The sequence below is a fragment of the Chiloscyllium plagiosum genome, chromosome 22 (genome assembly GCF_004010195.1).
Source record: "Chiloscyllium plagiosum isolate BGI_BamShark_2017 chromosome 22, ASM401019v2, whole genome shotgun sequence".
Taxonomy (NCBI): Eukaryota; Metazoa; Chordata; class Chondrichthyes; order Orectolobiformes; family Hemiscylliidae; genus Chiloscyllium; species Chiloscyllium plagiosum.
In genome coordinates this window covers 30676848-30735293 of record NC_057731.1, presented here as the reverse complement: position 1 = coordinate 30735293, position 58446 = coordinate 30676848, and the positions used below count along the sequence as shown (strand labels likewise).

Below are 58446 nucleotides of genomic sequence, written 5' to 3'. Positions count from 1 at the left end.
TAGTGAGCATGTCTGCTTTCTTTGCCACATGATTCCATGAAATGGACACCATTAATTAGATGAAGAGTGTGAGGTTGCATCAGTAACGTGAACATGAATCTTATTTTAAAAAATCACTTTGCCAAGAAATATGAAAATTTAGCCCAATAAATACAAGTTTTTGATGTCAGTTCAGATATTAGTCAAATAAATCTGTTTTGCAGCTTCTTAAGTTCATCTGACCATTTTTTTGTGATAAAAATGTATACCAAACTTACTCATGATATTTTAGTTATGACCTCACCAAATTCTATTCAAGTTCAATGTATTCTCTACTTTTCTATCTTTTATTCTCGAACTCTTGGTGCTTTGTTTGAGGCAAGCCTTCAAAGATTCTTTGAAAGGCTTCCTTCAGTTCCTTTCATTTATATACAGCTTGCAATTCACCTCCCCTCTCCCAAGAAACTAGACAGCATCAGTTCCTGAACTGAAAAACTGCATGGGTTATCTGGATGCTACCTGCTGCTTGTTTTTCTGGGCCTGTGTTTCCACAACCATTCACGAACGGGTCATTGAATGCTCCAATGACAGCTTCCTTGTCCAGCCTTCATTTGCCATAGTCTGCATCGGTAAACCACTAACCTTATCATACTGCCTTGAAGACATTGGACCAAATCATAATCCGCTTCAGCACTTCATTTTGGAGCCCAGAGACACCTTTGACTTGCTTGCTCCTGCCTGGTTGCTTTACACACAGCCATCTTATGCATCTACACGAGGTGCATTTTATGGTGCTTTGCTTTATGTCTCAGTGCTCACTCATCTTGCATTTACATGAGAGCTGCCAGCCTCTATGGATTACATAGTTTTATTTAGCCAGAGGACAGGAAGGGTTAATAGTTGTGGAGTATAAGGTTGTGTGAAAGCTGTTGAGCGGAAATGCTATATGCAGTAGTGAAGTTGGTAGTGAATGAGTGTTGTTGACTTTTGTGTGCAATGACAGTCAAGTGTGACACAGCAGAGAGAAGATAGTGGCGTTTGCTGTTTTAGAACAGATCATTGAATAAAAGCAAAGTACTGCAGATCTGAAAATCTGAAGTAAAATAAGAAAGTTTTGGAGATACTCTGCCTGGTTTGGCGCCATCTGTGTGGAGAGAAAGGAAGTCAACAGTTCAGGTCCAATATGACTCTTTGGAAGTCCCAATGGAAAGAAGAGTAGAACTCCTTCAGAGTGGACGTACCTGAACTTGAAAAATGAACTTTTTTTTCTTCTTTGGATCATTGATCCATTTTCCTGCACTGCTGTATATGCTCTCTGAGCCTGGAGACAGCATTGAGATAGTACTGCTAACTGTATCCAGGCTGACTGTTTTGGTGTGTGGCCTTCTCTGGTCTACTGGGTAGAGGATGACCCTACTATTGACTGTCCCATCCACTAGGAAGTCCAGATTCCTATCTGGAAAGCAGAGTGCTGGCTTTCCTTTCTGAGACATTTGGGTTTCCTGTGAGTTAATGAAGGAAAGTAATTGGATTGAAAATGTTAACTTTTTTTTTCTTCACAAATGCTGCCATACCTGATTCTCTCTAGAATTTTCTACTTTTATTTCGGTATTAGAGAGTTCCTGGTGAGCAGTATCTGAAATGGGTGTGTTGGTGGGCTTGAAATATGGCACTGTTGGTTTGGACTCTGGAAGATCCCAGAAGTGGCAGGAATTTCACAGCCTCTGCCACGTGATTGCACATCAGGGACACCAGAGAGGCTGCTTGTATAATTAACAAGGTGAGGAACAGTAGTTAGTGAGAGAAAAATTGCTGTGGGCCAAGATGGGACACCCGCCATGAAACCCAGGTCTAAAATTACTCAACCAAAAATGGGAAAATCGAACCCCCCCTCCCCCCCCCAACTTTAAAATGTATAGCTGCAATCCATCCAAACCAAGACCTTCTACCCTTTGTAAGTTTGATTTAATTTATCAAATATCTCCCCCATTTCAGCCTTAAATGTCCAGACTTTTATTTTCTTTTTTCCAACACCATCTCTGCCATGTTAGTGTCATTCTGAGAGATCTAACTTTGAGTGCAAGGAAGGCAATGGGGCAGTTTAAATGTTTTGATAGACTAAAGAGGCAAAATTATTTTGTCTGTTGGAGCACTCAGAGTTGAGGAATTATAATCTTTAAAATTGTCACTAGAAAGATTTTTGAATTGGAGGAAAGTGAGATAATGAGAATATCCTTTACAGATTCCGAGCATGGAATGCAATGAGTAGTTGAAACAAAGTATTGCAGGACAAAATAATTGAATTGGTTAAGAAGAGCAAAATAGATACTTAACTCTATGATAATTTAACACACAGCACTCATTATGTAATTAGGGAAAGTCCTGCCTTATCAACTTCTTTGACGTTTTTGAGAAAGTAATCCTTAAAGTGGACTGAGAGAAAGTTTGATACATTAGGCCTATTCTTCTTAAGAATGTTTAATCAAGACCAAGAGAAAGGCTGAGCTGAAAAAAAAAGCATTTGGTGAATAAATAATGGACTGAAAGCTAGAAAGGATTTTAGTTAGATGTTACAGCTACAAACCCCACCAAGGGAAAAAGTACTGCACAAACTATTGGGATTAAAAGCAGGCAAGTTCCCAGGGCCTAATGGCCTACATCCTGGGTTCTTCAAGAAAGAAGAGATGGTGGATCCATTGGTTGTAATATTCCAAATTTCTCTGGATGTGAGGAAGATTCAAGTGGATTAGAAAAATACTAATTAACACCTTTATTCAAAAAAGGAGGGAAGCAGAAAGTAGAAAACTGCAGACTGTTTAATTTAACTTGTATCTTTGGGAAATTGCTAGAATCCATTATTAACGGAGTAATAACAGAACATTGGGAAAGTCAAAAGTGCAGTTCATCAGTGAGCATGGTTTTATAAAGGATAAATCATAATTAATTTGTGAGCGTTCTTTGAAGAGGTAACAAGCAATATAGATATTAGGAATCCTCTAGAACTGGACTTTCAGTAGACATTTGATAAGGTGATGTACAAAAGGTTAAGGTACAAGGTAATATCACATGGGATTAAAGGTAATTTATTAGTTTGGACAGAAGATTGACTAACTAACAGAAAGCAGATAGTTGAGATAAATGGGTCTTTTGCTGGATGGCAAGTAGTAACTAGGGAGTGCCATAGGGATCAGTCCTTGGGCTCCAATTATTTATAATTTGTATCAATGACTTGGATGCAGGGATAGAAAGTATTGAAGCCAAGTTTGCAGATGATACAAAAATAGGTGGAAAAGTAAGTTGCAATGAAGAAATAAGAAATGTACAAGTTGTTAAGACTAAGGTAAGCAAATTGATCAAAATTTTGCACTTAAAGTTCAATGTGGATAAATGTGGGAGCATCCATTTTGACTGGAGGAATAAAACGGCGGCTTGTTATCGAAACAGAGAGAAGCATCAGTGTTCTTCAGTTCAGAGGGATGTGGATTTCCTTGTGTATGAATTGCAGAAAGCTAGTGTGCAAGTAAAGCAGATAATAAGGAAGGCAAATAAAACTTTGGCAATTATTGCTAAAGGAATAGTGTAAAAATAGACAAGTGTTCCTGCAAAGTATTAGTTAGACTGCACCTGAAATATTGCTTACTCTTTGGTCCACTTACATGAAGAAGGATGTAATTGCATTGCAGGCAGTCCAGAGTGGATGCACTAGACTGATTTCAGGGATGAGGGTTTTGTCTTGCATTTTAGGCCTATACTCTCTAGTTTAGAAGAATGAAATGTGATCAAATTAAAGTATACAGAATGCTAAAGGGGATTGACAAAGTCAATATAGAGAGGAGTTTCCTCATGGAGCAGTCTAGGATAGGAAATCATAGTTTTAGGATAAGAAGTAGCAGATTTAAAACAGATGAGCAGAAATTATTTCTCTCAAAGGGTCATGAATCTGTAGAATTCACTACCTCAGTGCAATGAATACTGGGGCATTACATATATTTGAGGAGATAGACAGATTTTTAATTACTAATGGATTGAAGAGTTATGGAGAGCGAACAAGAATTATTAGGATTAGGTTTTATTGTCACCCATACTCAAGTACAGGAATACAGGAGTACAGTGAAAAATGTACAAAGTCACCATTCCTAATGCCATCTTCAGTGCAAAGGTATCTAGGTTCAAAATCTTAGGTAGAAAGTAGAAAAATAAAAAAAAAGATCAAAATTACAGTTCTTTTTAGTTTAAAATAGAAAAATAAAGAAAATGAAGTTGTAAGTTCAACATTATAGTCTTTGTTTAGCCATGGGCCTGCAGACACTCCATCAGCCTAGATGAGATCATATCAAATGGTAGAGTAGGTTCAAGGGGCTGTATTATCTACTTTTGTTCCTGTTTCGTTTGTTCTAATCTGTGCTGGGATTTGTGCCATACTAATTTATGTCAATGATGATTATTTTTCAAACTTTTATTAAACCTGGAGAATGGAGCATTGAATCTATGTGAACAGACAGGGGGAGCTACAAAAGTTATGTAAAACTAAGTGGTCAGAAATTTTAATACATGCTGAATATGGAGCATAAGTATTATAAAGATGTTCTCGAGTATAACTCTATCACCAAATGTATTAGACTCTTATAATTTATTGCAGTTATGACTTTCCTGTTTTGCTTACAGCAAAATAACATTGGTTTAAAATATAAAAGTGAATTGGGAAAGTATTTTACTGAAGATGGTGAACTATGGTTAATTTACCTTTACACCTCTGTACTGCAACCAATCTATGATTCTTTAACTGTCTCTTGATTTACAAGTTAAATAACACAAGCCTGTTTTATTCTAATTAATATATTACATGAAAGCTGGGAAGAAATTTTGTCAGACCCAGGTGTCCAACACTTCTAAAGGTTCAACCACAGATTTCAAAATTTTCCACCGCAGAAGTAGCTTTGGACAACGGCACTGCAGTTGGCATCCGTCATGCACCATTACAGACTTTCACCGAAGAAGAGCTGATAATGAAAGAAACAGGTAACTTACTTCCAGTTTGTTTTTGCACTATCTCTTGTTAATTAGTATTAAGACTAGCAATTCGACAGGTTTATTCTCGCCAAGAATTCTAAGACAAATGGAAATAAATCTGGAAAACGTATCCTTTAAGACCAGGTGCATGCTGACTCAGTGATTAGCACAGGACCAAGGACCCAGGTTTGATTCCACCCTTGGGTAATTGTCTGTGTGAAGTTTGCACATTCTTCCCGTGTCTGCGTGGATTTCCTCTGGGTGTTCCGGTTTCCTCCCACAATCCCCAGATGTGCAGTTTCGGTGAATTGGCAACGTTAAATTGCCCATAGTGTCCAGGGATGTGCAGGCTCGGTGGATTAGCCATGGGAAATGCAGGGTTAAGGGAAAGGTAGGTCTGTGTGGGATGCTCTTCAGTGGTCGATGTGGACTTGATGGACCAAATGGCCTGCTTCCACACTGTAGGGATCCTATGATTACGTGCATTGTCTATTAGTTCCTATATCAGTCTTCTATAGGCTTTTGCAAAGCTGGCAGCTACAAAGTAATTTGGTTAGCTCATGCTGTTAACTCCAGCCAGCAAAAATAAATTCCTCAATGGAAGTTGTTGTCCTCCCTCTCCAACTTAATGTTGAGGCTCTCTCCAATTCAACTGACCTTAATACATTTATTTTTCTTTATACTTACATGGATGTGATGTGAGCATTGTTGTCCATTTGTTTCCTATTCCTACTTACTCTTCAGCTCTTGCTTTCTGGGCAATTTGAGAGGGCAATTAGGATCAACCACATTACTATGGGTCTAGAGTCACATGCAAATCAGACTAAGTAAGCATGGAAGATTTTCTTTAATAAACTGGATGGGTTTTAGCGACAATTGACATTAGTTATAATTGTCACCATTAGACTAAAATTCAAATTTCACCATATACTGTGGTGGGAATCAAACCCATATCCACCACTTCCCCACCAGGTTTTCAACACATCAATTTGGTACCGGGTTCTAGTGTACATTCCTGATGAAAGGCTTTTGCCCGAAATGTTGATTTTCCTGCTCCTCGGATGCAGCCTGAGTTGTTGTGCTTTTCCAGCAGCACTCTAATCTTGACTCTGATCTCCAGCATCTGCAGTCCTCACTTTTGTCTTCGAGTGTATATTGTCATGTGAGTTCCAGTGTTAGTATTGTTTCCTTTTCTTTCTCTCTAATTTCTAAAATTCCCTAAATTATACCATTTATGATACAATGTGAAACAGGGACAAATTACTCACTATCTTTAATCATTTTAGTTTTTGCTTCACTCTTCTTTTGTATTCAAGGGGCCTTTATTGGGCCGATATAATGAATACATAAATAATCGGTAGGAACCAGATTTCAGCTCAACTACAAATTGCAATATATGCGTAAATTAATAGGAAAACTAGATAGTGTAGATAGCTTATCTGCCTTTTTCCTGCCAAAGTTGGAACTTCTGTCCTTCATCTGTAATGTTGTGCTAATTAGGATTCCAGTAGATTCCAGCCCATATTTCTGCAGATTGACAAGTTTTTTTTCAGATATCCTGATGGTAACTGGTATGGAAAATGAAATATTGTTTTTGGTAGTACCTCATTTTATGGGGTTGGACATAAAGCACCAAGAGCTCTATCATCGTCTTCTGACTCCTTGCTAACTCTCTGATATGGGAGAACTTGATGCTGACAGTGATGTTGACTTGTTTCTGGCTTCTTGGATTGTGGTATTAGAATCTCAATGGTGACATCACAAAATCTGTCCAACTTTTAAAAACCACTTACCATTTTTCAGCTGCATCCTAGAAATGCATACTTGCTTGATTCTAAAGTTTTTGTCTTTTAATTTTTTTTTACCTACTTTTTCAGTTTCCTTTTCTATTTGACTCCATTATTCCAGTGTAAATAGATGGGAAGGCCACACAATTGAACCTTCTTCTAAACGACTGGGCTAAAGTCTAGAAAATGCAGCCCTGACCTGGTGTATATGCGTACCATTTTTATTTCAGTAGGGAACATGCATTGTGATTGTCCACTTTTGGAGAAGCATATTTAAAGTGGGCATGTGTAATGCAATTGAGAGTTGATTTTTATATTGAAATGCTCCTGGTAGGGTTTCCTAGTACTTGGGGGGGCAACAAACTAGCAAAAGGCTGTGGATCCAGAGGCTAATTATTCTTGTAAAAAACTCTGAAGGAGCAGGAGTATCCTTCATTCTTCATTCCCAAAAGAAACATTTTGTCTTCCTTCTGCCAATTGAAGTCTGCCCTGATTTTTGTTTTATTTAAGGAAGAGCACAGAGTTGTTGTGGTGTTTCTTCAAATTTTTTTTTAAAAATTCATTCATTCATGGAATGTGAGCATCATTAGCTGGCCAGCATTTATTGACCATTGTTAGTTGCCTCTGAGAAACTAGTGGTGAGCTACTTTCTTGCACTGCTGCAGTCCATTTGCCGTAGATAGATTCATAATGCCATTGGGGAGTGAGTTCCAGCATCTCGTCCTGCAACACTTAAGGAATGATGATTATATTTCCAAGTTAGAATGGCATATGGCTTGGAGGGCAACTTGCAGTTGATGGTGGTCCCAAGTATCTGCTGTTCTCGTCCTTCTAGATGCAACATATTGTCTAAGAAACCTCGGGGACTTTCTGTAATGTATCTTATAGATGATACACACTGTTACTACTGAGCATTGGTGTACAGAGAGGAGTGATTAGCAATCCACCGTGCCTTCCCCTGCCTTCTCCTCAAACCTCCACTTCCTCTATCCTTGAAGCCAGGATATGTCACCTATTCTGTTCTTCAATTTCCATATGATACAATAACAACACAATATGCTGCCATCAAATTCCAAACTTAATGCCTGCATTTACCTTTCCACTTCCTAGCTGCACTAATGGCCCATTCTCATATCTTTTGCATTATTTAACATTAGGAATCGTGTTCCTTTTATATTATGATATAAATTGCATTTTAAGTATATTAGTGAAGAAATGGACCTGTGTACTTGCTGATATTCGCAATTCTTTATTACAAATATTATTATTTTTGTTTTCTTAGTTCTGTGGATGTGGGCAATTAGGGGTCAGAAATCTTAGTTCCAATCTTTTCAGTCATAATATAATCTGTCCGTGTCTTTCTGAAAGGTTTAAAGTAAATTGTCTAACCTTGGTAATTATTGGGATTACATGGGAATCCTCTTCCACAATTGCCAATAACTCCACATATGATTTTAAATCAGTTCCTCTGTTATTATGCACTTCACTGATTCTCCTCACATTATGTCTGTAATCAAGTACAAAACTAGACAAACAGAAAAGCCGCCTGATATTTAAGATGGAAGAGACAAATAATAAACACAAAATAAATGAGAGAAACAAAATGGGACAATGCTGTAGAACGAAGCCTGATGTGTAACTACTTCACTTCAGTAGTGTTAAAGAGCTATGACTGGTGTTGCAATTCGCATCTTATAGCTACCAGAAGCTTTCTTTATTTGATATCTATGGGAGTTTGTAATGATTGACTCTGTTTTGTGTTAAATGAAATATTGCAATTTAGAGGGAGAAGGAGCTTGATACTATTTAATTGCAGACAGCAAATAGACAAAACTAACTTGTTTTACAAGTTGTGAGATAGAACTTAGTTTGAGCTACAAGGTGTTGGTAAATATAACCAAGATAAACTATTCCTCCTGTTAAATTTATTAATACCTTTACCTTGCAGGACCAAAATACATGACAGATTAAAAACAGACAGGAAATTGAAATTCAACCTGTATCATCAATGGGAGAAATTGCCAATCTATATGACAATTGAGCATGGGATCACGTTATTATTAATTCTTCCAGCTCCCAATGAAGGTTTACACTTGCATAAAATGTGTGAAAAAATACGCAATGTATTCCTTTTTTATTCTTAAACACAAAATTTCACTGCATAATTATACATTATACTGTTTCTCAGATAGACGATCAATTCTCTCAGAACCAGTCAAAAGTGATTCTTAACTCAGAGAATTTATGTCTATTCTTTTCCTTTCCCAGCTTTGTAACTCTTACACCCATAATCCTCTTGTGATACAAGATTTTCCTGGAGGTTCTGCCTCTAATACAACTTAAACAAATCTTCTAGTTCCGTTATAAATCCTCACAAATTTATTCGTTTGAATTCAAGTGCAGACTGTCTTGCTTGCATTGCTCCATGATGATCCAGAGACTCTTGCATCAAGCAGCTCTGTTAGTCTTAGATCCTAGCAGACAAATCTGTCTGAAAATCAGTGATACTTTAGGAAAACCTGCAACATGGTCATTCAGTGGTTTCCAAAAGATTCTTGCCCTCTCAGAGCCTATCTCCAAGATAGTATAAATCATACCCGTCTTGTATCCAGGTAGCAATGTTGATCAATCTTTGTTTAGACCATAATCTTGGAAATAAATAAGACAGTTTATTGAATTACTACTTACCACTCAACATTCTTAACAAGTTCCTGGGACTTTCGGCGGCTAGTCTCTATCCACGATAAACGCTGTCCTTGTCTCCCCAATGTGAACACCTTACTTCCCTTTTCAGCAAAACAACTTGAACCTCCCTTTAATCTCTATCATCCAGATCACCCAGGCCTGATGTTGGGCAGAGTTCAGAAATGGCCACATTACCCATTTTAATTTTACCATGAATTATAAACAGTCCTAAAACAGAACAATGTCCATTGCATTTTAAGATAAGAAATACTGAACAGAGCCTTGGGGAAGCGTGGACAATTAAATCTTTTTAGAACTTGAGTCTGTGAAGTCATTAAATAGAATTTCCCTTCTTTAAATGGATATACTAAAACGGTCCTTTAGATTGTATAACCTAACTTATTTTATTATTATAGAATAGCAATAGCTATTATGTGGAGGAATTATATCATAGAATCAAAGAAGTATCATAGAATCCCTATAGTGTGGAAACAGGACCTTCGGCCCAACATGTCCACACCAATCCTCTGAAGAGTAACCCACCCAGACCCATTCCCCTACATTTAACCTCTGACTAATGCACCCAACCTACACATCCCTGAACAGTGTGGACAATTAGCATAGCCAGTTCACCTAACCTGCACATCTTTGGATTGTGGGAGAAAACCAGAGCACCTGAAGGAAACCCACGCAGATACGGGGAGAATGTGCAAACTGCCCACCAACAGCAGTCCAAGGCTGGAACTGAACCTGGGTCCCTAGCGTGAGGCAACAGTGCTAAGCCACCGTGCCGTCCATATGAATGTGTAATATGGTCATTGTTATTTGTTTAAACTCAAAACTTTGCTTTTATGTTTTCTAAATGTATTTTCTTAATATAATAAGAAATATAGAAAAGTTAAGCTTTAAATCTCTTTAAGAACCTTTTAGGAAGAACTTTGACCCTTGCTGAAGGGAAGTGGAAATCTAGCAATACTGCAGAAATGATTGATCATCTGAGTTAATTATTGAAGTGTAGTTCTTTTGTACTTTATCTGAGGCATCAACCCCAGAATACTTGACACTGATGCTGGGTGCACAGTAGAAAAATTTCATTTCTACCAGTGACATTTATCATTTTGATAAGGAAATAAGCACATCAGAAGAAAATGGATGGTATAAATTCCTAAATGTGAACTATGAGAAATAATGTATACTTTGTTTCATAATCTTTACCTTTTCAATAACTTGAAGCAAAATTTTTGTTTCTTACTGACAGTTTGACTTTTGTTTTTAAGTTGCTAAGTTCGCTCAGGAACGAATAGCTCCACTGGTTCGCAAAATGGACGAAGAGTCGCGCATGGATGAATCAGTTCTTGCGGGATTGTTTGAACAAGGGGTTAGTAATATTTTGTTCTTGAATCTTGTATTGCTTTCCATTGTGATAATAGCTACAAAATCATGGAGATTAGCTTTCGTATCTACTGATTATATTTAGGAATGATTTTAGTGTTATTGCTTTCACATATAATTTGATAAATAGTTGCTTATTGTTTTCAGTTGAAGATTTGATTGAGTAGTAAGTTAGAAGTCACAACCTCTGAAAAATTGCTTTTAATCCGTCATAGACAGAAGGGATGTACATATCCACTCTGAAAGGTAACAACACAAACATGGAGCAGAAAAAGTCTATATGACTTACAGTCAATTTATTATTTTCCTTATTGTGAACACTTGGCGAATTATTTAGTTTTCTGGTACAGTGACCTAACCAATGGAAACAAAGATGAAATTCTCAGATTAGGAAACAAATCTCCTTTATCTATCAATAAGTAATATGCACTAATTTATTAAACATGGCTGCTTAGCCTATAAGTATATTAAAAGAAATGAGAAAACATCCACTCATATATTTACTAATGAAATCCATATATAGCACAATGCAGATGGTCTCATTTCTACATTAATTGCAAAGTTTTGTTTTCAGAAGGTTTAATAGGTAGGAATTGGACATGACATTAGGGTTATCTGTAGTGCTATTGGGAAGTTTAGACATCCAATACATTTGTGTCTGACAAGAAGCTTTTGTTTCTTTCTGGTTGAACCACACTAAAGTATTCCATATTTGCAAGAAATTTTAACAGATGAAAATGTACTGAAACTGCCCAAATAGCCAGATGACTCAAGTGACTTGAAATATAAGCCCTCTGGCATTATTTACAGTTTTCACAATCTATATAATTGCTGGCCTGTATGACTTTGTACAGTTTTCTTGAACTGAGTATTACCAAGTAGAAATCGGGGAAGTTAGATGTTGTATTATCAGAAACTATTTTCTGAAGCAGATTGTCTTACTGCAATTTCCTAAACCTGATTACAGATTATTTTCAAACCTCTGCAATTCTGAGCATCCTGTGTATTTTCTTCAGAGGATTCTTTTGAGAATCTAAGCTGAGAAGATAGTTAATAACCAAATAAAAAAAAGGAGACCAAGAAGGAGCATTATCATCTTTTGACACACAGAATTTTAGAGTATTTCCAATTGGTAGAATTTGGTCATGTAAGCAATCTACAATCGACATTAATCCAGAAGACTGATAGATTTCCATGAGATTGAGGTCAAGTCTAGACTAAGTTGCCAGGCTTAATAATGTCAATAGTTTGAAATATTGCTGTATTAAACAAATATCTGACTCCGATTTTACTGTCAATGATGAAGAAATGGTACTTTGCCAACAGCGGTGCAAAAAGGTTGCCCTAACTTAGTGTCTGATTCAACGCAGAATCTCATGGCAACCTTGAGCAGGAAAATGAAGAGTGAGTTACTTCAGCAAATCAGATTGGAGAACCTTGCAGAATTGTGATATTAAATGTATAAATTATGATTAAATGTTGTACAGATCAAGAAAGCACAACAGATCGGGAAAGAAAGATGGAATTAAGAGGGCAATGAAAAGACAGAGAAAAGATTTTTCAAGCTTTTAAGAAAGAATCCAAGACTAGGACGGCACGGTGGCTCAGTGGTTAACTAATTGTCACTCTACCAAACCTGTATTCCTGAATGCACCAACTCTAAATTATTTTCTTTACATCTTTGGTGGGGAACTGTTGACCAAGTAACCCCTGTTCATACTATGGCATGTCTTTCAAGGCTGAGCTTCTTGAGTTGTACTGCAGAAGTCCTCACTTTGGAAGGGCAGAGGTTAACTCTAATGGCAATTTCCAGATTTCTGTACTTAATTATGCATGCATGGAAAACAAAAGGTGCTGTCCAATCTACACCATAATAACTGAGCACAGTAAATTATCCATAATTATTATGCAAAGTTCCAGCCATTACACCATACATCTTTTATATAAAATAAATTAACCCCAATAGCTTGAGTAAATACAGAATTTCAGTTAAGAAGAACAGCAAAAGTCTGCATAGTCCTCTATTGGAATCACCATTACCAACATTGATATTTATTTGCATGTAATAGGTGAAAGCATTTGATTTCAGTGTTGCCAGTGGGTTTGGGGTGTATGTCAGTGATACTCTAGGCATGTCTCCTAAGACTCCAGAGCAGCAAGTAAGTGCCATCCTTGGACAGAAATGTTAAACCAATGAGCAAGAACTGAGTTATATCCTTGTGGACTGTGAACTCTGTCATGTTTTTTGGATGACTGCCGTCTGACAATTGCAACGGCTTGTCTCCTACTTATTGTTCTTTCAAACTGATGTCCTAATTTAAACCACAAGTAGAAAAGAACAAAGAGTTTTAATACCTGTCATACAAACCCAAATTATTTTAATTGGCTTTTCGCAGAACATGATATTGAAATTAGTCAACTGTTGCGAAACACATTCGAAAGGTTAAAGAGAAAGGAAGAACATTGTAAAGAAATCTGTTTAATTGTTGAGAAAATAGCTTTTAAAGATTTTATGGCATAGACTATGAAGTGTAAGGAGTCAAATAGCGTGCAATCTGCCAATCCCTAAACTTGCGCAGTAGTGATAAAATGTGTAGAAAACAATGACATTCCTGACATTGAGAGAACAAAATTCTGATTTTTTTCCATCTAAAATTTCAAATACAAGGCGAGAATCTCGCTAGTGAGCAACAAAAAGTCTATTTACACGCAGTAACATCTCATTCATCCAACTTCATTATATACAGTTTGTTATTTTGCCTGGTAGTGGAGACAATCTAGCGGGCTACAGTTCCTGTCAGGGAGGTCAGAGTGGGTAACTGGCAGTTGCAACTTGCCACCATCTTCTCTAGGTATCCAAAAGAGCATAAGATGTAGGAAGAAAATGGGAGGAAGTGTTGGAGGTTGATAAATCTCTGGAACCTCATCAAGTGTATCCCAGGACGTTGTGGAAAGTTAGGGAAGAAATTATTGAGCCATTAGCAGAAATATTTGCTTCATCTATACTTATGGGTGAGGTGCTCGAGGACTGAAGCTTGGTTAATGTGCCTTTATTTAAGAAAAGCTGTAAGAAAAGCCTGGAAACCATAGACCTGTGAGCCTGTTATCAATAGCGGGTAAGTTGGAGGTGATTTTCATAGGGTTTACATATATTTGGAGAGGCAAGGATTGATCAGGGATAGTCACCATGGTTCTATGTGAGGGACATTGTCTCACAAACTTGAGTTTTTTGAGGAAGTAACCAAAAGGATTGAGGCAATGTTAGACATTGTATACATAGACTTTAGGAAAGCCTTTGATAAGGTTCTGCATGGAACTAATTAGTAAATTTAATAAACATGGGATTCTGGGTGAGCTTGTAAATTGAATACAAAATTGTCTTGATGGTAGGAGACAGAGGGTGGTGGTGAGGGGTTGTTTTTGGACTAGAGGCCTGTGACCAGCAGTGTCCCATAAGGGCCAGTACTGAGTCCACTTTTTTGTTTGTCATTTATGTAAATGATTTGGATGAGAATATAGAAGGCATGTGTACTATGTTTGCAGATTACACCAAAATTAGTGGCATAGGGGACAGTGAAGAAGGTTATTTGAGATTACAAAAAAATCTTGATCAGTTAGATCAATCTGTGACCAGCAGTGTCCCATAAGGGCCAGTACTGAGTCCACTTTTTTGTTTGTCATTTATGTAAATGATTTGGATGAGAATATAGAAGGCATGTGTACTATGTCTGCAGATTACACCAAAATTAGTGGCATAGGGGACAGTGAAGAAGGTTATTTGAGATTACAAAAAATCTTGATCAGTTAGATCAATGGACTGAGGAGTGGCAGATGGAGTTTAATTTGGACAAATATAAGGTATTGCATTTTGGTAAAACAAACAAGAGCAGGACTTGCACAATTGATGGTAGGGCCCTGGGTATTATTGTAGAATAGACACCTAAGAGTTCGGGTACATAATTCTTTGAAATTTATGTTACAGGTAAACAGGGTGATTAAGAAGGTTCTTAGTATGCTTGCCTTCATTGCACAGACCTTTGAGTACAGGAGTTAGAATGTTATGTTGTACGGAACATTAGTGAGGCCTCTTTCTGGAGTTCTGTGTGTAGTTCATATCACCCTGCTATGGGAAGGATATTGTTAAATCGGAGAGGATTCAGAAAAGATTTACCAGGATGTTGCTGGGAATACAGGTTGACTTATAAAAGATAGGCTGGGATTTCCTCCTTTGGAGTTTAGAAGGTTAAGCGGTGACCTTATAGAGGTTGATTAAAATCATGAGGTACCAAGATAAGGTGAGTAGCAAGAATCTTTTTCCTAGGGTAGGAAGAGTTCAAAACTGGGGGGCATATTTAAGGGGAGAGGAGAAAGATTAAACAAGGAAATGAGGAGTAACCTTATTTTAAAAACTCAGGGTGGTTCGTGTGTGGAATGAACTGCCGAGGAAATAGTGGATGCTAGTACAGTGACAGTATTTAAAAGATACTTGGATAAGTACATGAAAAAGAAAGGTTTGGAGGGATATGGGCCAAGCACAGGCAACTGGGACTAGTTTAGTTCGAAAACATGGTCAGTGTGGACTAGTTGGACCAAAGGGTCTGTTTCCATGCTGTATGACTTTATAGTTTCACAAGAAAAACTCGTTTAGTATATAAATCAGGGAAATCAGTTGGTGACACTCTCATTAGTGTAAATGAAATTGCGGTTTGAAACAGATTGCAACACCTGGACCCTGCAATTTACATTATCCATGCAGTATCAGGCTAATACAAGCGCTTGATGACCTCCAGCATTTTTATGGTGTAGATTAGGAAAGTAGATAAATGAAGCTGCAAATGCTGTACAGATGCTTTGGGACTTTGCCACAGGCTGGAGTGCGTTTATGTCTTACAAACCCATCAATGCTCACAGAGGTCTAGTGGCCATGTGGATTTATGGCCCACTCCGTTTCCAAAAATGGAAGACACTTTCCCTCAGTCAGTTAGACTGTGCTTTCCAGTTTCTGACTCTGCCCTTCAGCCCTCCATTCATCAAACTGGTTTAATTGCTTCATATCCACTTCTATGCCCTTGTTTCCAAAATGAAACTTTCTGTCTTCCTTCTGGGTAAATCTCCCTGTAATCAAAGGGAGGGGTGGATCAGAGTCAATATTGAGAACTCTGAGGGTCACACCCTGAGTATTCTGCTGTGCTGTCACCACTGTAGACAGACAGGAGACTAGAAGAACACAGCAAGCCAGGCAGCATCAGGAGATGGAGAAGTTGACGTTGGGTGTAACCCTTCTTCAGGAATGGGGTTGGGTGTAGGGGGAGCTACAGATAAAGGAGATAGCGGGGGCAGGGTGGTGAAGGTAGAGGATATGACCTGGTTGGTCAATGAAAGGAACGAATCTGGTTGGTGGAAGGAAGGGGGAGGGGCTGGGAAGGGATTTGAGGGATGGGAAGGGAGGTTATGCACAAGGATAGTGATAATTGTGTCTGGGATATTGTAATTGTGATTATGTAAATGTGACTGTGTCAAAGCAGTTAGTTGTTTCCGTTAAAATGTGAAATTACTAACACAACACTGATAATGAAATGTGAAATCAGTCATGCAGACGATATCAATTGACAGACTGAAATAGCAGACACTTGTTTTATTTGACTTAACACTTCAGGCATTTACTTTTCAAATATTTAAGTGTCTTCAGTATTGCTCAAAAAGAATGTTTTTGTGTTGCATTCAGCACGTAAAGAGGGACATGATTGGTGATGAGTTTAAGCTGAGGGTTGTCATTCCTCTGGTGAATGTTGATGTTGAGAAGGTGGAACCTTCATGGTGGCCTGAGCCGGTGTGGAGATTGAACTGTGCTGGTGGCTTCACTTTGCATCACAAACCAGCCACCCAACCTCTTGAACTAAATATCCTCTCTCACCACGGCATACACTTAGTTATCCTAGTGCATATTTCCAGATTACATATTAGAATATTCTTATTAGCTGCAAGTCAACTTTACAGCATGCCCATTCTCTTTATTTATTTTTGTGTGTTCCACACTTTTAATTCTCTTTCATTTCCAGTTGATGGGAATTGAGATTGAAGAACAGTATGGTGGACCAGAATCAAGCTTCTTTTCCTCTATCCTTGTCATAGAAGAGTTGGCCAAAGTGGACCCATCAGTTGCAGTTGTATGCGACATACAGAACACCCTCATCAACACATTATTGAGGAAATGTGGGACTGAGGATCAAAAAAGAATGTATCTACCTCGACTAGCTACAGACATGGTGAGCTGTGAATGGAGATTTCAAATGCGCTAAATATAACATGTTTCTGCACTTCTAGAAGGAACACTGAAATCTTGCCCACAGCATTGCTTTCAATTCTCTTTTTTTTAAACTGTAAGAAATAAAATGCAGTATAGATTGTTGCAAAGGAACGTGTGAGTTGACACCGATAATTATGCTTATTGTGCTCCTCTTTTTTTAATGTCTTGATAGCTTTTACTACACATTCGTCATGAGAATGTCAGAAAGGCCAAAACTATTTAGTATTCAGTAAGAATCTAATAACTACATATCATCGTTTGAATTGTGTGTAGCTATACTATGCCGGGATAAGATGTTTCTGTTGTTTGATGGATTTTTGACATCGGCATCTCTGAAATTCACCCTTCTAAATGTGTTTTTGAGAGACAGTACAAGGATTTTAAAAATTCACAGCTATGCTGCTAGTGAGATTCAGAAGTGTTGCCAAGTTGAACTGGGGAGCAGCGAGCATAGGAGAGAGAGAGCTGCTTTTCCAGTCATAGATTTTGTGTCTCCCCTCCTTGCTGTTCCAGCTTCTCCAATCACATGTTCCCTCCCTTTTATTCTTGTTGCTTCAAGAGTGAAATGATCTATTTTTAGAGTAGCAACAAGGGCTGGGGAGTGGAACTTGTGTTTGAAATAGTTGGAGCAGTTGTTCGGGTTGGTTTGGTTGCCATCATGCAGGAGTCTTTAAGCTGTGCCTTTTGCCAAATGTTCAACGTCTGCAGAAGAAGAAGAATCAGAAAATGAAAAAAAGTCCTCACTCAGCCTCGCACCAGGTCGAAGCCAGCTGCCGTCCATGCTGCTCAAGCTGGGTCCTGGGGAAGAGGAACACACTAATTTGATGGCCCTCATTTCTAGTGATATTGTGTTAAGCCACAACTGAATTATTTGTTAACAGGGTGGGCCGTATCGTTCTGGGGGCAATCATAGTTCAGGTACAGGATTATGCAAACAGACATTGTAGGAGTGTGGACTGGGGTTTATTCTGTCAGGGAGGGCTGTTTGTTCTCACTTCTGCTCTATACCTAATCCCAATCTCTTAAATTTGGCTGTTCTCTCTATCAGGCTTAGCATGTATCCAAATCCTGTGCTATGTGTTGTCACTGTGCTCAGCACACCGTGATCATGGGAGACTCCTTCCCGTTGTTCCCACAACTCCTATGCTCCTCATACTTTCTTCTCCCTGCTCTTTCCCACCCATTCCTCAATGGATCAAGGATCATTGATATTTGAGTTACAATTTTGAACTCTGATCACAATATTCGATTGTTAATTTAAGACTTAACCAATAAGGAAACAGGAGATAGTCTGGTTCAGTAACTCGGCAAACATTACTTAAGTAATATTTATTAAAACAGGACAGTGACTTTGTAGGCACACTATAGCTATTGCTTTTCAATTAATCTTAGGCCATGTGGCAACATTCAGTCTGTGGTCTCTCTCCAATATTATCAGGATCTTCTATTTTCACTTGGACAACAGGAAACCATGACTTCATTTTTAAACTTGATATATGCCTTGCACTTATTTAGTTTCACATTTGTGAGGCATGTAGAACTAGGGGATGCAGTTTTAAAATAACGTGTCTCCAAGTTAAAACAAAAGTGAGATTTTTTTTTCTCTCCAGAGTTGCTCGTCTTTGGTTTTTTTTCTTCCCTGGAGAGCAAGAGGAAGTGGGTGATTGAATATATTCAAGGCTAAATTAGTAGCCAGATTTTTGATCTACAATGAACTCGAGGCTAATGGGTACCACATAAGAAAGTAGAGTTCAAGCAGCAATCAGATCAGGCATTAGTTTATTGAATGGGGTTGCATACTCAATGGCCAAATGGCGCATTCCTACTCCTATTTATTATAAGCTCCACTTCTTCCGTTTTACCAAGTCACATTAATGAGTTACAGAATCCTAGCCCATGTACTGATGTTCCTGGATTGTTGTATTTGAAGTAGTACTTTCCCATTGCACTTTGAACTTCCTTAAATAATGAAGAATCTGTGGATGCAACAAATGTGCAAAAGCAAACTTGCAAACGAGCTAATCAAAATATGTTATATCTTTTTAACTTTGTTTTTATTGTCTGACCTTCAGAATTGTATGTTTAGTTTGACAGATCAATTGTCCATAGAATATTAAGATGGTTTCATTTACCCATGATTCTTAATACATTTCTGTTCTTTCTTAGCATTACAACAGACTTTGCATCTTGCATTACATATTTTCTCAGCAATGCTGCTATTAGTCCAAGTTTATTTTTGTTATATACATGCATGCCTAATGCTTTCAACCATATCATAGTGTAATCAGAGTTCTATGGTGAGATAGTGGAGTCGTTTCCACTGGTATTTCCTGTGCAATTCAGCAACACCAGCTGAGGACCTTGGAATTTCACTTCCAAGGGATGTTCAGCACCAGTCAGGTATCCATAATTATTGTCTATTGGTTTAAAAAACATCGTACAGAAGACCTGCCCTGTCTACAAAATTGGTCACAGCTCCAGTCTTCTCACTGCACTTCTCCACTTAACATAAATGGAAAACAAACATTAGATATGATGAGGCCAGAGTGCAAGGTTTGAGCTATTTAATTTCTCAATCAGCAAGTCAATGTTCAAAGTAAGAGTTGTCACTATTTTGGGAGTTAGCACAATTTGAATATACGTATTCAAAAATAATAAAGAATATGTATATTCTCCATATCAGTGATCTCTTGTTTGACCCAAATGTTAATTGTGAATCACTCATGTTGCTTCTGCTTCTGAGTTAGAAAGTTGTGAGTTCAAGATACACTCCAGAGACTTGAGCGCAAAAGTCTAAACTGATACTTGACAGAATACTGTTCTGGCATTAGTGAGTTCCTTCAAATGTAACATTAAATCACAGTTTCATCAGTTAATTCTAGTGGATGTAAGAAAATTCTACAGGACTGTTTTGAACAATTATGGAGTTTACTCCTTTGTCCTGGTCAACATTTAGCCATAATCTAAAGTTAATAAAACTAAACTATCTGGTTGTTTATGCACTGTGGATTATGCATATCAGTTACTATGTTTCTTAACTTATAGCAATGATATCATTCTCAAAAATTGCTTCATTGGCTATAACACTGGTCTTCCATAGTATTCGTTGATTTAAATCTGAACATTATGGAACTCCATAAGAAATAGGAACAGGAGTAAGCCATTCAGTCCCTTGAGCCTGCTCTGCCATTCACTAGGATCATGGCCGATCAGCATTGCTCATGTCCGCTTTTGTGCTCTTTCCCCATAGCCCTCGTTTCCCCTGTGATCACAAATCTATCTATCTCAGTATTAAGTATGTGCAAGGATTCTGCCCTTCCAGCTCTCTATGGCAAGGAGTTCCAAATACTCTCACTCTAAGAGAAGAAATTCCTCCTTATCTCAGTCTTTTTTTTGTAAATATGTTTATTTGCAAATTGTTTTAACTTTTAAAGACATATAAAATTATTGAAAAAATACAATCAATAACAAATCTCAGTATAATAAAAACAAAAAAACACAAATTACAATACAACTACTGTCTACCAACTACTAACCTACCCATAATACAAAGCAAAGCAACACCAAAAAAAAGCAAAAAAAAATAAAAACCACAAAATACAGAACATGCTCTGCGCAAAGTTCCCAAACAAAGGAACGGGAGCATTGTGTATATATACCTGTATTAACTCAGGAGACCCCTTCCAGGGCCCAGGGCTTGACAAATCTAACCATCCTGGTTAAACAAACACCCTAGGTAAGATAACTGACAAATGTATATCCAAATAACTCAAGTAGGCCTGCCATGTCTTATAAAAAATGGTCTGTTCTGTGGTGCACCATGTTTGTAAAAAAAGGACAAGGGAATGTGCTCCATAATTAATTTCTGCCATCCCAGCAAGCCCGGCGGGTTCTCAGACACCCAATTCATCAGAATATTCTTCTGTGCACAGTATGTAAGAATATTAAATAGTTTCTTCACATGCCCGTCTAAAGATGGTAAATTCGGTAGACCTAAGAGGAGAGATATCGGGTCTACTTTGACTTCAGTCCTCAATACCCTCCCTATCTCTCCCACCACAGTGTTCCAATAAACACGAAGCCTGTGGCATGTCCAGAAGCAATGGGTAGGAGTACCTACACTTATTTTACATTTGGAGCACACTGAAGAAGCCCCTTTTTTAAACTTTGCCAGACGGTCTGGTGTCAGATGAGCCCTCTGCAGAACTTTTAACTGCATAGCGCATGTCCTATTACAGATTGAGATCTTTTGAGTATTCTCCCATATGTTCTCCAATGTTTCAGAAGAGATCTCCACTCCTAGCTCTTGCTCCCAGACCTCTCATAACAGGTTAATATCCTGCCAGGCTCTGCCACCCAGCAGGCGATAGAGGGCACTAACTGAAAGGGTGCTTGTGGAACGTAGCAAGAACCTCTGTATCGGGCTGATAGGGCTTAGTGAGAAGCGTAGTCTTCTTCTGGATGAAATCCCTAACCTGAAAAAAACGGAAAAGATCTCTGCTGGGTAACCCGTATTTGTGGCTCAGTTGCTCAAAAGACATCATAATCTCCCCCTCGAACAAGTCTTCCAAACTAGAAACTCCTCTCGCTGCTCATAGTTTGAACCATGAGTCCATCATCCCTGGTCGGAACCCTGGCATGCCAACTATAGGTGTAAGTGGTGAAGTCATGGATAAACAACCCTCACTCCGACGCATCGCCCTCCATGCCTTGACTGTACTAATGAATGGGGTTCCGACAGTGGTCCATAACTGTCCTCATCTTATCCATGAACAACATGTTTCAGAAGAGATCTCCACTCCTAGCTCTTGCTCCCAGACCTCTCATAACAGGTTAATATCCTGCCAGGCCCTGCCACCCAGCAGGCGATAGAGGGCACTAACCGAAAGGGTGCTTATGGGCGGCACGGTGGCACAGTGGTTAGCACTGCTGCCTCACAGCGCCAGAGATCCGGGTTCAATTCCCGACTCAGGCGACTGACTGTGTGGAGTTTGCACATTCTCCCCATGTCTGCGTGGGTTTCCTCCGGGTGCTCCGGTTTCCTCCCACAGTCCAAAGATGTGCAGGTCAGGTGAATTGGCCCTGCCAAATTGCCCGTAGTGTTAGGTAAGGGGTAAATGTAGGGGTATGGGTGGGTTGCGCTTCGGCGGGGCGGTGTGGACTTGTTGGGCCAAAGGGCTTGTTTCCACACTGTAACTAATCTAATCTAATCTAATCTAATGTTAATAAGAGGGCACTTTGCTTGGGAGGCCTCAATATCCAGCCATATTGAGTTCGGATCATTACCTACCCGATCACAAAGGACAGCAGGGAACTCAATTGATACCTCCTGATGTCTGGAAAATCAACTCCTCTCCCCTCCTTGAGGCAACTGCAATTTAGTAAGTTTGATGAGGGGCCACCCACAAAGCCAGACAAAGGAACTAAACCACCCCATAAGCTTCCGCGCGTTGACCTGGGAAACATTATAGGGAGCATACGCGTGGGATAAAGCAAACGAGGAAGAACATTCATCTTATTGAGAGATATTTGGCCCTGCCATGAAATTGGAAGAGCTTCCCATCTCTGGAGATGTCGCCTAATATTGTTGAGCAAGTGAGCAAAGTTAGTCCGAAATAACAGATCAAATTGGAAGTAATAAAAAAACCTAGGTATCAGAACCCTGCCCATGACCACTTAAAAGGGAACGTAGGGCCACCTTCAACTTCTGGCACATCCTTAAGGTTCCCCAAAGGCATAGCCTCTGATTTTGCAATATTAATCTTATATCCTGAAATAGCCTCAAATGACTTGATACATTGTATTAAATGGGGTACAGAGGTCATCGGGATCGATAAAAACAGAAGGACAGCATCCGCATACAGTGTAAGCTTGTGTGCCCTCGATCCCACTTCTGGAGCGGTTATGTGGACGTTCTGACGAATGGCCTCTGCCAGCGGCTCTATCACCAACATAAACAACAACAGTGAGAGGGGGCAACCTTGCCGACTACCCCTACCAATCCTAAAATTCCCAGACTTCACTCCATTGGTGATGACCGTGGCCAGAGGGTGGTGATATAAAACCTCCACCCACCTAGCAAAGACTCCACCCAACCCAAATTGTTCTAAGACATAAAAAAGATACGGCCATTCTACCCGGTCAAATGCTTTCTCTGCATCGAAGGAGGTCACCAACCCCTGAATCGATCGTTGCTGACAAACGTGGACCATATTCAGCAACCTTCTAATATTATTAGAGGACCTGCGACCCCTTATAAGTCTGGACCTCTTTAATAATGTGGGGCAACACCCTTTCCAATTTCAGCGCCAGGATCTTAGACAGAATCTTGAAATCTGAATTTAATAGAGAAATGGGCCTTTATGAGGCACAAACCTCAGGAACCTTCCCCTTCTTAAGAATTAAGGAAATATTAGCTTCTCTCAAAGATGGTGGTAGGCATTCATGCATATAGGAGCGATTGTACATCTCCAACATCGGCCCTGACAGAATCCCTATAAACTCCTTATAAAACTCACCTGGGAGACCATCAGGGCCAGGCGCTTTCCCACTCTGAAGTTGCCTAGCTACCTCCTGTATTTCCTGAACTGTTCTTATCTCAGTCTTAAATTGGCACCCCTTTATTCTGAGACTATGCCCTCTCGTCTTAGACTTTCCCATGAGGGGAAGCATCTCTCAACATTTACCCTTAAGAAACCTATATATTTCAATGAGATCCCTTATTCTTCTAAATTTCAGTGAGTAGAGTCCCAACCTGCTTAATCTTTGCTCATAAGACACTCCCTCATACCAGTGATCATCCAGTGAATCTTCTCTGAACTGCTTCCAATTAAATGATATATTTACTGAAATGAAGGGACCCCAGAACGGTTCACAGTTCTCCAGGTGTGGTCTCACCAGCACTTTGTACATTTGCAGTAAGACCTCCTTGCTCTTAGTCAACCCACTTGGCTCAGTGGTTAGCACTGCTGCCTCACAGCACCAGGGTCCCAGGTTTGATTCTAGCCTCTGGCAACTGTCTGTGTGGAGTTTGCACATTCTCCCTGTGTCTGCATGGGTTTCCTCCGGGTGCTCCAGTTTCCTCCTGCAGTCCAAAGATGTGCAGGTCAGGTGAATTGGCCATGCTAAATTGCCCATAGTGTTAGGTGCATTAATCAGAGGGAAATAGAACTAGGTGGGTTACTCTTTGGGGGTGGTGTGGATTGGTTGTGCCAAAGGGCCTGTTTCTACACTGTAGGGAATCTAATCCATTCGGAGAAAGTGAGGACTGCAGATGCTGGCGATCAGAGCTGAAAATGTGTTGCTGGAAAAGCGCAGCAGGTCAGGCAGCATCCAGGGAACAGGAGAATCGACGTTTCGGACATAAGCCCTTCTTCAGGAAACTGGAATCTAATCCATTAGCCTTTCTGATTATCTCTGCACCTGTGCGAACTTTGTTTTTTGTTCACAAGTACCCCAGGTCCCTTTGTGTTGCAACTATCTACAGTTTTTCTCCATTTAAATAATACTGTTCATTTCTTCTCCCTTCCAAAATGTACAGCTTCATATTTTTCACATTATATTGCATTTGCCATCTCTTTGCCAAATTAAGTAACCTGTCAATATTTCTCTGTAAACCATTGTATCCCCCTCACCACCTGCCTTGCCACCTATTTTAGTGTCGTCTGCACAATTTGGCTACAATGCATTTACTTCCTTCCTCCAAGTCATTAATATAGTCTGTAAATAGTTGTGGTCCAGCACTATTTCCTATAGAATCCAACTGGTCACAGATTACCAACCTGAAAAAGAATTGCTCATCACCACTCATTGTTTCCTGCCCATGAGCCAATTCTCTATCCGTGCCAATATATTACCTTTCATGGGCTTTCATCTTTTGACTTAACCTTTTGTCAGATACCTTGTCGAATGTCTTTTGGAAGGTCAAATATCACACATCTACTGATCTTCCTCTATCCACTCTGGTTGAGACTTCCTTGAAAAACACTAATAAATTAGGTCAAACGTGATTTCCCTTTCATGAAGCCATGCTGACTCTGCTTGATTAGATTATGATTTTCCGAATGTTCTTTTACTTCCTTAACGATTGATTCCACTACTTTTCCAACAATAAATGTTTGGCTAATCAGCCTACAGTGGCCATCTTTTTGCCCCTTTTCCTTTTTGAATAGGAGTGTCACATTTGCACGTTTTCAGTCTTCTGGTGCTTCTCCAGTATCCAAGGATTTTTGAAAAATTACAACCAATGCATCCACTATCTCTCTAGCTACATCTTTTAGAATCCTAGGATGGAAGTCATCAGGGCCAGGGAACATATCTACCTTTAGACCCATTAGCTTGTCTAATGTTCCTCTTTAACAGTGACGGTACTTAATTCCTCCCATGTACTCTTCAATATTAATGGAATATTCAAAGTATCCACTGTAAAGACTGATGCAAAGTATCTGTTTAACTCCTGTGCCATTTCCTTGTTTGCTATAACTATCTCCCCAGATTATATTTTTTAAGGGGCTTGTCTTCACTTTGATTTCTCTCTCATCCTTTTAGATATGTAAAGAAGCTTTTATTTCCAATTTTTATATTCCTTGCTGGTTTGCCCTCAAAAGCTTTTATTTTCTCTGCCTTTATTATCTTTTTAGTTTTACTTTACTCTTCGGAGGGTCAGTGTGGACTGCTTGGGCTGAAGGTCCTGTTTCCACACTGTATGTAAGAAAGGGGCGGCATGGTGGCACAGTGGTTAGCACTGCTCCCTCACAGCGCCAGAGACCCAGGTTCAATTCCCGTCTCAATCAACTGTCTCTGTGGAGTTTGCACATTCTCCCATGTCTGCTTGGTCTGCGTGTGTCTCCGGGTGCTCTGGTTTCCTCCCACAGTCCAAAAATGTGCAGGTTAGGTGAACTGGCCATGCTTAATTGCCTGTAGTGTTAGGTGAAGGGGTAAATGTTGAGGAATGGGTCTGGGTGGGTTGCTCTTCGGAGTGTTGGTGTGGACTTGTTGAGACGAAGGGTCTGTTTCCACACTGTAAGTAATCAAATCTAAGAAAAGATTCTGAATTTATCCCAGTCTTCGGGGCTATCACTGATTTTAGTTGGAAGTCATTTATTAAACTTGGTTCATTATTCATTACCAGATCCAAGAAAGTCTGCTCTCTTATTGGCTCCATAACATATTATTCTTGGCAACTATGTCTGTTTCACTGTATGAAGTTGTTACCTTCACCACCACCTTCAATTTGTTAACCCAATCAACATGAAAATTAAAGTCATCCATAATTATTGTTCTGTTGTTCTTATACGTTCCTATTCTTTGTTAATTTATAGTCTTTCCTTCTGAGTGGCAACTGTTTGGGGCTCTGTGCACTATTCCCCTATCAATGTCACGTTTTTCCTTGCTGTCTTTTATGTCCACCCAAATCTACATCATCCGAGCCTAGATCACCTCTCTTAACTGTCTGCTTTTAGTTGTGTTAAAGGTGCTATCCTACCACCTTTTTCATCTTTAAGGTCAAACATTCCTGAATGTTAAGTTCCTGGTTTTGATTTCATTGTGGTTGTATTGTTTACCTCAATTTTTGCCATTATTCATTACCTTATTCCCCATGCTTCGTGCGTTAAGATACAAAGTCTTTAAGTTTGTTTTATTGTTGCACTTCCTACACTTCTATTGTTCCTTGGTACATTCGCACATTCTGTCCCTTCCTTTTGTTTTCTGGTAATAATCAACTCATCAATAACCTGGAATCCTACCCCTTCTCCTTTACTTTTTACTTTCAAATTCTCCATGCAGCTGAAGTCACTCACCCCCCTCCCCCCTCATTATTTAGTTTATAGTCCTTTCTGCAGCTTTAGTCATACGAACCACAGTACTCTGGTCCCAGCATAATTCAGGTAGAACTCGTCCTATTGCAGCAGCTTCCTCCTTCCCAGAACTGGTGACAATGTCCCAAGGATTTGAATCCATTTCTCCTACACCAATCTTTAAACCATGCATTTACATCTTTAATCTTGTTGACCTTGTGCCAATTAGCTTGCGGCTTAGGTAGATCTCAGGTTAAAAAGGTATTACCTTTTTGGTTCTGCATTTTAATTTAGCTCCTAGCTGCACATAGTCCCTCAACAGAAACTCTTTCCTCTTTTTACCTGTATTGTTGGTACATACGTGGACCACAACAACTGGAACGTTTTCCTCACACTCTTAAGTTCCTTTGCAATCCAAATGAGATATCCTCAACCAAACCACAGGTAGGCAACACAGCCTTCGGGACTCTCCATCCAGGCCACAGAGAATAGTGTTGATTCTCCTGACTATAGTATCCTCAATTACAATTACGTTTCTCTGTTCTCCCTTCCTGTTAAATGGCTCCCCATGCCATGACGCTGTGGTCAGTTTGCTCATCCCCTCTACACCCCCTTGAGCTACTCTGCCTGTCTCTCTGGTCATCTCACCCACCAGTCCCTGACCATTGATCAAATTTGAGGTTGTTAATTTAAGGGATGTTAACTGACTCCTGAAATACAGCATCTAGGTAACTTACCTCCTCCCTAATGCGTCACCATGTTTGAAACTCAAACTTGAGCTCATCAGCTCTCAGGTAGAGTTCCTCAAGCAACCAACGCTTAATACAGATGTGGAGGCTGTAATGATACAGTGATTTTAAAAGGTATATTTTGGCATTTTCTTTAATGAAGAAAGGTTGAGACAGGTGACGAGCAGTCTGATTCAAAGCCAATAAAGTAAACAGCTGGTGAGGCTTTGCATTGTTTTTAAAAATTGGAACAAAAGAATCAGTCTGCATGGGTGGCGTCAAGCTCCGACAGAAACAGGATTTTTTTTAGTTTGAGCCTTCAGTAGCAGCTCCTGGGGTCTTTAAGCGGATCTGGATCCTCTTATTTCTCTCTCTATTACAGCTAAAAGCTGGGGTTCTCTTCCTGCTGCTAGAATTGCACATGAAACAATCTATTTCACTGAATTTGCCTTTGCCAAAGGTCTGTTTATGTGATGTTACTATATTGAAACAGTTACTTAGTACTCGTTAATATGTATTATTTTGTTAAGCATTTTTGATCGATTGCAGTTAAGTCAATCCTTTTGTTTTTAATTTGTCTCTATTTTAATTATATTGTTATAATAAAGTGTGTTTTGTTTCAAGCCTGGTAGTTTGACCAATTGAATTGCATCCAGAACACAATGCCTTACACTTCCCCTTTCTTTTCTTATTTTAAAATTATCTTAATATGTGTTGGGGGGTTTGGTCTGGTCCATAACAATTGCTATGCACTACAATTGGGTCCACCAGCTCCCACATCATGCAGGTACAACACATCGTCTAGCCTTGCATCTCTGTTTTATTGACTTTGTTTTTAATTTTTAAACAATTCTCTTCTGGTCTTATTTTATAATCTGTAAATATTTCTCCTATTCATCTTCACCTTTAAAGTGAAAATAATGTATAATTGTCATTTTTTTTCCTATTTTCTCTGTTAATTTAATGTATTGTCAAGTTTATTGAATTCAAATTTCAAACTAATTAAAATATATACTTCGGGGGGAAAAAAAACCGTGCTGATTAGACATGAAGGTTGTTGTGTATGAGCTTACCACTACTACCACCTTCTGAACAGCAACTAGAGATGGAAAATTAATGCCTGTTTAAGAAGCTTTTGGAAGTCCATCCTGCTAATATTTGGACAGCTAATATATATATATATATACACCATCAGCCAATAAAGACATTATTGCCTGGAGTAGCTCTTGGAACAAACTTTACAGCAAACAGACTGACACGTGACTACTGAGATCACACTTCCAATTACTTCTTTGCTTACCTCAGAGGCTTATTTACATATTAATCAAGCCCTATCATTACAATATGCATGAACATTATTTCAAAGTATGTATTTCTTCACATACTGAGTTTTGAATTTTAGCAATAAACCTGGCTCAGACTGTTGTGGCGAGGCTAGATCCTTAATCAACTTATCTTTTATGTATTTTCTTACTTGTGCTTTTTAAACTTTTCTGTTTAAATATTGATGATCCATTTTCTTATTTCTAATTTTCTCATTTCAGCTATCTGAAGCAACACAATTGAAAAATAATTGCATGCATATTGTACTTTGCATCTCCTCAAAACTTTTAAAAATGTATCAAGACAACACTTTTTTGCTCAACAACCAATTGCATACTTTCGAAGTGCAATCATTGTTGTGATATAGGCCAACATACAATCAATTTGCACACAAGGTACCATCAGCAGAATGGTGTTGGTTGAGGTGTAAATATTGACCAGAGAAACTCCTCTGCTTTTCCTGGGACTTCTGTATTCATCTAAGAAGCTAGATGGCACTTCGTTTTTAGCATCTCATCCAAAACATGACATCTCTCACCTTAACAGCACTAAGTGCTGATGAAGAGCTTATGCTCAAAACGTTGACTCTCCTGCTCCTCAGATGCTTCCTAACCGGCTGTGCGCTTATTCAGCACCACGTCTTTTGACTCTGAACACTAAGTGTTATCTGAGATATGTTTATATAATGGACCATTGTCTGCCTCTAGCACAGTAGAGGTACTACTGGGCCAAGAAAAACATCTAATACTAACAAAAGTACATTGTCTCAAAATCAGCAGCCTCAGGACATTGTGATTTCAGAACTTGACAGTTTAAACAAATAATCCAAATGTGTTCATTCAAATTGGAACATGTTAACCTAACATTAGGAAGCGCAGAAAAACTGATACGATTGCAAAGCATTTCAGGTTAATGACTGTGTCATTGTTGATATTAGTTAACTGATGCATTAGATTTAATAGATCTTTCATGCTTTTTTTCACTTCCATATATCAGTGCAACCTGTTTATAATGAGAAATTATCAATATAACTGTGTCTGGCTTTTGGACAACACCAGTTTGTGGTTGAGGTACTGTACTGCAATAAACATATTTAATGAGCTTTAAATGCCATTAGTTCAACAAAAGCAGGAATCTAATAATAAAAAAACAAAGTTCTGTATGTTAAAGTGTCTGGGAACTCAGAATATAAGATGAAAATATAGATAATTATTTATTCCCAAATGTGGGCTCCTTGGCAGAGACCCAAGTCCAGATCAAAACCTTGGTGTGAAATCATGAATTGTTGTCATATAAGAAATTAAGAAAAAGACAAAGAGAAAAATGTGCAGATAATTTTGAACATTTAGCTAATTTGTAATTTGGCATTTCCTTTTCTAAGATAATAAGTCTTCAGCATGGACCTTCTGACCATTTAGCATGTTATAGGCATCTTAATGACTATTTTTGATATCTCTTTTTTTTTTAGGTTGGCAGTTTCTGTCTGTCTGAAGTTGAGTCTGGAAGTGATGCATTCTCTTTGAAAACTGGTGCTGAAAAGCATAAAGATTATTATGTCCTGAATGGCTCTAAAATGTGGATTAGTAACGCTGATTATGCTGGAATATTTCTTGTTATGGCAAATGCTAACTTCTCTGCTGTAAGTATCAAAGCAAACAATTCCTATTTGCAAAAATGATAATTTAATAATAAATGCAAAACCATGCAGATCGATTTTCTGGAAAAATCTATCTTAATTTGACATAGATTAGTGTGCATGTCTTTGTGTATCATTTGGATAATTTGAATTTTATTCAGTTAATAAAGAACTACCAGCCATGTAGCTGAAGCAGCATAATACTGTTAATGAAGGGGAAATGGTCAAACCTGTCTGATAACTAACCTGAAACACCAGTCCCAATCTGGTATGGCGGGAATAGAGGTTCCCTTCTAATAATTAAAGCCAAAACATCCAGAGAAGTTCACCTTGCCCTTCCTAATCTGGGAGAAAGTGAGGCTGCAGATGCTCGAGATCAGAGTCAAAAAATGTGGTGCTGGAAAAGCACTGCTGGTCAGGCAAGATCTGAGGAGCAGGAGAGTCAACGTTTTGGTCATAAGCCCCTCCTACACCCAACCCTCCAACTCAGCACCGTCCTCTTGAACTGTCCCACCTGTCCATCTTTCTTCCCACGTATCTGCTCTAACCTCCCCTCTGACCTATGACCATCACCCCCACCTCCATCTACCTATCTCCCTCCCAGCTACCCCGCGGCACCCCCACCATCAGCCCACCTCCACCCTCTTATTTAACACTCGGCCACCCCCCCCGCCACCCGAAAGATCAATTCTCCTTCTGTTCAGATGCTGCCTGACCTGCTGTACGTTTCCAGTTCCACACTTTCCAACCCCGCCTAATCTGCTAAGAGAATGGTTAAAGGAAAGAAAATCCCTGATCTCCATTTTTGAAGTAACAAGTAACAATTTACTTATTTAATCCTAACAGTGAACAAATTAACAGAATTACTAACAAACTGAATAATTCTCCCCTAATTACTAACTGTTCCCTAACTGAACTAAATTCTACTGGTGTACTGTTCCAATTAACACAGGTCCCATTTATAAATCCAAGTGATAAGAAAACAATAAATTAAATGTTAGTCTCTCAAAATTCTGGAATGCTCTGCCTTCTACACTGTCTCTCTAGCCTTTTCTCTGCTCATCCTGCTGTCAGGGATATTTTCTCTGTAATTTCCTCAAGCTAGAAATGCCATGGTATCTTTTATGGTGCTTTTTTTTTAAAGAGCTTAGTGATTTTGTGTGAGAACTAGGTATTTATTCCTCAGATGGCAGGTTTGCTTTCACACCAATCTTCAAAAACCTTCTGCTTCTATACCTTGGATGACATATCAATTTTGTTATGAAGGTGTAGGTGTGTACTCGACCTTTTAAGAGAGAGAGAGGAAGCTAGCAAGGACTGAAAGCACAGAGTGTGCTGAACAATTTAAAAATGTAACATCTGGTTGACACCAATACCTGGTGCTGTGTTGCCAAATTCAAATTTGGCAGGTCAGTTTAAATTATGCCTCAGAGATCAAAATCCAATCGAATTTGAATTTTACTGTTTGGGATGACATCAAACCAATGACATGATCTGATGTTTTGGAGTATAAAATAAGACATTTTGAATAGTTAGAGAGAGAATTGCCAAGCACCAACAAGTATAGACTGCTAGCCAAGTAGGTCTCTGAAAGATAGCTGTCCATATAAAAACGTATGCAGCAGAAGACTGAAGAAGAGACGACCCAGGAAAATACAGAGGTAAATCTGCAAAGGTGAGTCAACAAAGCTGACTGGTCTTGAAACTGCAAAGGTGGAACTTGTCAAAATGTTGCAATACAACATTTTGTGAGTGTGCACGTGCACGCACATATGCGGAGACTCCCCCACCCCCCAAAGGCAGCAGCAGTCTTACTGTTGGTGTCCAGTCTAGCTGCCCGGGGTGGAGGTGGACGGGGGGGTGGCGGGGTTGGGGCATCGGTCGGGGCATTCAGACGGGGGTGGGGATTGGACGACGGTGGGGTTGGGGGCGTCGGTCAGGGTTGGAGGGGTCTTGGGCGGGGACTCACGAGCAGTTTGCTGCTGCCTAGTCTCCTGAATGGGGAGAGGACTGAGCAAGTGCTCGCCTGCGTCAATCCCATTGAACTGATTGGTGGGGGGGGGGGGCTTCAGCAATGCTGCAGGTCCCTTACTGAGCAGTGTGTGTCTGCTCAGAAAGAAACCCTGAGACAGACAGAGGGAGCAAGGCAGGCAGAGTGCAGAAAAGGAAACTTCAGAAAATTCCAAGCCCCAGAGGAAAGACATTGAATCAATTAACCGAATAATCAATTATCCAAACAGAATAGTGCCTCCCCATCTCGTTTGAATAATCGAGGATCCTCTCTATCCTCTGTATAGCACGAGGTGAGCTTTTCTATGTGTCAGGTTTAAATTAGCAGAGGGGTTTATCCCATGTCATAACAATTTCCTTATAATAACATTGGTCCGAGGTTGTCAAAACCATCAGAGTTAAATTCAGTTGGCTTCTAATTTTGAATTAAAATTCACCAAACTATACATTGTACATTCTATTCCAAAAGCTGTCTTATTAACAAGCACATATTTATTTTTATTTCAAAATATGCGGGTGTTGCTGGCCAGGCCAGCATAAATTGCCTAACTCTAACTTTTTTAAAAATTCATGGGCATTGCTGGCTGGTCAGTATTTATTGCCTATCCCCAGTTGCCCTTGAGAAAGTGGTGGTGAGCTGCCTTCTCGAACCACTGCAGTTCATATGCTGTCAGTTGACCCACAATGTATTTAGGGAGGGAATTCCAGGATTTTGACCTGGCAACAATGAAGTAATGGCAATATATTTCCAAGTCACAATGGTAAATGGCTTGGAGGGGACTTTCAGGTGGTAGTGGTCCCATGTATTTGTTGCCCTTGTCCTTCGAGATGGAAGCGGTGTTGGTTTTGGAAGGTCTGAGGATCTTTGAATTTCTGCGGTGTATCTTGTAGGTGGTACATTCTGATTCTACTGAGCTTCAGTAGATGAGGGAGTATATGCTTGTGGATCAGGTCTCAGTGTAGTGGGCTGCTCTGTTCCAGACTGATGTCAAGTTTCTTGAGTATTGCTGGAGCTGCACTCATCCAGGCAAGTGAGGAGTATTCCGTTACATTCTGTCTTTTGCCTTGTAAATAGTGAACAGTCTTTGCAGAGCCAGGAGGTGAGTTAGTATTTCTAGCCTCTGACCTGCTCTTATAGCGACTGTGTTTATGTGCTGAGTCAGAGTTTCTGGTCACTAGTAACCCCAAGGATGTGGATAGTCTAGGATTCAGTGATGGTAACACCATTGAATATCAAGGGCAAGTGTTTAGATTGTTTCTTATTAGAAATGGTAATTTGCCTGGCATTTGTGTGGTATGAATGTTACCTTCCACTTGTCAGCCCAAGCTTGGATATTGTCCAAATCTTGTTGTAATTGAACATGGACTGCTTTAATAACTGAGGAGTCAAAAATGGTGCTGAACATTGTGAAGTCATTGTCAAACCTCTCCAATTCTTATCTTATGATGGAGGTAAGGGTACTGATGAAAATGGTTGGGCCTAGAACACTATCTTGAGGAACTCTTGCAGAAATGTCCTGGAGCTAAGATGACTGACCTCCAACAACCGTAATCGTCTTCCTATATGCAACACTCAGTCAAATGTGGCCTTGTTGTTAAGGGCTGTCACTCTTGCTTCACCTCTGCAATTTACTAAGAGAGCACAGAAATTGGCAATTCTGGAGGTGGTGTATATTAATTATTTCAATAAATGGACAGAGTTTGAAGTAGTTTTTGTTCGGTTATGTATATGTAATGTATATGTTGCTTGTAATGTATAATTGTGGAAATGAATTGTATAAGTAAATTGAAGTAAACATTGCCTCCAGTTCATTTCTTCAATATCTAGTTTTTCTGAAATTTAATATGGTAGCATTTCAAAGGATGTAGGTTGGAAACTCAGATAAAAAAGCAACAATTCTAGAGACCATTGCGGAAAATGTCAACAAGCAAATCTAAATGGTTAGGATATATTTATACCCAATGCTCTTGAAATGTGAACTGAATTATCAGTGGAAGAATTAAGTGGATGACCCAATGAGGGTGGGAAAATGAGGTATGCTATGTTTATAAACTTAGAGCCCCATCAGACCATCATGTTCACACCAATCACCAAGCACCTATTATTCTAATCGAATTTTGCAGCTCTTAGCTTGTAACCACGTATGCTACAGTGTTTCAAGTTTTCCATCTGAAAACTTCTTAACTGTTTCTGTTTCTACTACTCTTTTGGCAGGATCCTGAGCAGCATTAATGTACCGAGGGATCTGGGGATTCAAATGCAATGTTCCCTCAAAGTGGCCATGCAAATAGATAGGCCTTTACCACCGTATGACATGCTTGCCTTTATTGGTTGGGCAATTGAGTACAAGAGTCTGAATGTCATGTTGAAGCTTTAGTTAGGCCACACTTTTTGTATGGTCTTCAGTTCTGGTCACCACATTACAGGAAGGATGTGGAGACATTACAGGAGGTGTGGAAGAGGTTTACCAGGATGCTGCCTGGATTAGAGGGTATGAGCCATAAAGAGAGGCTAGAAAAGCTCAGGTTGCTTTCTCTGGAAGGGGGAGGCTAAGGGAAGATTTGATAGAAGTCTATAACATTATGAGATGCATAGATAGATTTGAAGGTCAGAATCTTTTTCCCAGACTTGAAATGTCTAATACTTGGAGCACGCATTTAAGGTGAGAGGGGGTAAGTTCAAAGGAGATGAGGGGTGCATTTTTGACAGAGGGTGTCAGGAGTCTGGAACTTGCTACCAGAGCTGTTGGTGGAAGCAGATTCAATAGGGGGATTCAAGGGACTTTTGGATAAGCACATGAAAATGCCAGGAATACATGAATATGCAAGGAAGGGAGGGCCAAGGACAGGCAGAAGGGATTAGTTTAAGCTGGCGTCATGTTCGGCACAACATTGTGGCCGAAGGGCCCATTCCTGTGCTGTCCACTTCTATGTTCTATGTTTTTAGGCAGTGATGTCTAGGAAAAAGATGTTTGTCCTCAACTCCCTTCGAAAACTCAAATTAAGGGTAGGAGGTTATGTCTCCTGATTATTGACTCCTTTATTAAGGGGCAATGTTTTTTTCCTGTCGACACTGTCTACGCTCCTCATAATTTTGCATCTCTCAGTCAGGTCCCCACTCGGCCTTCTCTGCTGTAAGAAAAACAATCTCAGTCTATTTTGTGTTTCTTTGTTGCTGGAATGCTTGAGCCCAGCCAACATTCTGGAAAATCTCATTTACTGCAATCCATCCTTCCGAAAGAGCAATCAGAACTGGTCACAGTACTCCAGAGTGGGTTAACTAACATTTTATACAGCTCCATCATAACCTCCTTGGACTGTATACAGTGCCTCGACTAATAAAGCCCAGTATCCAAATGCTGCCTTAACCACTTTATCTACTTTTCTGCTGCTTTCAAGAATCTATGCACAAGTACTTCAAGATCCCAGTGATCCTGTATTCTTCCTAGTGTGATACCATTCATCATTTATTCCCTTGACTTGTTAGGTTGCCAAAATGCATTGCCTCGCACTTTTCTGGGTTGAATTCCATTTGCCACTGTTCTGCCAAATGACCAGCCTATCTTTATGTCCTGTAGTCTAAGGGTTTCCTCCTTGCTATTTACCATGCCATTAATTTTATGTCATCTGTAAATGTATCGATCATATCATCTTCAATCAAGTCTAGATCATTAAAATGTGCACTACAAACAACAATGGACCCAGCACTAAACCCTTCCAGACACAAGCTTTCAGGCACAAAAATAACTTTCGAGTAACAGCCTCTGCTTCCTGCCGCTAAGCCAATTTTAGATCCAATTGGCCAAATTGTTGTGGATCGCGTGGACTCTTCTTCACCAGTCTTTCATGCAAGACCTTTGCAGAAAACCTTACTGATATCTATGTTAATGACTTCAATGGCACTGCTCTCATCTATACACCTAGTCACTATCTCCAAAAATTCACATTTGTTGGATCTGAGCTTCCTCCTGACAAACCCATGTTAATGATTCTTCATTAATCTTTGTCTCTCCAAGTGAAGGTTAATTCTGTCCCTCAGAGCTTTTTACAAAAGTTTCCCTACCACTGAAATTAAGTTCATTGGCGTTTACGTCCTTTGGTTTATCATTATCATCCTTCCAGAATAACAGAACCACATTATCTGTGCCTGTAGTCCTCTGGAACGTCTGGTGACCAGAACTACACACACAACTCCATGTATGATGTAACTGTTTTATACAGCTCTATCATAACCTCCCTGCTCTTGTATTGACGCCTTAACTATTAAAGGCAAGTATATAAAGGCCTTTATAACCATCTGATCTACCTGCTGCTTTCAAAGATCTATGAACATGCACACGAAGATCCATATGATTCTCTGTATTTCCTAGGGTTATATTATTTATTGTGTAATTCCTTGTCTTGCTAATCCTGTCAAAATGCATGACCTCACATCTTTGGCTGTTGTTTTCTACAAAAAAAAAGAAATTTGAAGCAAAGTATTTTGCAAGAAGATACCTGTCGGATGTATAGCAATGAAGATTTGTACCTTGTACTAGAGTTCTTGGATGTGCTTTGTGGGGTTATCAGCCACAGTTACCCATATTTACATCATGTTATAGTATAAATTTTATGTATGTTGCAGATTGCTTTGCTGTTCTTAACTTTATAGTAAAGTTTAATCTGTTCAATGATAATGAGACTTTAATTTTGAAAAACACTGTATTTTAATAGATTGACAAATTTCAATCAATTGATCCATGGATCAGTACTAGCATTTAAATTGCTGGATTGAGCCAATGCATCTCTTCAAGACAGTATTAGTTTTAACTGGTGCACTCAGAAATATGATACCTCGTGTTTTGAGAACATTCTGAGAAACAGTTACTTATTTTCAGCTTCATGGTAGTTTCTGCAGTGATGCATAAATAGAAAACTCAATGATTACCTGAGTTTGAAATGGTCTGGATATAGGATGCAAATATAAGTCCAGTAAACAAATTAAAACTGATATGGCTATTGCAATGGAGCCTGGAACTCTACCAGTAATAATGAGCAAGTAGAGGTCAAGAATTCCCAACAGTTAATTGGTTTTTTTCACATGTGAGTCAAAATATTATAATGTGATGAACTGTCAAAAACTGGACAACATTGCCCTCAAAATTACATTTGATGAAGAGGATAAAGACTATGATAAATCTCAAAAAAATATATACAAGGATTTTGCATTCTATGATGGATGTGTTATTCACGGACTCCAAACTGTAGTGCTAGATCACGTTTGTAGCAAGTTATAGGTATCCTTGTGTTAAGTGGTTCATGTGAAAAATTCACTACTAGATGATAGAGTCCCTATAAGTCTCGGGGAAAAATCCTCATCTTCAATTCTATAAGATAACCCTTCTGCTCTGGAAGGTACTATATTTGCTTTCCTTTTTGTCTGTAGATTTGAATGCGGGTCTTAGAGAAAATTAAGGGTATTGAGATGTTATACCAGCAGGGATTAATTTTTATTCAAGAGTTTTGGTATGTTATAAAGAGGAGAGTCATACAAAATGAAAAAGTAATTGTCATGACAACGTAGTAATTCTAAACATGCAATCAAAATGTTAAGATTCATTCTTCATTATCATAAAATCTCAATCTCTGAGCAACTGATAGAAATAAATAATCTTGTACTTTATATACTGATGTGCTTTGTGATGAAGGTTCTTGGGAACAGAATACAGCCAATCAGTGATGAATTGGATACCTTGTAAAGAGATAATGTTTTGCTGAGATGTGGTCAGTGTTACTAACACCTCAGTGGATGTGTTTTGACTGCATTCACTACATAATTTGCTATGTGGGGTATTCAGCCACAGTTACCCATATTTACGTCATATTAAATCGGAATGTTATAGTATAAATTATATAAATATTGCGGAAAGATATAGAATGTAGGGAAATAGATGGTGACATCTTGAAAAATGTCCATATTACATAGGAGGAAATGCTGGATGTCTTGAAATGCATAAAAGTGGATAAGTCCCCAGGACCTGATCAGGTGTACCCTGCAACTCTGTGGGGAGCTAGGGAAGTGATTGCTGGGCCTCTTACTGAGATATTTGTATCATCGATAGTCACAGATGAGGTGCTAGAAGATTGGAGATTGGCTAACATGGTGCCACTGTTTAAGAAAGGAGGTAAAGACAAGCTAGAGAACTATAGGCCAGCGAGCCTGACATTGGTGGTGGGCAAGTTGTTGGAGGGAATCCTGAGGGACAGGATGTACATGTATTTAGAAAGGCAAGGATTGATTAGGGATAGTCAACATGGTTTTACGTGTGGCAAATCATGTCTCACAAACTTGATTGAGTTTTTTCGAAGAAGTAACAAAGCGGTTTGATGACAGCAGAGTGGTAGATGTGATCTTTATGGACTTCAGTAAGGCGTTCAACAAGGTTCCCCATGTGAATCTGACGAGCAAGGTTAGATCTCATGGAATACAGGGAGAACTCGCCATTTGGATACAGAACTGGCTCAAAGGTAGAAGACAGAAGGTGGTGGTGGAAGGTGGTTTTTCAGGCTGGAGGCCTGTAACCAGTGGAGTGCCACAAGGGTCGGTGCTGGGTCCACTACTTTTCATCATTTTATATAAATTATTTGGATGTGAGCATAAGAGGTATAGAGTAAGCAATGGGCTGAAAAGTGGCAGATGGAGTTTAATTTAGATAAATTTGAGGTGCTGCATTTTGGGAAAACAAATCTTAGTAGGACGTACACACTTAATGGTAAGGTTCTAGGGAGTGTTGCTGAACAAAGAGACCTTGGAGTGCAGGTTCATAGCTCCTTGAAAGTGGAGTCACAGGTAGATAGGATAGTGAAGAAGGCAATTGGTATGCTTTCCTTTATTGGTCAGAGTATTTGAGTACAGGAGTTGGGAGGTCATATTGTGTCTGTACAGGATATTGGTTAGGCCACTGTTGGAATATTGCGTGCAATTCTAGTCTCTTTCCTATCGGAAAGCTGTTATGAAACTTGAAAGGGTTCAGAAAAGATTTACAAGGATGTTGCCAGGGTTGGAGGATTTGAGCTATAGGGAGAGGTTGAATAGGCTAGGGCTGATTTCCCTGGAGTGTCGGAGGCTGAGGGGTGATCTTATAGAGGTTTATAAAATCATGAGGGCCATGGATTTGATAAATAGACAAAGTCTTTTCCCTGGAGTGGGAGAGTCCAGAACTAGAGGGCATAGGTTTAGGGTGAGAAGGGAAAGATATGAAAGAGACGTAAGGGGCAACTTTTTCACTCAGAGGGTGGTACTTGTGTGGAATGAGCTGCCAGAGGAAGTGGTGGAGGCTGGTACAATTGCAATATTTAAAAGGTATATGAATAGGAAGGGTTTGGAGGGCTGGGCGCTGGCAGGTGGGACTAGATTGGGTTGGGATATCTGGACGTGTGGACCAAAGGGTCTGTTTCCTTGCTGTACATCTCTGACTTTATGACTCTATTCTTTAACTGTTCTTAACTTTATAATAAAGTTTAATTCATTTCTTTAAAATAGTGGGATCTTTTGGCTTTGCTCTCTTAGTGAGTACTTGGTATGTTAAACTTTATTGTCTTAAAACAAAAGAAAAACGTACTGGTTCCTGTTCAATATAAAATTTAATATAATTTTTGCAGTCTTGTCAGGGACCAAAAAATAAAATAGCAGTCTTTCTTTATTGTTCTGTTCTTCAGTTTTTTTTTCTAATGTATTATTCAAATTGAGACATCATCGAACTTTGCTCACCCCCACACCCATCCCTTCTCACACTTAAATTGCATGGCCATTGAGTTGCTGAGTAACCAGGTATGAAACTGTCCCTTTTTGAAACAACAAAATTATTGACTTTTTACTATTCTTCTTTATTACAAATATTATTAAAATTAGTTTAATGTTCCTAATTTAATGTCTTGTACATCCAGGGTTACAGAGGGATCACATGCTTCATTGTAGACAAAGACACTGAAGGCCTGCAAGTGGGAAAAAAAGAAGATAAACTTGGAATTCGTGCATCATCTACTTGTGCAGTCAACTTTGATAATGTAAAGGTACAGTTTTCAAATTTGTATTTAGCATATGCTGTAACGTTATGCATACAAAAGGTAGGCTGCAAACATTTCTTTGCTATTTTTCAAACTCCCCATAGTAATGGACTGCTGCTTAAATGTGGTTCCACGAATACATTTCACCTGCAGGTATTTTGTCCAAGTGGCAATTCTCCATAATTCTACACTATTGATAGACTGCTTTGACCATGAGGAACCAGAGCCAAACCAAATCTATTTTTATCTGGCAGTAGTGCATTTACTTTTCCAACAGACGTCACTAGATGACAATTGTGAGTGTGAATCTTGGATTGTTCACTACTCCGCCACTATTATTGAGCATAAAACAGAAATCAATCTTGGAACGTGTATGTGTGTGCATGTGTGCGTGCGCGCACGTCTGTCTGTGTAGCGTTGCTGCTCAGCTTAACTAAACCACTGGAAGAACTTATTTATTTACTTGAATATGTCATAACTTGTAAAAAAAACTATATGCCTTTCTGTGTAGTCTAATGTGTGTTTCTTATATTACATTTATTTATTATATAAAATATTTATAATTATAACTTTGATCTATTGTGGCTTTGTTACAAGGATCGTTATGACTAAAGCACAACTGCTAATCTGACCTGTGCGTTCAACACCAAATAGGAAAATCCAGGTACTTGTAGCCACTTATAAACAGTTATGTTCATGTAGCGAAGACAGAGGGATAAATAAGAGTCCTAAATCAGCGACAAGTATTCAGGATATGTTGCAGGAACAAAGATCATAGTTTCAGTGGATGAAATTGAGGCTTATCTGATGACTGGATGTATCAGTGGATGAAAGTGAAGAATTGAGAAAAGTGGCAGTGTAGTACAATTCTGTGTATTTGCACTAATGTGTTAAGTATGGCTCCATCTCTGTATTTATGCCACTGACGGACAGCTTGTCGATCAGCAAGAGAGGAGGGCCAAGAATGAATATTCGTGATAGATGGTAGAGGTAACCATGTAGATGTGGGAAGAAAAATATTACAGACAGTCTGGCCACAGTCATAGAGGTAAGTGCAAAAACCAAATTCCCCTTTTCGCTGCATAGGTTGGGACTGGAGGAGGGTTTTGGGATTTAGGTAGGTGAAGTTCTTACAAAATCAGAGATTTCTGGAATCTGGATGTGACTAACTGTGCATTCATTACTACTTAATAAACCAGACAGGAAATCAGTTATTAACAGGAAAATCAGAGAAGACAACAAGGTTCCATCGAATCCCAACAGTGTGCAAACAGGCCATTCAGCCCAATACATCCATATTGACCCTCTGAAGAGCATTACACCCCGACGCATCCCCCTACCGTTTCCATGGATTAATGCACCTAACCTATACATCCCTGAACACTATGGGCAATTTAGCATGACCAATCCATCTACGTTGCACATCTTTGGACTGTGGAGGGAAACCAGAGCACCCGATGGAAACCCATACAGACACCAGGGGAATGCGCAAACTCCTCCCAGACAGTTACCCAAGGGTGGAGTTGAACCAGGGTCCCTGGCACTTTGAGGCAACAGTGCTAACCGGTGAGCCACCATGCCACCTGAGGCAACATATAGCAGCATATGGAGGCTTCAGAAAATTATAATGAACAGGTTCCAACTCTCAACTATTCTCCCATTTGTCATTTTCGTGCCCAATCTTTTGCCTATTAGGTATGTCTTGGGCGGTACGGTGGCTCAGTGGTTAGCACGCAATATTCCAAACATGGCCTAACCAATGTCCTGTACAGCTGAAACATGACCTCCCAACTCCTGTACTCAGTACTCTGACCAATAAAGGAAAGCATACCAAACACCTTCTTCACTATCCTATCTATCTGCTACTCCACTTTCAAGGAGTTATGAACCTGCACTCCAAGGTCTCTTTGTTCAGCAACCCTCCCGAGGACCGTACCATTAGGTGTATAAATCCTGCTACGATTTGCTTTCCCAAAATACAGCACCTCAAATTTATCTAAATTACACTCCATCTGCCACTCCTCAACCCATTAGCCCATCTGATCAAGTGATAACCACATTTCTATGTATTTACAACTCACTTTATTTAGATGCCACTTCCAATTCTCTCCTTTCTCTAGAAACTGAATGGTCTTAATTCCTGACAGGTAAAACAGAAGCAGTACCTAATGGCTGCAGCCCATTCCTTGTTCCAGGCGTGAGTAAACTGCCTGTTTAGAGCAATGATCAGGCATGCTCCATGTCCATGTGAGTCAGCAGCAGCAGCAACCTAGCAGCCTCACCACTTCATGCCTGCGTTTTGACCAATTCACACAACTTCAGTCCTTCAACACTTTACTTTGGATCTCAAGAATATCTATGACTTGCAAGCTACTGCCTGTAGCTTTACGTGCAAGGATACAAACTTCTCGTGCATCTGCACAGGATGCATCTTTTGCTCTTAGCTTGCTTTCCTAGTGATCATTTACTTGGAGTCTGCCAGCCTGTATCTATTTCATATTGCACACTATTTAATTACACGCTGCCAGCCTCTGTGCCTTGCATTGCTTTTTAGTGCAGAGGACAGGGAAGCAGGATGTGACATTGGGGTGCACTGAACAGTCAAGAGGGTGAACATGTTGCTGTGCAGTGCTGAGCCATGTCAATGACACATCTGATGCATTGGTCAGCAGAATATGTCATAAACATGTTGTGTGTTCCAAACAAATGGTGATGTGTGAAAGTTGAAGATAGCAGTCCTTGGTGAATGAGAACTATACTCCGTCAAGAGGTAGTCAGTTAAAGGGTTGTCTGATTTCAATCAAGTGGATTGACATGGTCAGTCAGGCACTTAATCCTCCTGTAATCTGGGAATTGAGGCATGGTCAGTCCTCTCATTCAAGTGCAAGCAGTACAAAGATTACAGATAGGATAGTTTGGGTGCTATGAAGATATAATTCAAGGTGTTGGGCCAATTTTTTTCACAATGCGATTACATATAATGGAAATGAATGGAAGAGCAGATAGTTTTGATACATAAACAGGAGAGATAGTAAGGTTCCCCAATAAATGAGTAAGAACACACAGGTCAAGATTTTGCAAGGATGATGTGTGTGAGAACATGAGTGGACATGATGTATACAATAGTGAGAGTTATAGTCAAGTAACTATGGTGAGAGGCATATGAAGTGACAGAGAGATAATAACTGATGGCCCTGTGCGGGAGCAAAGAGATGATGTTGATACTTACCCTTTCGGATCGGAGAGCTCACCAACCTTCTTTCTGCAATGCTGGGCTTCCCTCTTCTCCCAGGACACAACACTGATCCAGGCTGCAATTTAGGTCAATTGCAATGTTGTTCTGATGGTGTGACCTCCTGTGGTAATCCTCCGGTATAAGGATTGCCCTCCTCTCGACCACCTCAACCACCTATGCCTTAGGGCTCCTATCTGTAAAGCAGCAAGCTTTTCTTTCCTCTGTGATATATCCTTCATGATAACAGTTAAGCACTGCAGTGTGAGGGGCAATTCCTGGCTTGCAGTTTCTGAAGTGGTGTGTAGCTAGGCTTTAAATATTATGTCAGAGGCAAGAACACCACAAAGTCCAACAGCGGCAAGCTGTTTACTCTGAGCAAAGTGCCTGAGAACCCGATTACATAATCAGTGAGATGAAGAGCAGGAGATTATGAGAAAAGTCACTCCAAGCTATGAATCTCACTTGACAAAACACGAACAAAATGGGAATATTCTACCCAAAATTTCAGCTAACGTGATCATTCCTTTTAGACCCTCAAATATATCAGTCACAAGAATTATGCTGCCATTTGGTCGTGGTTTATGAATTTATCTCTCATTTTTTCCACTGTCTCCTACACTCTAATCCAACTGCTATCGAAACCTTCCAACTTAGAGTAGCTAAACTGTCTGAAAGGAGTATCATAGTTGAAAATATTCTTCTGTTTTATGCAATTTGCTTATTTATTGGCCTAAGTCTTGTTGGAGTAGTTCTGACCAATGCTAATTACAAGAAAATATACACATTTGCCTGCTGGCACCTTTCAGATCAGACTTCTAAAGCTGGCTGCTCCCTGAACCTCCATTCTAGAAAACTAGGCAGGCCTCAATATAGCGCAGAAGAAGCCAAATCCCTTTTTTATGGCATTAGCTGTCATATTCTAGGGAGTAAAGTTCAAATATTCCAGAATTTCTTTTGTGTTAGTGTGATTAAATGAGTGAATAGGTGAAAGTGTAGTTGTGTTAGTGGGTACATTGGATAAGGTTAGTTGGTAAGGGGTTTGGGTGGCAGAGAAGTAAGGTAGGTTAGTAGGACACTAGCTAGATAGAATGGTGGTGTAGCAGACTGTCAGCTAAGTAGGGTGGCTGGGTGGATAGGGGCTGTCAAGGAGGGAGTTGGGAGGTTCAGAAGGAGTCGATTGTATAGATAATAGGAATTGGAACTGGTAATATTAGGACTAACAGTTTCTTGGTAACTATCCTGGTAAGTAAATTAAAATGCTCAGAAATCTCAATCTACAACTCAGAGACTCTCTCAAAGAGTTCCAGGCCGCTGTAAGTTTAAACTTTCCAGACAATTCTGCATAATCATTGCATTGGGACTTAAAAAGTGAATCTTCAGGGGTATATCCAATTCCAATTATCCAGAGACCAAAGATTTGGGCCGTTGTACTATATTCAAGAGAATGGTTTGCAAGCTGACGAGATTCAGTACTTGGATAGATTGAAGAAGCTGGCCAGTTGTCCTTAGAAAGAAGGTAATTGAGAGACAGTGAAAATAGGGAGAAACTATTTCTACTTTCAGAAGGATCAAAAACCAGAACACACCAGTTTAAGATTATTTGTAAAAGAACTAATGGTAACATGAGGAAAATCTTTTTTGTGTGTAATGAGTGGTTAGGATCTGGAATGCACTGCCTGAGAACTGTGGTGAAGACTGACTCAGTCAGGATTTTCAAGAGGGAATTGAATCATTATCTGAAGAGAGAAAATTTACAGAATGATAGGGAATAAAGAGGGGAGTGGCATTAAGTGAATTGGTCTTATTGAGCCGCATAGCCACAATGACTAATGATTTCCTGTTTGAGAACCATTCACTGATTCTATTCAATGATTCAGTATTTGTTCGCATTTTTTTCTTCTGAAGTGGATCACATTTTACTTCTGTGTTGCAGGTTCCGGAGAGTAATATTCTGGGACAGCAGGGACAAGGGTACAAATATGCCATTGGAATGCTAAATGAAGGCAGGATTGGGATTGCCGCACAGGTTTGTAGAGCAATACATAACTAGAATGTTTGCAGATATGTAAATTTCAATTGGGGACCTAATGTCGTTCAAGGAGAGCATTCTTAGAGTGGGTCAATGGATGCAATTTTAGACTACTGTGTGAGCTAAACTAAAACTGCTTATGAGGAGTTCTATACCATGTGGTAAAGATTTTTTAAAAATATGCTGAAACAAAATATATGTTGTGTGATTTTTAACTTTGTCCATCCCAGTCCAACACCGGCACCTCCAAGTCATAAATATATATGCTTTGCTATAGTATTTTGCAGCCAAATCATAGACTCAGCCCATAGAGTCTACACTGACCCTCTAAGGAACAGTCCAGCCAGACCCACTCACTAACTTAGTTAATCCCTGTAACCCTGCATTTCCCACAGCTAGCCCACCTGACTTGTACATCCCTGTACACCTTGACAATTTACCATGGTCAATCCACCTAACCTGTACATCTTTGGACTTTGGGAGGAAACTAGAACATCTGGAGGAAACTGACACAGACACGGGGAGAACATGCAAACTTCACACAGACCGTTATCTGAATCTGGTGCTGTGAGACAACATGGTAACCACTGAGCCACCATGTCACCCCGAAAGAAGGCATTCAGCTCACTGAGTCTACATCTCACCCACACCTACCCCATCCCGTCACTCCACGTGTTTTTTTTTAAACTAAGGCTAACATACATAATCTTCATATCTTTAGGGTTTCCATGCAGAAAAGGGGAGATGTACAAACTCCACACAAATGGTCCCCCAAGTCTGGATTTGAACCTAGGTCCCTGGTGCTATGGGGCTGCAGTGCTAACCATTGTCACCCCAGTCAATTCTAGTTCATTATATTCATGGTCTGTGCTGTGGTGTCAGTTGGACTAATTGGAAAATGGTCAGCATTCTTATTATAGAACCTAGAATATTAAAGGGGGACCGCTTTGAATGTAAAACACTAAATTTTTCTGTCTCTTTTAGGCAATAATATGTTTCAAATTTTGTTTTCTACAGATGCTTGGGTTGGCACAGGGATGCTTTGATAGCACTATTCCTTATTTGAAGCAGCGAGTTCAATTTGGAAAAAGAATTTATGATTTCCAGGTACATACATCAAACATGTTTTCTATCATTCTGGGACTTTGTTTCTTTAATATATTTGGATCATATGTTATTTTCAGCTTTCTTTAGTCACTGCCTTTTTTTCAAGGTAATTCCTAACCCTTCTGTCTTGAGGCTGACTGAGATGCACCTAAGGATACTGAGGGAGGTGACTATATGTTATGGCAGAGACACTAGCCATAATTTTTCAGTCATCTTTAGATTCAGGAGTGATCCCAGAGGACTAAAGAATTACAAAGACTATGCCCTTTATTGTAAAAATAAGCACAGCAATTTACACCAGTCAGTTTAATTTTGGTAGTTTGGAATTCTGAATAGAATTAATAGCCACATGGACAAATGTGGGTTAATTAAGGAGAGCCAGCATGGATTTTGTGAGGGAAAATTGTGTTCAACTAACCTGCTGGTGTGTTTGAAAAGGTAAAGGAGAGGTTTGATCAGGGTGTTGCTGTTAATATCAGCTACATTGTTTCCCAAAGATGCCTGGTAGAGCAAGCAAAGTTAGAGCTCCTGGAAATAAAAGAACAGGTAATGATGTGGATATAAAATTAGCTGAGTGATAAGAAACAGAGACTAAAAATTAATGGACATTTTTTGAGCTGGAGAAAGATTTGTAATTGAATTTCCCAGGGGTTCATATTGGACCCTGAAAAAAAATGTTAGTTTTTATATTTTGATGCACAGGGACCAATTTCAAAGATTACAGGGAATGTAAAACTTAGAAACACTGTAAGAAGGACAATGCAGAATTTTGAAAGAGCATTGACAAGTTGGAGGAGTGGACACCAAAGTGGCAGATGAAGTTCAATGCAGAGAAATGTGAAGTTGATGCATTTATAGTATAAAACGAAACAGTATAAAATAAAGAGTATTACTCTAGAGGACATGCAGGAGCAGAGGGACCAGCATGTAACTGTACATCTCATTTAAAGGAGGCAGGACAGACTGGATCCTTAACATAACATGCTGAAAATGTGTTGCTGGAAAAGCGCAGCAGGTCAGGCAGCATCTAAGGAGCAGGTGAATCGATGTTTCCGGCATGAGCCCTTCTTCAGGGCTTCCAAGCCCTGAAGAAGGGCTCATGCCCGAAATGTCGACTCTCCTGCTCCTTGGATGCTGCCTGACCTGCTGCGCTTTTCCAGCAACACATTTTCAGCTCTGATCTCCAGCATCTGCAGTCCTCACTTTCTCCTTAACATAACATCCCAAGTTATAAGGCTTTAGTAGAAATAATGTGGGTAAAAAGGGATAGGAGGTGTTGTAGTCTTGGTTAAAGATCGTATCATTGCCAATGAATGAAATGCTTTTCCTGAATTGGAATTTGTGGTTGGAGGTGAGAAACAGGAAGTAAGTGGTGATTTTGTTGTGTATTTATTATAGACTCCAAACGCCGATGAGGACGTAGGAAAGAGCATTTGTAGGCCGATTCTGGAAATCTGCAGGACAAGTAGGATTGCGATAGAGTTGGTGATTTCAATAACCTTAGAGGAGACTGGGAAAGCAGTAGAGTCAAGAGTATGGTGCTGGAAAAGCACAGCAGATCAGGCAGCATTCGAGGAGCAGGAGAATCGACATTTCTGGCAAAAAGCCCTTCATCAGGAATGAGGCTGAGAAAGCTGTAGAGTGTGGGGCATGGAATGGGAAATATTCCAGCAGTGTGTGCAGGAAAACTTTCTGGAACAGTGGACCGAGGAGCTTCGATTATCCAAACGAGATGGGCGGGTACTTTCGTTTGGATAATTGATTATTCGGTTAATTGATTCAATGCCTTTCCTCTGGGACAGAGTTTTCTGAAGTTTCCTTTTTCCTCACTCTGCCTGTCTTGCTCCCTATGTCTGTCTCAGGATTTGTTTCTGAGCAGACACACACTTGTGTGTAAGGGACCTGCAGCATTGCTGAAGCCTCCCGTGCCCCCACCCAATCAGTTCAATGGGATTAACACAGCGAGCAGTTGCTAAATCTGCTCCCCATTCAGGAGACTAGGCAGCAGCACACCACACGTGAGCCCCCATCCCTGTCCTGCGTAGAACTCCAGGGAAAATGTGGGGAGAGAGAGGGCGGGCGGTCAGTCAGTTGGAGATGGTGCCTGGGCTCCCATCGACGTCTAGCACTGTTCTCAGCAGCATTTCAATATGCCGGGTTCATTTTTAATCATTGTAAACAAAAGATGTGATCAGTGTTGGAAACACCTCTTTGTAATGTTTCTATCGGACCTTGAGATCTTCTTCGGATAATCTGAAATTCAGATAAATTATATTTGGATATCAATTATGAATTTTGAAAGCCACCCAGTTAGGGCTAGAGAATGGGCCCAGCTGGGTAGCCCTTTCAGGAGCAATACAGACATGGGTCGAATGGCCTCCATCTAAATATAAAATTTTCTGATTCTATGACAGGTTGAGAGAGCAGTTAATAGAGCATGCTATATCTTATAATTATTAATAAGGGCATAGAGTACAACAGCAAGGAGATTATTGCTGAACTTGTTTAAGAAACTAGTTAGACCTCAGCTGCAATATTGTGTATTGTTTTGGATGCCACACTTCAGAAAGGATCTAAGTGCATTGTCAAGAGTACAACAGAGATTTGCGAGAGTGATTCCACAAATTAGAAACTTCTGTTATGAAAACAGATTTCAGAAGTTGGGACTGTTTTCCTTGGTCAGAAGACAACTAAGGGGAGATTTCATAGATGTTTTCAAAATCATGAGTTTGGACAGGGTAGATAGAAAGAAATTGCTCTCATTTGGAAAAGGTTGAAGAATGAGAGGGCGCAGATTTAAAAATAAATGACAAAATAAGCAAATTTCATGTGAGAAAGTGAATATTTGGAATTCAGAGTGCTGTGCCTTGGAGTCTGTCAATGGCAGGTTTAATTAAAGCATTCAAGATGATATTAGATTAGAAATAAAGTGGAGGTTTCTGGGAAAATAATATGGAGGATTTTGGGGAAAAGCAGAAGTGTCACTAAGTTATAATGCTCATTCTGAAAACCAAAGACAGAATGGGATGACTGGCTTCCACCTGCATAGTAACAATTCTGTGATCAAGAAGGCTGTTCTGAGTCAGAAAATACTGCAAAGCCGTAGCAGAGTAGAACGTTGATTTGCATGAATGACCACAGTTGAGAATGTGAAATATCAGCTTCTTGTTGCTGTGGTTCTGTTCGCCGAGCTGGAAGTTTTTGTTGCAAACGTTTTGTCCCCTGTCTAGGGGACAACCGGAAGCGGTAGGGACAGGCCACTATAAATGCCGGAGGAAACACCACAGAAGCGCTTCACAGGAGGCTCCCAAGCACTGAGGATGTCCCCTAGACAGGGGACGAAATGTTTGCAACAAAAACTTCCAGTTCGGCGAACAGAACCACAGCAACAAGCACCCGAGCTACAAATCTTCCCACAAACTTTGATCAGCTTCTTGTGTTTGTCATTTTTCTGTAGACTTTCTGAAAGAAAAGTAGTTGGTTTCGCACAGAACAGAAAATCTCAGAACATAGTTGAAACCTAGGGCGTAAGCTTACACTGTCTGAATTCCTTTAAAGATGATTTTACCTGTTTTTAGCTTGGGCTGAGGTCACAAAAAATACTGCGTAAAAATTCAGGGTCAGAATGATCATCTGGTCTTGTTTTGAATGTGTAGGCAGGTCACTGAGTCATTTTATTTCCCAGTTTGATTCCACCAGGAAATCATGTGGCTTTGAAAGTAATGGAAAGTGTACTTAATGTAATATACAAGATATCAATTGCATGAGACAGCATGATTAGGCTGAAAGATCCTTTCATATTATTTTCTATATGGTGAACTTGTGATCCCAGTTGTAGGGAGGCCATCTATTTTACTACAAGGGCAGAAGTCAGAGAAGTAATATATCCTAATGACCATTGTTTCAGGATGCTGGTCTTTGTTTTTGCCTGAATATAGCTTATTGTACCGTAAGACAATGGAAAAGAAAACTTTAAAATAAAACATTTTGGAGATGAATATTTTTAATTCTGGCAGGGGAAATTCACATTGTGAACATAATTCCTGCTGTAAGAGTCATTTCATTCACAACCTTTCCCACTAATAGAAAAAAGGACTGTCTCGAAATGAAGAAGCAGAATCCTAATTCATTGATCCATGCAGTAGCCTTTTTGTATGATATTCTGTTGATGCTGATGTGTGATATCTGAATGTTGGTTAATAACTATTAAATTTATTGTGCCAAAAATAATTTTCAAGATTCATAAATCGGCATTGCTATGTTATAAACAGCAGTTTTAATTTCAATTTAAATGACCAGAATAATAATCTTTAGTCAGCTGATTGGAGGAAAACCAAAAGTAGAATTCTGCATTGTTCAACCACTAACACCTTTCAGATTCATTGCCTAATTCTTGACCTGGTTTTTATGGTTTAAGAATAGCAATTTGGATAGCATTACCAACAGAAACTTGAACTTGAAAATTGAACAGCAACTTCTGACAGCCTGACATCCATATTTTTAAAGTTTGTTCATGAGATGTGGTATTGCTGGACATGCCTTCATTTATTACCTATGCCTAGTTGCCATGGAGAGAGTGATGTTGAACTGTCTTCTTGAATTGCTACAGTCCTTGGGCACCCACTATAGTAAACATGAAAATCATGTAGTTACTGTCAGAGTAACCCTCCTCTGCTTGAAGATGCACTATTACCAAGACTGCAACAAAATTCAGCATTCAAACAGAAAAGCATGGAGTTTGTTCACTTGAATGCATGATGAATATTTACTTTAAATTGACAAGCCAATTCTTTCTGTCATGTTAAGTATAAGGAAATTTTTAACTATGTGCTAGGACACACATACTACCAAAAAAACCTCTAATCTGACAATTAACTTTTCCATATGCAGATTTGAATTAGAACATAGAACAGTACAGTGCAGAACAGGCCCTTCGGTCCTCGATGTTGCACTGACCTGTGAACTATTCTCAGCTCGTCCCCCTACACTATCCCAAAAGCATCCATGTGCTTATCTAAGGATTGTTTCAATCTCCCCAATGTGGCTGATGCATTATTTACAATTCAAGGGAAGAGTTTGCTAATCTTCTTTGTTCTTTTGAAAGAAAGAGGAGAATACTTTTGCTTTTTGTATATAATTTGACATTGAATTAGCTTTTCTGATTTACGGTTCCTGGTTTGACTGCATGTGTCAGTAAGAATTCTTCAATCTGATAGCTGAAGGAGATTACACAGTTGCTTGTCCAATTTGCACAGATCGCAGATTTTATTGAGGGGATGGTGCACTTTCCTTTCAAGTTCCTTTTCAAAAGCCTGTCAAAATTTTTTGGGTGTGCATAAGTGTAATGAATGGCCAGGGCTGTTTGTTTTCCATTGACTACAAAATCTGAACATTTCATCTGTTTCAAAGGTATATCTTGCAACTGATACTTAATGCAGTTAGTGGGCACAAATTAGAATAGTGTAAGTTGTGGTTTTCAACAATTTTGCAAAGATAATGGCAGCTAACTTTAAAACAAAGTTGAGTAATGCATGGCTATAGCATGCCAAACAGTAAGAGATCTGTTGCTTACAATGTTTTTTTTAAACAGTAGAGGAAGTGCTGGAGATGAGTAAAATTACAACATTTAAAAGGCATCTGGATGTGTATATGAAGAGGAAGGGTTTTAAAAAGATATGGGCCAAGTGCTGTCAAATGAGACTAAGTCAGATTGAAATGTCTAATTAGCGCACATGAGTTGGATGAAAGGGTCTGTTTCCATGGTGTATGATTCTTTGACTCAAAATTTGTTTTACAGGGTATGCAACACCAGATTTCTCAGATTGCAACCCAGTTGGAAGCTGCACGGCTCCTTACTTACAATGCTGCTCGACTGAAAGAAGCAGGGAAACCCTTTATTAAAGAAGCCTCCATGGCAAAATACTTCACTTCTGAGGTTAGGAACTAAATACAGATCAGGTTGAATTCAAGAGTAGTGCTTGTTAGAAAAGATTGATATATTTATTACATTATATTTGATACAACTGTTTCTTTCAATAGTTTTAAATATGAGAAACAAAGAGAATGTTGGATCTCCAAAGCTGCTTCACGATATACCAATCCGACTTTATAACATGGAGCTTGAATAATGTTGAGAAAAGTGGAGTGTGTGGTACTGGAAAAGCACAGCCTCATTCCTGATGAAGGATTTATACCCAAAACGTCGATTCTCCTGCTCCTCAGATGCTGCCTGACCTGCAGTGTTTTTCCAGCACCACACTCTCGACTCTGATCTCCAGCATCTGCAGTCCTCACTTTCTCCTAATGTTGAGATGAGGTTGGATAACGTTTCTTTAGCTGAAGGTGAGATGGGAATAAAATCACAAAGGACATCAGATTGTAACCATGCTGCAGTGGTAATTGAAAGGGCAGCATCAATAGAGAGCCTGACATTAAGTGCTTGTGAAGCTTAATGAGAGAAAATAAGGTGTGGAAAATAACAATTTTACTAGGTAAGTGTGTGAAGAATTACATATACCATATGTATAATCTGAATTTTTCCAAAAGTGACAAGAGTTACTTCCCTATTAATATTTACTTCTTATAGGTGGCAGCCTTGACCACTTCCAAATGTATTGAGTGGATGGGAGGAGTTGGCTTCACCAAAGACTATCCTATAGAAAAATACTATCGTGATTGTAAAATAGGTAAAAAAAAATCTTATTTATGATTTGTCCAAATACATTGATATATATTTTCAGAACTTGTGGTTGAATATTTATTTTCAAGGATAGTGAAAGATTTTTGAATTCTATCACTAACTAGTATTTAAAATTTCATAAATGGGGTAGTGTTCACATTTTATATTTAAAGGATGGCATGAGGAGAAGGGAATGATCAATAGATGAAACCCTATAACTGAACCCCTGACTTGCTGAAGTGGTCATTCACCTTTAGTTAAACTTCACCTTGTAATTGATTGACTGATTAAAGCAGCATGGTTGTGATTGGCTAAAATATTTGTAATTACATTGTTATCAGAATTATAGACAAGTTGGATATTTGTATTTCTGGAAAAACACAGCAGGTCAGGCAGCATCTGAGGAGTAGGAGAATCGATGTTTTGGGCCTAAGCCCTTCATCAGGGATCCCTGATGAAGGGCTTATGCCCGAAACGTCGATTCTCCTACTCAGATGCTGGCTGACCTGCTGTGTTTTTCCAGCACCACACTCTCGACTTTGATCTCCTGAACCTGTAGTGATAACATTCTACTGGATATTTGTATTATCTAGTCTAATTGCCCATAATATTTCAAAATATGAAATGTGAATAAGAATCAAGGTAAGAAAGAAAGCAGTCGGATTCCAAGTTCACATGAAATGTCACAAAATACTTTGATAGAAACTTAAGTAAAACAAACATAAGTAATAATGACAAACTGATATATTGACCAGGTAATGTCATGATTCTAAACTGCATGCACCACGTATACAGCTTGAACTGTTACATTCAGGATTAACACATGTTAAATGAGATAGCAGACAAATTGTGGTTGAACATCCTGCAGATTGCAGTTTACCGAGTTGATGGGGTCAAGGCAGATGTTAGTGACTTCCTTCGGTCAACAAATCTCATTAAAATTTGGCTTAAAAAGGGTCTAGCCTTGGAAAGGCCTTCAGAGCTTCTTTGAATCAGACTGCTTGTATTTAGATAATTCAATCTATTCTCCAGAGACAAAATACTTGGGATTCCTGACACTGCTCCCAAGTGTCTAAATACGGGCAGAATTTCAGTTTTTGCCAAACACAGCTTCACCGAGCTGTTGCTGAATTTCTTCAATCTCCAGTCTTTCTCATATGCATCAACAAATATTGCTTCTTTCATACCACTGTTTGCAGTTAATTAGCAGTGACTTTCAGGGACCAATCCTGCCCTAACCAAATCTGCCAAACAGCTGCATTCCTGCTGTTGGCAGCCACCTCCTTGCTTCAGCACACTTCCAGCTTCAAGATGCCACTGACCTCTCTCAGTAAACATACCACTTCAATAAGGTGAAAGTGAAGAATTCTCTTCATCGCCACCATCTCCTTGATATTGTAGCCTGTTCCAAGCTGAACTTAACTTGATCTTTTGGGTTCATTGAATGCTTTTTAAACTAGTTCTAACTCCCTCTGGACTGCCATTAACACAGATTTTGAAGACACCATGTGTCCAGCTAAACAAGCCCCCTAAAGTTTTTTTTAAATGGCTCAATTTCTTATAATCTGATACTATTAAATAAATTTGGATAGCTTTCTGAACTGCCATTTTCTTTTAGGTGCTCTTGCAGTCCCTAAAGCATTTTAATTCCTTCCCTTTCCTAGCTGTTAACTTCTTAAAGCAACATGACCCCTACCTTTTAAGTGGAATAAATGTCAAGGTGTTTCAGTTGCTTTAATCCCATTTTTCACTATCAAATTTGAATCCCTATAACAAACTGTTATATACTAATGTACATAGTATTAAAAATGCACTTAAGTATTTTGAGATTGATGTTTTCCCTGTCTAGCTTGAATTTACTCATCACAAGCAGTCACCCTATAAGTACAAGGGTCCATTATGCTACAAATTACTCAAAGCAACTGCAAAAATAACTTTTTTTTGCTGATTTAGTCACTGCTTTGGAATTTGTCTTTATGAATTGTAATCCAATTTATTGTGCTTTTCCAGGTTCAATATATGAAGGAACCTCAAACATCCAGCTGAACACAATTGCAAAATTGATAGATAAAGAGTTCTAATCATGCTGTATGTCATCAACAGCTGCCGTTGGTACTATGTTAAGAGTACAAATGCAGTTCCATTTACTGCAAATAACAAGAATGTACAATGCAGTTTTGAAAAGTTGTTTTACCTTCTGCATACAATGGTTTTCATTTATTATAATAAAGCTTCACAAGTAAACTCAAATAACATCTTGGACAAATTATTTTAATATCAATTTATTAAGTTCCTCTTTCAATGGCTTCAAACAATTGTACTTTGAGTTTTGACATAATTGTTCCTGTGTGAATAGAGATAAAGTTAATAAATTATTGCTTTCAAATACCTCCAATATGTTGTACATGAATTATGCCTGTATCTGTACTGTAAACAAAAACAGCTCTTTAGCAATAAAATTAAAATTGGCAAGTTTTTGTGGTGTACTTGAACTCTTACGATATCACTTTTGAAGTTATTGGTATTTTGCTTTTGTCATTTCTTAGCAAGTTAGAAGTTACTTTAAGTGGTCTTCACTCTGTGGTTTTCTCTTATTCTAGACACTAAAGGCATCAAGGGATATTGGGGATAGTGGTCAGAAAAAGGATCAGCTGTGATCATACTGAATGGTAGATCAAGCTTGATGGCCTAAACAGCCTACATGTGTATCTAATGTTCCTATACCTGTATAAAATTATCTGTCAAAATTTCTCATGGTGAAGTGAATCAAAATAATACCATTTTGGGCTTTCCTGATTTCCTAATTGATCAGTACCCAGTGTTTATAGGTTTAAATTAATTGGCAAAACAATTGAGAGAAGTAGATTCATTTTTATAGAATTGTTGAAATTCAAGAATTCATCACCTGATGAAATCTGACTCCAAACAAGCTTTTGGAAGGTAATTGTACATGTAACAAAAGAAAACTAATTTGTAGAATTGTGGGGAGAATGATGAGATTTGGGACTAAATTGGACAGCTGTCCAAAGACCCAGTATGAGCATGATGGTTTGAATGGCCGCCACCTGTGCTAGATGGTTGTGAAAATAATGAATCAATACACCACTTGGGTTGTGTCTTTTTTTAAAATGTGGGCGCACACAATGAGTGGCTCAATATCTGAGGAGTTACAAATGATGCTGAACATCCTGGATTCTGACCTTCTGGAGGGAAGGTTATCGATGAGGCTGCTAAAGTTGATTGGGCCAATGACACTGTTGAGAGAAAGCCTTTGGAGATGTCCTTAGCCTGAGATAATAAACTTACATCAACCACAACATCTTCCTTTGTTCTGGGTGTGGCTCCAAATAATGGAGATGTTTCCCCCTGATTGCCACTGACATTGAGTACTTGTCCATTCAATTGCTGTGTTCAAATGAAGTACAGTCACTCAGTTCTTATTGTCTCTGTTTGGCCAAGCTATTCTGAGATCAGGTGCTGAGTGTGAACAAGCAGGTTATTCCTTTGCAAGAGCCACTTTCTCATGGAAGAGATCTTCCACAGCATTATTGGGTCATAGATGTACAGCATGGAAACATAGATACAAATTAACTGAAGACTGGCAACTTCAATCAGTTGATGTCTACCCAAGTTGAGTGAATTGAGATGACTTTTTAAAAAATTTAGCATCTTTTCAACATTATTAAAACATCCCAAGGCACTTCACTGCAGCATTAAGAGATCGAATTTACACCACATCTCATAATGACATTTTAGGACAGCTAACCAAAAAGAAATTGGAGAAACATCTGGGGCAAGAACTTCAGAGCGAGGGTCTAGTCAGTTAAAGCCACCAATAGTTTAGTCAATTAAACTCAATATTGCACAGAAGTAAAAGAAATCTGGTGGAACATAGAATTCTAAAGGAGTTGTAAAATTGGAGGCTGGGCAAGGCAAGGAAGAATTAAAGATTTTTTTTAAATTTGAGACTTTCTAAACTAAAAATGAATAGGGATCATTAAGCATAGGGATGTTTAGTTACTGGGACTTTGAACAATTTAAGATACTGGCAAAAGAATTTTGCATGACATTTGTGGAGATTGGAATATGGGAGGTCAGCCACGAGTACAAAGGAATAGTTTAAGTCTGAAGGCAATGAGCATGCACAAAGTTTTCAACATGTGATAATAGGCAGAAATAAGAATTATTACAGACCTAGAAGTAAGCATTCTTGTAGGTTTATGGGGTCAGAAGCTTAACTCAGAGTCAAACAGTACCGTGCACTTGTGAATAGTTTGGTCCAGACTCACTATGGGAGGAAAAAGAACTGTTGACTAAGGCATAGAATTTACCGCAATTTCCCTTCCCACGTGGTTAAAGATGCCCTCCAACGCATCTCATCCACATCCCGCACCTCCGCCCTCAGACCCAACCCCTCCAACCGCAACAAGGACAGAACGCCCCTGGTGCTCACCTTCCACCCTACCAACTTTCGCATAAACCAAATCATCCGCCGACATTTCCGCCACCTCCAAACAGACCCCACCACCAGGGATATATTTCCCTCCCCACCACTCTCCGCCTTCCGCAAAGACCGTTCCCTCCGTGACTACCTGGTCAGGTCCACGCCCCCCTACGACCCACCCTCCCATCCTGGAACTTTCCCCTGCTATCGCAGGAACTGTAAAACCTGTGCCCACACCTCCACCCTCACCTC

General features: G+C 39.3%; 1 protein-coding gene across 2 annotated transcripts; it reads left to right on the top strand.

The window, feature by feature from the left end:
• The first annotated feature begins 4829 nt into the window (after positions 1-4829).
• acadsb (acyl-CoA dehydrogenase short/branched chain) lies at positions 4830-56225 on the top strand. 2 transcript variants are annotated; one of them, XM_043712670.1, is made up of 10 exons: positions 4830-4998; positions 10739-10839; positions 16913-17119; positions 30477-30647; positions 40581-40706; positions 45869-45961; positions 46982-47071; positions 52869-53006; positions 53658-53757; positions 55761-56225. In XM_043712670.1, exons 1-10 carry the CDS (start codon positions 4986-4988, stop codon positions 55829-55831), a joined length of 1110 nt encoding a protein of 369 aa, XP_043568605.1. In that variant the 5' UTR covers positions 4830-4985; the 3' UTR covers positions 55832-56225. The 2 variants fall into 2 exon arrangements, with proteins under 2 accessions (XP_043568605.1, XP_043568604.1); XM_043712669.1 differs by lacking the exon at positions 55761-56225 and having other exon boundaries at positions 4857-4998; positions 53111-53757.
• The last annotated feature ends 2221 nt before the right edge of the window (positions 56226-58446 follow it).

What these genes read in the sequence shown, in the direction of transcription:
- acadsb (XM_043712670.1), top strand. An exon ending in TCAACTTTGATAATGTAAAG is followed by an intron (nt 40,707 to 45,868) that starts GTACAGTTTTCA and finishes TCTGTGTTGCAG; the next exon opens with GTTCCGGAGAGTAATATTCT. An exon ending in GGATTGGGATTGCCGCACAG is followed by an intron (nt 45,962 to 46,981) that starts GTTTGTAGAGCA and finishes TGTTTTCTACAG; the next exon opens with ATGCTTGGGTTGGCACAGGG.